This window comes from Pan troglodytes, chromosome 8 (assembly GCF_028858775.2).
Source record: "Pan troglodytes isolate AG18354 chromosome 8, NHGRI_mPanTro3-v2.0_pri, whole genome shotgun sequence".
NCBI lineage: Eukaryota > Metazoa > Chordata > Mammalia > Primates > Hominidae > Pan > Pan troglodytes.
In genome coordinates, this window is record NC_072406.2 from 133,068,851 (window position 1) to 133,140,939 (window position 72,089).

General features: G+C 43.3%; 2 long non-coding RNA genes across 2 annotated transcripts; one reads left to right on the plus strand and one right to left on the minus strand.

Annotated features, from left to right (window-relative positions):
* The first annotated feature begins 3,405 nt into the window (after positions 1 to 3,405).
* LOC107966855 (uncharacterized) lies at positions 3,406 to 10,789 on the plus strand. The gene is made up of 2 exons (XR_001706880.3): positions 3,406 to 3,650; positions 10,206 to 10,789. It is a non-coding gene; the product is annotated as an uncharacterized LOC107966855 (long non-coding RNA).
* Positions 10,790 to 30,009: 19,220 nt separating this feature from the next.
* LOC107966856 (uncharacterized) lies at positions 30,010 to 33,634 on the minus strand. Its single transcript, XR_001706882.3, has 3 exons — positions 33,545 to 33,634; positions 30,576 to 30,746; positions 30,010 to 30,114 (listed from the first exon to the last, which is right to left on the minus strand). It is a non-coding gene; the product is annotated as an uncharacterized LOC107966856 (long non-coding RNA).
* Between the last annotated feature and the right edge of the window lie 38,455 nt (positions 33,635 to 72,089).

The following is a 72,089-nucleotide window of genomic DNA, read 5'->3' on the forward strand; positions in this document are numbered from 1 at the left end:
ATCTCCCTAAACTATCTCAAAATGTCTTTAAAACACACACACACACATTCACACACAAACAATGCAGCCACAAGGACTTAAAGGATTTTCTTTTTAAATAAAAAAAAGCAGGAATTTGCTGCCCTCTTCTTTGTTCTTCACTATATATATGTATATAGCTAGTGGAAAGAAGAATTTAACATCAGAGGAGTCATCAGCACAAATTTCTCAGAGGTTGTTGTAGGAAATTTGTCATTTCTACCCATTTCTTCCAGGCCAGAAAATAGATCGCCTTCAGGAATATTTACTGTGCTTTCTTGAGAAAAATTTCCAAGCTACCCCTTGAAGCAATGAAGTTGGATTTGGAACAAGTGGAAACATTATAAAATTGCTTATTTTCTTCCAAAATTTGTATTTTTCTTCCTTATTTCCTGTTAAATCAGTGCCACTCATTAGCAACCATATTTTTGCATTATATACTCAGCAGAATTTTTGCTCCGTGACTGCATTCCAAATTAAACTTTTACATTTCCAGGGAAAGTGTAACAAATGTCTAAATCAGTCAGAAGTTAAACTAATGAGAGGAAGGGAAGAAAACTCAACTTTCTTCTTCTCGTATAAAAGCGATTGCTTTTTATCTGTTTCATGCTTTGGGGACACTTTTATCCCTGGGATCTTGAAAGGATCATTCACAAAGCAAGGAGGCTCAGGAAAACAAAAAGATGTCTAAATTCAGCGCTGTTGAAGAGTTCTGACAAATGCTGGTTTCAGGAAACAAAGGCAGACACTTTGAGGATTTCATTGCAAGATTTGGATAGGGCTGCCTGTAACCAGTGGCCCTACCGTAGAGCTGGAAGGATGTCCAGGCTGGAAGGATGTCACAGGTGGTATGGTGGAATTCCGCCATGTGATAACAGCATACCCAAGATAATTCGTTGATAAGGTTGCAGATAGAGACTTTACCCTTTGCTGAGTGTTCCTTAATTGGCAGCTACCAGTCTCATTTATGGGTGCCCCTCTGCCAGGGTGCGGTGAAGAGAGCTAAGTGCAAGTTATTGCTTTCTGGCCAATAGCACATGATCCTCTTAATAAAAAGAGGGTGACCACACATGTTAATTTCCTGTCAACGTGACCCAGCAAGGCCCAAGCTGTTCCTTCACTATGTCCTTCTTGCTTCTCCATTCCAAAGCAAAAGGCCACTGTGAGCCGGGAAAAATCAAAAGATCAGTTTTTTGGAAGAAAGTTGTAAACTTGACCTCATAGAGGGAGACAATGTTGGCTGTTCAGGTCAACAAGAGTTATATACACACCAGGTCTGCAGTAGCCTGGACTGTGCCTTTTAAGACATTTTTGGTAGCACAATTCAGCCCAGAATATTTTGAGAAAGAAGTATATTAAAAGTATTCTATCACAATGGGGAGAAAAGGGTGGGGGGATGGTATTTTAAAGCTTCAATAGCCAAATTAAACTGTGAACAGAAGAATCGATGTAACAGAATGTCTCAACCACAGGCCTTAATAGAGGTAATATAGACAAAAAAATTAGTATGTGGTAAAGATCTGTGAGGAAAGAGAGATTAGTCAATAAATGATGTCAAGACCAATCATATGGAAAAAATTAAAGGTAATCCCTGTACCAAAATAAATTCCACATGCATTTAACAGTTATATGCAAAAATAACATAAAAATAAAAGACAGGTAAACTTCAGATCTTGAGAACAGGACTTTGTTGATATAAAAGCTTAGGAATAGGTTAAAAAGTAAAAGATTATTGAGTTTGATGACAGAAACATTAAAACTTCTAGATATCAGTAACACTGGAAAGATGTTTGGATAAATATCAGAAAGAATCTTATTTTTATGTGAAAGTTTATAGCAAAACAATGAGAAAAGTGCTATCCCAATACAGTTAAGTTGGACAAAGAACACAAGTAAATAATAAAAATACAAATATTCAATAAACAAGATATTCAAATATCAAAAACAAAATAAAAATTCATTTTGCCCGTCAAATTCCTATATGACATGCACCGTTACACATTGCAGGTTTGACTTTCCACTGACAGAAACTTTCTGTAATTGATTGAGGGCCTTAAAAGTGGCCATATCCTTTTGTAATTTTTTCCTATTTCTACAAATGCTGTACAATCAGATAAAAGTACAAAGACTTATTTTCAGGGATGTCCACTTTGGGGATTAGTTAAACATTTTGAGAAATAAGCTCTATAACCAGTAACAAGAATGGCTATCATCCAAATGCTAGAATAATACGCAGCCATTAACTTTTTAAATATTTAAGGATGTGGGGGCATGATCACGATGTCATGCTAAGTGCAAGACTTTGGATGTCAAAAGGTACATATTGAATATAGCAAAACACTAAAAGAAAAAATCCGAAAGTTTTCAGTGGGGTTAGTGAGAATTGTGTATAATTTTAATTATCTCTTTTTATGTGCTCATTTTTTCCACAGTAAAACATATAAATTTATGATAGAAAACAAGTTATTGAAAATAGCCTGACCATCTCTGTCTGATCTCCCCACACAGACTCTGTTGGCAGCTGGTGGGGGCAGATGTTTTTCCCAGGCGGTAGTGAAAATATGCTTAGCAGGAGACATGGCTGCGTTCTCACGAAGTGGGCCTGGTACCCCATGAGCTTCTCGAATGTTTGTTCTGCACTCATCCAATCCCTCAGAGCAGCCCAGTCAGGGAAGGAGAGTTTTCAAAACCCTCAAGGAGCTGTGGCCTCTCTTGCCCACAGCCATCTGTGTATCTACCTCTCCGCAGGTGCGGGTCTTGCTCCCCTACCTTTTTGTGTATTGTGGAAGATACTGTCAAATTAGGGGTGGCTTAGGGTTGGGTAGATGTTTCTGTGCTCTGTCTACCATGATTCTGTGTCTTGGCCAAAGATAGGCACAGATAGACTCCACCAATCCCAATGCTTCCTGGCTCTGGACTCTGTCGCATAAACTGGAAAAAGAACTTTAAAACATGCTCAGGAGCACAATTGGCCTTCAGAGCCGTCCCTTTTAAAGATTTACTCTAGTGCTGTATACAGGGGTGTGCAGGAGTCCGCGCATGCTACTTGTGAGAACCAATTGTGTGCATCTCTTCCCAACTGTTGTTTATCACATTAGTAGCTTAAGATTGGCCATTGTAGGAGTTTTACACCACAGAAATAGCCGAACGCTACAAATCAGGATGGCTTTTTTTTTTTTTATGGAGAAAAATCTACAGCATACCAATGGCTATGCTTAAAACAACATTTTATTGTCTCTCCCAGTTTCTGTGGGACAGGAAATTGAGAGGGGCTTGATTAAATGGTCCTGGGTCTCTTATGCAGTTACAGTCAGACAGTGTGGCTGGGGCTGGGAGAGGGGGAGGGTGAGCAGCTGGGGGTTGACTGGGAATCTCTCACCCTTTGTTGTCACGTGGTTTCTGCATGTAGGATAGCTTGGGCTTCCTCATAACATGGCAGTCAGAACAGTCAGAGTGATTCTCAGGGCTCCAGTTAGTTTTCTGTTGCCATGGCAGAGCTGAATTGCTTTATGATCTGGCTACTGAAGTCTGACAACATTACTTCCACTGCATTCTATTGAGTACATGTGAGTCAGAAGCCCATCCTGTTTTAAGGGGAGAGGAATTACACTCCACCTCTCAATGGGTGAATGGTAAGTTTCTCAAAAAGCATGTAGGATGAGAAGTATTGTTTTGGAAAATATAATCTGCCAGAGAGTTTAAAAGTATACTTTGGGATTTGCCTTTCAAGGCTACTGGACATTTTTCTAGCTATTTGGTGGGTGTGGCTACCTTTCCACTGTTGGGCATATATTTGATTTGTGAGAACAGACAAAAGATATTGAAAGCCGACTCCAGCAAACAATGCAGATAACTCTGCAGGATGACAATGGATCCGGAATAGGAAATGTTACAATGGTAACAGCCAGCTGAGACCTGACCAGGGGCCTGGAGACATTCCAAGAGGATGCAGGAGCCCTTCTCAGCTACATCTCAGAAATAAATGCACAGCCTTCTAAGGGGACTACTGTGAAAGACAAGGTGTTCTGGACTACATATTACAAAAGTGCCATGTTTTACTATGAAACCTGTCTCATTGCCTTGTAGCCACATTGCACTTTTCTTTGGTAACCATCAAAATATTTTGCATTGTATCAGGCACATGATAGAGACAAAGTAAATGTCTGAGTGACTGATTGATATAACTAAGCCAGTCCCTGGTTCAACTAGGTCCTTAGGCATTAGTTGGACTTGGCCAATTATCAAAAGAGAAGGTGACCCTTTCTCATCAAAACCACTTATAGAATTCTAATGTGTTTAAACTGAGGGACTCAGGATATGAATACAAATGTACATTTCTCTTGATACACACTTCTTAGTTTATCTCTTTCTAAACTTCGTAAATCTATTTCCTGCCATCCTTGTTGACAGGGCTCATAGAGGGGAGGGGTGGGAACAATGGATGCTACTCCAGGTTTCTTCATGGCCTTGAGGCAGACCCAGATAAACCTCAACTGGCTTATTTCTGCTCAAGCCACTAAGCATCTTCTTTTAGTTCTTAGACCCCACTTGACCAATTATGAACCAACCATCAAATATTTACCAAGGTCCTAACCTATTCTGCCACTAGGATAGAGATACACATGAAAGTCCTTATGCATCTGTACTTTCTCATTAATTAAAACTCAGAATTTCCCCTCCGTGTCCCCAAAACTAAAACAATCTTTTAGTAAGACTCATGATTGTAGACTTATTGATGGTTAGATGGGATGGTGGAGATGTTTCCTGCTCACCAAATACCATATCCCCTTTCCCGAGCATATTCGCCAGCCTCCTTGCAGATAGGTGGGGCTGTGTGACTAGTTCTGGCCAATGAGCTGAGAAAGAAAATGATACATGGAACCTCTAGGGTTCTCCAAGAAACTTCCAGGTTGATGCATGATTCCAGGTTGGGTTGGGATATCCAAGGGTTCTCTTCTTCCATGGTAATCATAGAGGTCATATGTTCCCAAGAATGTAGCCACAAGATGCAGGAATCACCATTAGTCTGGCTCTTTAAGTGGCTATGTAGAGCACTAGCTCCCTTGAATATCCCGCAGCCCCTGACCAACGCATACTGGGTTACATTAAGACACTAAAGTTTTAGGGGTAAGTAGTTCTTGCAGTATAGCCTCAGCTAGCCTGACTAATACACATGGTCCACAACTAAAGAGCAGGAGCAGGAGTTGGCAAGGGTCTCATGAGAGGCTAGCTGAGTGGTCCTATATACAAAGCACACCACTCAGCTGGTCCAGGTGTGAGAAGCTACTTGGCTTGTGGGAAAAATTCCACCTAACTTTTGTTTTAGGAAAACTTAAAATGAGACTCTCAATGGCCAATAAAGGACATTTCCTTTGGACACAATAAATATTTGATATTTGACATTATTGTTATTATGAGATATATTTGTGGGTTCAGGATTATGACCATGTGTAGAGAGTCTAAAAGCCAATGTCTGATGAGCTAGGTGAATATTTAGCATTCTGAGAATATGTAAACATCACTTGTGTGTGTGCGTGTGTGTGTGTGTGTGTGTCCATGTATCTATAAAGTTCAGGTGAGTTGAGAATATAATAAATGGGAGTTTTTAATCTGCATATTTTGTAGCTGGCAACCCAATGGCTCTACACTAGAAGCCGATATCAAATAATAGGAGATTATCATAAACTAAGTCAGAGGCCAGAAAATCAGCCCCCAAAGTAAGGCCAGTTATATACTAAAATATTAGGCAGTGAAATATAGTTGTTAAAAGTGCATTTTGGCCAGGTGCGGTGGCGCATGCCTATAATCCCAGCACTTTAGGAGGCCAAGGTGAGCAGATCACTTGAGGTCAGGAGTTCGAGACCAGCCTGGCCAACATGGTGAAACTCTGTCTCTACTAAAAAATACAAAAATTAGCCAGGCTTGGTGGTTTATGCCCGTCATCCCAGCTACTTGGGAGGCTGAGACATGAGAATTCCTTGAACCCAGGAGGCAGAGGTTGCAGTGAGCCAGGATCATGCAACTGCACTTCAGCCTGGGTGATGGAATGAGACTCTGTTCAAAAAAAAAAAAAAGTATATTCTTTGAGCTCTGCCTGAGTTAGAATCTTGGTTGCACCCCTCTTCAGATGTATGACCTTGGGTTAGTTATATAATCTCTATGTGCCTCAGTTTCCTCATTTGAAAAATATTGATGTCATATTATTGTTATGGCGATTAAAAGCAGTAACTGCATTAGGATTACGTTTGGCTGTTGTAATAGCATACCTCAAATAACAATGTATCTGAGTCACCATGGGCTTCTATAACAAAATATCATAGACTGGGTGGTTTAAACAACCGATATTTCTTTCTCACAGTTCTGGAGGCTGGGAAGTACAAGATCAAGTTTCTAGCAGATTTAGTTCCTGGTGAGGACCCTCTTCCTGGCTTGCAAACTTCTCACGTGGTGGAAAGAGAGTACTCTAATTTTTCTTCCTCTTCTTATGAGGACAGTAATCCCATGATGGGGTCTCCACTCTATGACCTTATCCAAACCCAATGACCTTCCAAAAGCTCACCTCCAAATACCATCATGTTGGGGTTTAGGGTTTTAATATATGAATTTTGGGAGACATAATCATTCAGTCTATAATACGGTGGCTTAAAAAAAGAAAGATTTATTTCTCTTAGCCCCAAAGAAAGACCAAAGCTAGGCAATGGTATGTAGTCCACAGTGTCAGAGACCCAGGCTCCTTCTAAGTTGTTGCTGCTCCACCATCTTCAATAAGTCGCTTCCACTTAATGATCTAAGATGGCAACTGGAGTTCCAGCCATCAGATCTTCACTCCAGCTAGCACAAAGGAATAAGAGAGAAATACAAGGCAAAGGGCTCATTCTGTACATCTCACTGACTGGAACTTGGTCCCATGGCTGCCCCTAAATGAGAGAGGCTTGTAGGCTTGTAAATGTGGTCTCTATACAGGGAAGCCACATGCCTAGCTTAAAACCATGGGTTCTTTAGTTAAAGAAAAGCAGGAAAGCAGGTATCAAAGTATATAATTTGTAGTCTGCTTGAAACAGTGCCTGGTACTCAGTGAGCAGACAATGAACATAAACTATTAACTCTTATCAGAAGTCTGCCATATTGGATGGAGCTAGTCATGCTTCAAGCACGTCATAGGCCTCATCACCGTGCTCAGAGCACTTTTTGGCTGAGTTTCATGCTCAGGATGAGTAAACAGACTGCCCTTCTGCTTTAACGGAGTAGCTACAACAATTAAAACATAAAAAGAGCTAAAGCTGGCACAGGAATAGTTAGACTGAATCTTAGGTTCCCTGGGAGAGAACATACCCGTACCTGAATGATGCTAAGGGCATTGGTACACTGTGGCTGCAAGGGGAGCCCTGGGGGAGCAGTTGGTACAGGGGACATGCTCCTCCAGCTAGTGGGAGGGTTTCAGACAGATGTGGCCACATGCAATGCCAATGAGAACTGCTCTGATTCTTCTCAAGGACATATAAGGTGACATATCAATGGTAGCTTCTCTTCCCAAGCTCATGCGCGAGGGCGGAGGGAAGAAGAGGAAATAGAAGGCAAATGAGACTTGGAGAAAGCCTTGGATCTGGGAAAAACTGCCACTCCCTAACCTTGTCCCCAAAGCCTTTGGTTGCCAAGACTGCAGGGGAGCCACTGGCCCCACCCTAGGTTTGCGCAACAAATAAGGGAATGGCTTGTGGTGTTCTAACCTCTTCCATCTCTGACTCTCTGGTTATCTTCCTGGAAGCAGAGGCAGGAGAGGCCATCTTTGCCCCAGGTTAGTCAGCTATCTCTTAGAGGCTTCACCCTATGAATGTTTTATTTTTATTTATTTTTTATTTTTATTTATTTTTTGAGACAGAGTTTCACTCTTGTCACCCAGGCTGGAATGCAGTGGCATGATCTTGGCTCACTGCAACCTCCACCTCCCGGGTTCAAGTGATTCTCCTGCCTCAGCTTCCCAAGTAGCTGGGATTACAGGTGCCTGCCACCACGCCCAGCTAATTTTTGCATTTTTAGTAGAGACAGGGTCTCACCATGTTGGCCAGGCTGGTCTTGAACTCCTGACCTCAGGTGATTCGCCCGCCTCGGCCTCCCAAAGTGCTGGGATTACAGGCATGAGCCACCATGCCCAGCCCTATGAATGTTTTGGATCCTGTGTTTCTAAACCAGTGGTTCTCAAAGTGTGGCTCTGGAAACTCTAGGGTTCTCCAAGAAACTTCCAGAAGGTTTACTAGGTCAAAACTATTTTCATATTATTACTAAGATGTTATTTGTCTTTTTCACCCTCATTCCCTCATTAAGTGTACGGTAGTGGCTGTGTGTATGTAATGTCACAACAGAGTGAACATCCACCTGTCTTCTGTTCACCCAGACTTTAAGGAAATTTGCAAATATATAAATCAATCCCACTCTTCTCAGCTGATATTTTTGTTTTGAAAAATATCGTTGTTTTTCACAAAAATGTATTATTTATATTAACATATAACAGGTTTATTATGTTATTGTAAATAAATTAATATTTTACTTTTTAGACCCTCATCCAATGATCTATCAATTTTTTTTTTTTGAGACAGAGTTTTGCTCTTGTTGCCCAGGCTGGAGTGCAATGGCACCATCTCGGCTCACCGCAACCTCCACCTCCTGGGTTCAAGCAATTCTCCTGCCTCAGCCTCCCAAGTAGCTGGGATTACAGGCACGCACCACCATGCCTGGCTAATTTTGTATTTTTAGTAGACACGGGGTTTCTCCATGTTGGTCAGGCTGGTCTCGAACTCCTGACCTCAGGTGATCTGACCGCCTCGGCCTCCCAAAGTACTGGGATTACAGGCGTGAGCCACCATACTCAACCTCAAGTAAATACTTAAAATGTTCATAGTTTTAATTTCTAAATATGGCAAATGGCAATAAACAAAATCCCCATTTTAAAAAAGCTCTTTTGGGTTCTCTGCGATCTTCAGGATTCAAAAGGGGCTCTGAGACCAAATAGTTTTAGAACCACTATTCTAAGCAAAAGAATTTTCATACACATTAGTGTGCAGGTACACATTACTGCGCATGCATACATATGTACACTTAAAAGTATATTGTGACCAAATATCTTCTCATACCTCTAGACCAAGGAGTAGCAAACTTTTTCTGTAAAGGACCAGAGAGCAAATGTTTCAGGCTTTTTGGGGCTGTCTGGTCTTTGTAGGGACCACTCAGCCCTGCTGTAGTATCGACAAATCAGACACAGATGATCGCTAATAAGTGGGTGTGGCCATGTTCCAATAAAATTATTTATGAACACTGAAATTTGAACTTCGTATAACTTTCACTTTGCATAATTTCATAAAATGTTATTCTTCTGCAAATCTTCTTCTCCTTCCACATAGATACATTTATAAATCAGATAACATCCTTGTTTTCTACTTTTTGACATGGGAAATGTGATTATCCATGCCACGTCACTGCTTTTCTCAATGCTATCAATGGCCTTTAGATTAAGTGGGTGGTGAAGGTCAAGGGAGTCATCAGAAGTTTGCTTCTCTGGGAAGGGACATGTGAGCTGGGTGCTTATGCCTCAGAGATGTCTACGAGGAACCCAGCCAAAGGCAGGGCTGATGAAAGAAGAAACTGAGAAATTCATTATGCTGAACTGGGATCCAAAGTGTATAACAACCTCTAACATTTATTTTCCCACTCATTCAACACACACTGTATTTATGCACTTACTATGTACCAGGCATTAAGAGTTAAAAGATAAAATTTGAATTCTATTTGCCAAAGAGACTTTCTGGAAAGCTTTTGGGAAAGGATGTCCACGAATAGAGGAGGTCTGTAATCCATAGGCAAGACCTCTGCAGTCTGAAAGATTCATACACCTAAGATACATACAGTCATTCTCATCATCTGTGGTGGTTATGCTCAATACAGGCACTCTGAACACCGAATTAGCACGTCCTGACCCACTGCTCCCAGGGGAAATACAAGGTTTGGTTCCTGTGAGCCTCTGATCATACTGCTTTTGTCAACAGATCAATGCATAACCGTGTTTTATGTGTGTTTCTGTTTAAAGACCCCTTATTTAATGTATACTGTTGACTCACTGATATTGAACTCAGTGCCCATGGCACTATAACTTATGCATGAACAAGCTTATCTAACACATAAACTCTCTCTATAAGGCAGGAAAGACCCTTCTCGCGCTTAGGAACACCAGACGGCACTTCAGCACTGTGCCTAGGGGCCATTTTAAACAGCGAAATCATCAAGAAAAAAGCACAAAAATGAGAAAAATGTTGCACTAAACAGAGCATGAAAGGACACTTGCTCATAGTGTGAGAGCTGAACATGCATATATGTGTTCATCACTCTGCGCTTGTCTGTGAATGACCGTGAACATGCTGCAAGTCTTGATTTGGGGGTTACAAGTTAATTTTATCAAGTAGAAGAATTTGCCAACATGGAATTTATGAACAATGAGGATCAATTATATGTATTTTTGGTGTCAGAGAAGAGCTCACAATGGAACCCCGTACACTTGTTTGGGAGGGGAGTTGGGTTGTGTGCACCTAAAATCTTTGATGCTGGGAGTTCAACTTTGGCAACTTATCTGGAGAAAATTATCAGGCAAATGAGTGAATGATTGTGTACAAGGATGTTCATTTATAATTTAATGAAACACTATGCAATCATGAAAATGCATTGATGAATATTAACATGAAAAATGTATGAAATGTAAAATGAAAATACAGTCAAACAATACATACATCATAGTCCCATTTTTGTGATTAATATATTTTATTTATGATGTCTAAAACAGATATATTTAGTTTATAATCCAGATATTTTCAATTTCTGAGTAGAAAAAATTCTGAAATTATTTATATTACTAAGGTACCATGTCTGGGAGTTGGGATTATAGAACAATTTAGTTTTGTTCTTTGTACTTTTCCATGTTTTCTAAATTTGTTTACAGTGAAAGAACTGCCTCTATAATTAGAAATGTATTGTTTCACAATGAAGATTTTTAAGGTTCTTACTCTCTGCCAGGCATAGGGCTAAGTTCCTTAACTCTTGAATTTTTATTAAAATTGTATGAAACAATCATTTATATTTCACTATTTATAATAAAAATAGAAAAAACCTCAAGATTCCCTAGCCTCATTCCTCAGATTTGGAAGGCCCTCGAAGGCCAGCTCCCCCCGACACATCTTGCTGCCATTCTGGGAACCGGAATCAGAGGTGGAGACTCTGGCCCAAGTCCCCACTGCTCAGAAAAGTGCTGAGGTCTGAGTCTTTCCAGCCAGGGCAGAATTCCTGGGGCTTGGCCACAGGGACAGGACTAACAGATTCAGGCAGGAATTTGGTCTGTCTCCTCTATTTTTAAAAGAAATAGCCCCTGCCTAAACTGGGTTGAGCCTTGTATTATCTGGTTTTCTTCAAAGCCTGAGCAAAGACGAGCTGCCGCTATCCAGTTATGTGGGACTGTCTGGGGAACGGGGTTTCTGGGAGAGAAGGTACTCTGCCCAGAAACGACTCAATTGTCAGCAGGGCCCATTACTGCACGAACATGAGCTTAACAGATGTCAGCCCAACAGCGTGAGAGTTTCTGCTTGTAATTTATCCTTTGGAGCATTGCTCTATCCCCAACTTATATTTTTCTAACAGTCAACAAATCAAAAAATGACCAAAGGTGATAATGGGGACCGAGTTTGGGCTCCCACCCTTTCCACATGGCACCTTCCCTAGTACCAGTCTCTCTAGTGTGATATTTGATGAATCCCCGACTTTCCAGCTTTTTCGTTTTACTCCATTACTTAAAAACTGCAGAGTCTACTAGATTTGAGGCCAGAGGACTTGGATGCAGGTGCCAGTCTGCCACATCTGCCTACGTGACCTTGACTAAGCCACTCATCCTTTCTGGCCGTTGGGTTACCCATTTGGAAAATCAGTTCGAAAAATTAGGTCATGTTTTGATTTGTCGACTTAAAAAAATGCAGGTTGGGCATACAGCAATGAGGTCCCATCCTGGAGATTGGATCATACTCCTGCCTGCGGAGGCATGTGTCTGTCATGGCAAAACCCAGTGTTTGGATTTTGTGATGTTGAAGTACAACCAGAGGACAAAATGGGCTACTCAATTTCAGCATCAATGAGCTTAGCTGGGCGGCATTGCTGTGGGCAGGAGCAGGGGGACCTTCCAAAAATCACACCACACAAGGGGTCTCCTGACCTACACAGAACAAGGCATTACCCCCTGGGGCCGGCCGATTGGAGCTCCTGGGATCACGTGGCAGAATTAGCCATGGTTTATGGTTCTTTTCAAGCAGCCAAATTCTCTAAGAGTGGTGTAAATGTCAGTTTCATGAAAATCCATTCTAAAAGCCCCGATCAACTTTTCAATCACCTGCTCCCCCTTTTCTGCCCAGTTCTCCCGAGAGCCCGAGGCGATTCTGAGATCAGAGAGCATAATTACAAATGAACTGGGGCTCTGGGGATGGCTTACAGCTTAATTAGCTCCCATCCCTGCACTGTCTCCATGGCTCGCCTCACGCTCCGCTCAGCGCTCAGCTCAGTCCTGACTGCCAAAGAATTCAGAGAAGGAGCCTCTTGGCTTGTTAACATGCTCTCCTCAGTTCCTCCTGACACTCACATCTAGGCTGCAATTAGGCCCATTTGAGGCGACAGAGAGACCTGAGCAGCTCTCGCTGCCTCTGTATGTGCATCTGGAGCTGGTTGGGGGTTGGTGCTTGTCTGGACTGGCCCGGAGGTGAGGTACACCATGGAATGTGGAGTGGCGGCGGCTGCAGCCACTTGCACCTGCTCGGCCCAGCCCAGGTCAGAAGGCTGCGGGCTGCAGGTGTGTTTCCAGGGGCGTCTGACAGGGCAGGGACCGGGCATTGAAGGCACCTGGAGTTAAAGGGTGCTGTCTGATACCAGCTGGGGGAGAGAGGGGATTGGGAGAGGTAAGGGCTGGGATGGCCCCCGGGCAGAAGTCACCCTGGGCAGCAGGAGCTTCCCTCTAAGCACAGCCACGGCCCTAGAAAGGGCTTTGGGCTTGTGCAACATTAAAAGGAAGAAACTACAATTGTACCTTGAGGGTTCCTCTCAAGGAAAAGCGCAAACCTGTAAGCTGATTTCTCGCTCCTCATGACTCCCTGGTGGCTTAAGGCTTGGGCTGTCAATGAGTTTCCAGCTTGCAGTGTGTGACTCTACCCTAGAGGAAACTCTGTCTCTCTCTCCTGGACAGGAGGAAGCTTAGAGGAAGAATCTTGAGGGCGAAAAGAAAGGTCATTAGCTGGGCAATAACACCTGTCCAAGAAGACAAAGGGAGGAAATAGCAGGGCCGCCTGCTCCCAAGCAGGATCCACCCTCACACCACCTGGCTGCCAGGGGGGGTCTGCCTAGGCTTATTGAACCCAAGACCCTACAGAAGGGTTTCAGCCTTCCTCAGAGACAGGAAGTGAAAAAACAAAACTGCAATAATGTTAAAGTGAATGTCTCCAAAACATAGTATTACCTCTGAAAGTCGAGGTCACTCTACTTCAATCATTACATAAAACTGTGTTCTAATGTTAGCCAGGGATGTATTTTAATCTGTTTCATATAACAGGGACTCGTTCCCCCAAAAGCAAGTGCCTGAGGCCTGTAAACCTCTTCACATAGACCTACCCCTCCCAAAAGAAACCTGCAAAGATATGGAAGGAACATGAATCTGTTTAGTCACAAAAGCACCGAGGCCTCTCAGGGACCACAGCTCTGGTCCGGGGCCAGCCACATGGCTCCAGGAAAAAATTTCTCTGTCAAAGAGATCCTCAGCACTCCCACCCTCAAAACTGCACTCACCTGCTAGGTTCATGGTCAGAACCTGGCGAGGAAGCCATGTGGTCCATGCACAGAGAGGCCGGTGCCACAGATTTTAGCTTTCCTTCTTTGGGAAGGATGATTAAGTGGGAGCATTCGAGGGATAGAATGAGAACTCCATCTATCTCCTCCTATCCTGGATCGAGAATTCTCTGTTCTGCTTGCTCTCCTTTACTGCCAAGTGCCCTGTCTGCTTCCCTGGGCTCTGAACCGTGCTGCATTGTGGTTATATTGTTAGAAAACCATGGCTTCCGTGCACATGGTGAAGTGAGAGAGACAAGATGCTTTCCACATTTGTATCTTAAACAGGCATTGACTGAATGCCTACCATGTGCCTGGCAGGTGCTATTTTTGAGGTGCTCAGAGGCTGGCAGGGAGATAATTCTGGCAGTACAAAATTCCCCAGAGCAGGGGAAGGCACCGAGTGTGGAGAGGCCTGGAGAATGAAGGATTAATTCTAGCTGAAGGTAGGGAGGCCTCACAGAGCAGGCCACCACCAAGCCACGTCTCCGATGATGGCAAGGGTGTCCCTGGGGCCAGGCCTGAAAGACGGTGTGGACTTAGTGGGGAGGGACTGAGGTGCTAGGCAGGACCGAGGCTGGAGAAGTGGATTGTAATTCAAGGGAGAGACCCCTCATGCTGCCCTGAGCAACTGGGAGAGCACCTCCTAGTCTGTGGGAGCTACTGAAGAAGCCCAACTAGGAGACATTTGTGTGTTTCTGGGCTGCAGAGTAGAAAATGGAAGGGACAGGAAGGAAAACAGAGGCCTCATCTACTGACTGCTTTTTAGCAACATCATCGCTATGCACCAGTCACAGCCATGACGGGGTCACACCGCTGTTTCACCCTTCCAACGTACCCCTGGCTTTCTTTATAGCTTTTCTATCTAAAAACCAGCAGTGTTTTCATGAAGGCCAGAGATGGGTTTGGATCTAGATCCAGGGCCAGTTGGAAACCCCAGGCCTTGCTCCTCACAATGTGGCCTGGGGACAGCAACATCATCAGCATCACCTGGGAGCTTGTGAGAAATGCAGAGTCTCAGGCCCCACCCAGACTCACTGCATCAGATTTCCCTAGCTCTCCAGAGCCATGCGTGACTTCCTGAGCATTCCTGGACCAAAAGTGGCCACTCCCTGGAGCAATGTGACCTGAAGGATGGACCCTTCCGCTCCCAGGCTCAGGCCACAGAGGACAGGGCAGGAGCAAAACCAGAAATTCCCTCCAGGTTCTAAGCAAGGCTTCAGCTTCAGTTTTTTGATATTCTAGGTGGGAGGCCAGCCAGAAAGGGCTCAGTCAGTCTCAGGCACACGGGCATCAGACACACCATCAAGAAGCAAAACAACCCAGGAATGCAGGTGAGCTCATGCCGCCCAGCGGCAGTAATTCATGCTGCAACAAGTTACATGTGTTTCATAGAGGAGGAGGCCTGTACAGGTGGAGTCATGCACCCGTGCCTGTCAGCACTTACATTATCCATGATTATCCGGATTTTCTTTCCATTTGGCCCCAGAGAAGGAGCTGCCACACAAAGAGTTCAGCAGAACAAAGTCACTGGCCTTACTCCTGGATAGAGCAGTATCCACAGATGTAAAGAATAACCAGTCTAATTGTGTGTGTGTGTGTGTGTGTGTGTGTGTGTGTGTGTGTGTGTGTGTGTAGGAGACATGCGGGTCAGACCTCAGGGCTGCTGAGATATGATGTACCCTAAAGGGAACTTGCAGAGAAGCTCTCTACCTTGCTGATCTGTGGGTCACAGCGTGAGAACAACTTTCTCATCGTGTTTAGGGCCTTGAGCATTTGAAAATAATAAAAAGGAATAGTTTGAATTAAAATTTATGGTTGAGTCTGCCTGTCTGGGAGGAGCTGGCTTAGTGGGCAAGGCTGACGCCAGCCAGGCTGCAGGGGCTGGAAGAAATTGGACACCAGCAAGGCTGTGAGGAGGGATGACTCTCCCATAGACCTGCGTGGTGGGCCCTCTCGGCCAGCCGCTCCCAGCTCTGGTTGCACATTGGATGCTCCTAGGAGAGCGTTTAAAAAATGCTGATGACTGGGCCACACCATAGACACAGTAAATCTGAACCACCGGGGTTGGAGCCCAGTAACTGAATGATTTTTAAAGCTCTCCTGGTGATTTTAATGTGATGTCAGGATGAAGAATCACAGGCTGAGGCCAAAGCTCCAGGCTCGAGGAGAGCAGGTGGGCCCCTTAATGTTTCTGCTCCTGGATGGGTCTTCCCCTCTACCAGGCAGGCATACAGGCCTCAGTGGGTGCAGGAGGGGTGATTTCTAGCATTCAACTCCTTGGGAATTTTACCAAACTGTGTATAGGGACAGCGAGTGTGACAAATCTGTCTGCAGGGCTGTGGAGTCAATTCTGCAGCAGCTGCCCGTCTCTGCTAGCCTCTGAACACTTGCTATGGACACTTAAAATCTCCACCAAGATGCGTGCGCTTTTCATTTTTCAGAGAACGTGTACACCAATGATCTTATTTTATCTTGTGTATTAGTTTTCTATTGCTGATGTAACAAGTTACTGCAAAAGTCATGGCTTGAGACAACAGACTTAATTGCCTTATAGTTCCAGGGCACTAAAATCAAGGTGTCGGCAGGTTGCATTCCTCCTGGAGCCTCTTGGGGGAGAATCGGGTTCCTTCACTTCTCTGTCTTCTAGAGGCTGTTGTGTTCCTCTGCTGGTGATTGCCTTCCTCAAATCACTCTGACCTCTACTCTGTCTCACATCTCCTTCTCTGACCCTCCTGTCTCTGTCTTCCAAGGACCCTTGTGTTTACATCATGCCCACCAGGATAATCTTCCCATCTGAGGATCCTTCCCTTAGTCATATCTACAAAGTCCCTTTTGCCATGGAAGGTCACATTCACATGTTCTGGGGATTAGGATATAGACATCTTTGGGGGAGCCATGACTCCATCTCCATGCCCTGACAACAGCCACGTGAGTCAGCTGTGCGTTATTATACCCATTTGGCAGATGACAAAACTGACATGTAGCCAGAGACCTAGGTTTTAGAGAGCAAAGGTGAAACTATATGCTTGTTATCCTCCACCTAGTTGTTGCCCTGCCCTCCTGTGGAGGTGGTTATTTCCACACACTTTTGTTGGACAGGTTCGTGGGCACCCAGTTACTGATACAAAATTACTGCCATCAGGTTGGGTGTGCATCGCCATGGGCCCAGGAAGCCAGTTTCTCTCTCTGGGTTGGTGCCCATGGTTCTGGACAACTCTGATCTCCTCAACTAGGTCTATGCACCTTTACACACAAATGATTACCACACACCTCTCCTCCATGGCATTTGTCAGGATTCTACCACTGTTTATGTACCTCTGTCATTAATCTCAGCCTTTCCCTTTCAACGGTAAACTCCATGAGGACAGAATACATACTTGCTTTTGCACTCCAGCACCTTGTAGAGCACATGTGAGTGTTTAATAAAAATGTGTTAAACGAATGAATGTTTGCCAGCAGTCGAAGCCTTACAGATGACAAGCAACTACTCCTTTGCCTTGTAGAAGCTGTGGCTGATTGCTTTAGTGTTCCCATCTACTCACTTCCCTGTAGGAAGATTACGCGTCCCATTCATTGGCCTGTGACTGTGGGGGCTGCTTCCTGCCCCACTGCCAGGCTTGGTCATGTGACTTGCTTTGGCTAATGGAATGTGAATGTGAATATAACAGAAGCCATGTCTGCGCAGCTCTTAGAGCAGTTCCATGGCTTTGCTCTGCCTCTTGTTCTTTTCCCTTTCCCAAGAGAATACAATATCCAAACTACAAGATACTTTTCTGGCATGTGTCCCAGAATGAGAAGACATTAAGGAGTGGAGCCACCATGTTCACCTTGCAGCTCTCAATATGCCTGAGATTGAAGCTGTTGTTGCTGTAAGCCAATAAGATTTGGAGGTTTTCGTTATTGCAGCATAACTCAGCAAATTCTGACAAATACAGAAGTCATCACTGGACAGCTCAGGGCATATCCAGCTTTCCTTCCTCCCCAGTGGTGACCCAGGTTACAGCCCTGGCTCTACCACTTGCAACCTGTGTGATTTTGAGAAAGTCACTTCACATCTTTGGCTTCAGATTTTTATACCAATAGATAAAAGCTTCTTCTGGCTTCAGAATCAGCGATTCTGGAGATCTAGCCTATTATTCGACACTTGACTTCTGTCCTTAATGAATTATCTGCAGATGGTATATGGTGCCAGGGAAGTTGCCCCAAATTTTTAGTATGACAGTTATGTATTCTTGGGCAAACTTTTTTATCTCTCTTTTTGTTTCTAAAAGTCTTCTTATTTGTAAAAGGGACAGTTATCACACAATGTGGAGGTATGTCACCTAGCTCACAATATGTACTCAATAAATTTAGGTGTCCTCCCCCTTCCCTTAGCTACTTGATCAGATTCATCTTTTCAAGTGTACTTATTTAGCATCTTGCATGCCCTAAACTCGGGTGCTTTGAGGGAGGGGGTGAAAATCCCTGGAAAAAAAATGCACAGAAATGTACACAGATGTTCATAGCAGCATTACTTCTAATAGCCCCAAAGTAAAAACAACAGAAAGGAATATTATTTAGCCATAAAAAGGAATAAAGTACTGATTTATGCCACAACATAGATGAACCTTGAAAAGATTATGCTAGAGGAAAGAAGTCAGTCACAAGTGGCCAAACACTGTATGATCCTGTTTACATTAAATGCCCAGAATAGGTAAGCCCAGGGGGATAGAAAGTAGATCTGTGGTTATCTAATTTCCTGGGAGGCAGCAGAGTATGGAGGAGTTGAGTGGGAGCGGGAGGGTTGGTGGCTAATGGGTATGAGGTTTCTTTCTGAGGTAATGAAACTGTTTTGTGGTTAAATAGTGGTGATGATTGCACAGCTTTATAAATATACTAAAAACCACTGAATTGTACACTTTGGTTTTTTTTAATCATATACTTTAAAAGTATGGAACATGTGGCGTGTGAATCATATCTTAATATTGAAAAACACCCAACAACCTCAGAGGGACGCAGAGGGATGAGTCCCAGGGGCTGCTGGCTCAGGTGGAGGAGCATTGCCACGCCAGCCCTTCTTCTCAGCCTTGTCAGTGTTATCTTGCTTTGTTCTCCTCCTAAATCTCTCTTCTTTTCTTTTGATGCTGCATGCTCCAGCGAGGGGAAAGGTCTCTTGTTGCTTTGGTCAGAGGAAATGGTTAGGAGTTTTCAAAGATCATTTTATTAAAAATTTTAAAAGAGGCCGGGTGCGATGGCTCATGCCTGTAATCCTAGCACTTTGGGAAGCCGAGGCGGGTGGACCACCTGAGGTCAGAGTTTCAAGACCAGCCTGGCCAACATGGCAAAACCCCATCTCTACTAAAAATACAAAAATTAGCCGGGCCTGGTGGTGCATGCCTATAATCCCAGCTACTTGGGAGGCTGAGGCAGGAGAATCACTTGAACCCAGGAGGTGGAGGTTGCAGTGAGCCAAGATCATGCCACTGCATTCCAGCCTGGACAACAGAGCGAGACCCTATCTCAAAAAAAAAAATTAAACACATAGGGAATAAAAATATAAACACATAAAAGATGGAAGTGTTTCGGAGATCATATTCTGTACACTGAAGTAGCCACAAGCTCAGGCCAACTCTGGGTCTTGTGTCCTTCCCACCCCCTCAGCCCTGTCTAGGGGAACCGGCCCTGGAGTCCCATGTGGAAGCTCTGGACAATTTCCTCCGTTCTCCCTTCCCTTTCATGCTGGGCCTGAGCCCTCACTGGTCATGGTGTAGTGCAAATGGATGGCAATGGGTTGGTGGTCCTCTCCATATAGAACACCATTTTCTTCCTCCACAGACCCAGGGACCAAGGCACTGGTGAGTGGGGGGAGGGGGGCATTTATGAAGACTCTCAGTTATTCCTTCCATTCCCCATTCTTCCCCCTACAAGAGAAGGAAGGGTCATTTCCTTACAGCGCTCCACCAACACTTGTCGATGGACCCACTGCAAAGCACCCAGAAAATAATAACTTCTTCTTGCTTCACAGAAGACTCTCAGCCCCTCACTCCCATCTTCAATCTATAGTTTCAAAGATCACCAACTCAATTGTTAGAGTATCCTAGCAAAATAGAAATAATTTCTCTGTTTTTCGCTTGGATGATTTTACTTTTGCATGTGTTTTGGATTGGTTGGAGTCCTATTGGCCACTATTACATGACCAACTTGAGCTGATGGGACAACTCTCCCACATACAAGAGAGTGGACGGGTAGCACCTTGGGGCCCCTCCAAAGACCGTCATCACCAGTGGGGTGGGCGAGTGTCTGCTTTTCCTCACCAGTCCCCACTTACCTCCGAGGGTTTGGCTGGTGTTATCCAGAGAGACCTTGGGATATGGGAACATGATTTGTCTACTTCTTCAGAGCCTTAGAAGCTTATTTACAAAGCCCTCCTGGTCCTGGGTTGAAAGGGCTTGCAGAAAGACGTAAGATGTTCTCAAAACAATCCAAGATCCAGTCAATATTTATAACCCAGGGCTTTAGCTCAGGTGGCTTCATGAGACTATTTGAGCTCCACTTAACTACTGTACATTGATCATCTGTGGGAGCCCTTTTGCCTGCTGGCTCCTTTATCTTTATTATACTGTGCAGTTGGGAATACACTTGACTCTCAAAGGCTCAACTTGTACCTTTCAAAGGAAAAATTTCCACCTTATTTTTAAGCCCTATCTTGTTCCCCTGCAGTCTGAATAAACATTACTCAATAGCTGGAGTTACTTAAGCATCAATCATTTCCATTTCAAGGAGAAGGTAAAGGGAACAAAGATGTAACAGCACAAAAAGATTGAAATTTAACCTCCACCGCTGGGTGCTTTCCAAGCTTGTTCAGATTAGTTCATCAAAAAAAAAGCCCCAGAGAACTGATGTTACCTCAAGTTCACTGAAATTCTCTTTCTCTCAAGGATTACACTTGACTATGAAGCAAGTCATCCTGGAAACCCTAGGCAGGCGATGAACTCGGCTAGTGAACAATTTGCTTTCTCTGAGTGGTTTCCACAAACTTTTTACATTCCTCTTATCTTCAATGCACCTTCCATCAAACGGGTCTCTCGCCTGGCCTCCCCCATACCTCTGTCCAATACAACTCACAGTTCATGGCCTTCCATTCTCTCTCTCTCTCTCTCAATTCTTTCTTTCTCTCCATCCTCCTCTGAAAAATAAAATCATCCAAAATCTCTACTTTCTCCAGTCTCATTGACTTCCCAGATGCCATTTTTGGCTCTGAGATGTAGAAGTCCTCTCCAGAGTGGCGACAGTGTGTGCCTGGGTGTGGTCTCAGACCACCTGTTCTCAACTCCCCCGGGGACCTTGGTAAGCAGCTAACTTCCCCGAACCCTATCCATCCCTACTGAATTAGACTCTGGAAGTAAGCCAGGAAATCTGCATATTAAGCAAGCTCCCCAGGTGATTTTTGGCCCAAGGAAGTTGGGGATCTGCTGTACTGAGGGAGGATATTGGCTTTGGAGTCAGAGAAACCCTTGCTGGGTTCTGTGCTTCGCTCTTTGCTAGTGGCATGATTTTAAAAACAGCTTTATTAAGATAGAATACACATACCATGAAATTCACTCATGCACGAATCAGTGGTTTCTAGTACATTCACAGAGGTGTGCAACCATCTCTACAATCTATTGTAGAACAATTTTATCACCCCCAAAAGAAACCCTGTGTCTATTAGCAGTCACTCCCCGTTTACCCTTAGGCTCCCAGCCCTAAGCAACCATTAATCTTATTTCTGTCTCTATGGATTTGCCTATCCTAGACACTTCATATCAATGGAATCCTACAAAATGTGGTTATTTGTATCTGGCTTCTTCCATTTAGCATAATGTTTTCAAAGTTCATCCGTGTTGTACCATGAATCAGTACTTATTCCTTTTCGTGGCTGAGTAATATTCTACTGCATGGATATGCCAGCTTTTATTTATCCATTCATCTACTGATGGGCATTTGAGCTGTTTCCAGTTTGAGGCTATTGGAAATAAGGTTGCTATGAACATTTGTGTACAAGCTTTTGGCATGGAGGCATGCTTTCATTTCTCTTGTGTGAGCTAGGCATGGAATTGCTAGGTCTTATGGTAACTTTTTATATAACATTTTGAGGAACTGCCAGGTTGTTTTCCAAAGTGACTGCACAATTTTACATTGTTACCAGCAGTCTATAAAGGCTGCAATATCTCCATATCATTGCCAACACTTTTCTATCTTTTTTTAAAATTATAGCCACCCTACTGAGTGCAAAGAGGCATTTCACTGTGACTTTTATTTGCATTTCCCTAATAAATAATAATGTTGAGCATCTCCTATAATGATTGGCCTTTTGTATATCTTCTTTGGAGTACCTAATTTAGGAAGGCATTTAACACCTCTGAGCTTCAGTTTCCTTGCCTATAAATTGGAGTAATTGACAAGGTGATTAAACTAAATGAGGCAATGAAGTTGGAGTACCTGACACACAGTAGGCACTTAACGAAGGTTAACCTTCCACACCACTGATATTTGAAACATGTCAACCTAGACAGGCTGGAGCCATGATAACCAGAATTCCCTTTCCCGTAAGGCTCTGGGTTAAGATTGGCCAGGGGAGATATTAGTGGGAACTCTGGAAGACACAGGTGGCTCAGGAGCCACTTCATGCTCTGAAGGTTGGCACAGTGCACCATGGCAGCTCGTGCATGCTGCTGCTGCTCTGCTGTCTCACTTTGTTGCCATGAGGCAGCAGGTGCCCCTGCAGCTCTGTCAGCTCCCACTGGATCTGGTCCTTCAACTTCTGTAAGTCCTGGGCCAGGTGTCTGTGCACTTCCATGGCAAAGGGCACAGTTTCTTCAGCAGATCATCTGTGTTATTAAAGGTACATGGGAGACAAGCTTGGGTTCCAGTTAGTCCTCATGGATTCCAGCTTATCCATGCTCCCTTCTATTCACATCCAACGTTTTTTTCCTCTCTGCTGGGTCTAGCTGACCTATAACGACTTCAGGCTTAACACCAGAGGCAACCACCTTGCATAGATTTTTCCACCAGCTTTTTGTACTGTGTATAGCCCAATTCCTATGAGAAATGCCTGATTCTCTATCATTCAGAGTGATTCTGATTCTCTGATTGAACCTGTGAGATGCAATCACCAAGGGCAGCTGTGGCATCTCCCCAGCTAGAGAAACCAGGGGCTGGGATGAAAGTTGGTCTCCCCAGCAAAAGTAAACGCATGGTGACCTGGAGTTCTTCCCATACCAGTAACCTCAGGTCTCCCCAGGCAGAGGTGAACCTCCACTAAACCCTCCTGTGTAAGTTTCCTATGACTGCTATAACAAATGACCACTAACCTAGGGGCTTAAAACAACACAAATTTATTACCTGTCAGTTCTACAGGTTGTTAATCCCAAATAGGTCTCATGGGCCAAAATCAAGGTGTCGTCAAGGCCACATTCCTTCTGTAGGCTCTAGGGAAGAAGTCATTCCCTTGTCTTTTCCAGCATCCAGAGGCTTCCTGCATTCTTTGGCTTGTGGCCTCTTCCTCCATCATCAAAACGAGTAGATAAGCATCTTCAAATCTCTCACTCTCTTACAATGACCCTCAGGTCCCCTCTATAAGGAGTCTTGTGATTATTCTGGCCTCACTTGGATAATACAGGATAATTTCCCCATCTGCAAAGTCTGTATCTGCAAAGTGCCCTTTTCTATAGTGTGGCATATTCACAGATTTTGAAGATTAGGACTTGCACATCTTTGTGGCCATTATTGAGCTGACCGCATCTCTAGATCCATTCTCCTTACTTCCTCCCTGCTGTTCGGTGCCCTAAGAGACTGCTGAATGAACTGCATTTACCAGCTCTCTTGACCTCTTGCTTCTGGTAGGATTTAGCCAACGGGGGGCGCCAGTGAAGATCAGAGAACAGAGGAGTCCCTGATTCTCTGCCTGAGGATTGAATGCATCCCTCTATCAAAGGACACACTCCTGGTGGCCAACCCTTTCCACACAGCTCCAGCTCCACTTGTTCTATTTCCATTTCTTGCCCCTCAGGCCTAGGGATGGTAGCCGCTTCCCTGCCTGGCTAGCTCCAAGGTAATGCAACATTCCTTGTTGGTTTCCTTTAACCCTGTACACATCTCTGTAAAAGTTCCTGTTTGGCATAAATGTAACAGCTAAAACTATAAAACACTTAGAATACAACATAACAATAAGTATTCGGGTTTAACAATGGATTCTTATATATGACCAAAAAAACCCCAGTCAACAAAAGAAAAAATAGATACACTGAATTCCATCAAAATTAAAAACTTTTTCATAAAAGAACACTAGCAAGAAAGTGAAAAAGACAACCCACAGAATGACAGATCTGACAAGGGTCTAGTATCTAGAATATAAAGAACTCTTACCAATCAACAAAAAAAGACAGACAATCCAATTCACAAATGAGCAAAGACCTTGGATAGGCATTTCTCCAAAGAAGACAGACACATGGCCAACAAGCACATGAAAAGATATTCCCAACATTAGTCATTAGGGAGATACAAATCCAAACATAGTGAGATACCACGTCACACATTGTAGGATGGCCATAATCAAAACAAAACGACAAGTGGGTTGGTGAGGATGTGGAGAGTGGAACCTTCATACACTGCGGGTGGGAAGGTAGAATGGTGTGGCTGCTGTGGAAAACAGTTTGGCAGTTCCTCAGTAAATTAAATGTAGAATTACCATGTGATCCAGCAATTCCGCTCCTAGGTATATACCCCAAATAATTGAAAACAGGTGTTCAAATAAAAACTTGTACATGAATGTTCCATTCCATCACCCATGGATCCTCCCAGTCAGCTCAACTTATGAGCAGAAAACACTTGCTTTTAGACCCTCTCACAGCAGACAATGGGTGTCATTGCAAAAAGCCAATGCATGGAGCCTATGGAGGGGAGGGCTGACCATTGTCCAGGAGTGCTAATCACAACGTAACACAAAGTTCAGGGTTTCTGCCAGCTGGGTTATTTCTCAGTATGCTGGAGGGGGCGGAGGTTGCCCTTCACATGCCTAGAGAGGCCCCTGATTTATGGGGCTTTAAGAAGAAAACAAGGTCAGAGGAAAATTGGCTGACCCACTGTGAGTCCAAGTGACTTCAACTAAAACAGACAGAGAAGATGGAGATGATAAAAAAGGAAAATTCAGATTTAGTGTCTGATGCTCCACCTCCTAAAAATAGGCAACCTCCCAGGCTCTGTCCTTGGCTTTCTCTTTGCCTTGTCTCTTTTGGAACTCACTGTTGGACATTTCTGTGCTAAATATTTCTACCTGCCAGCTACAAACCCTCTGCTGGGAGTCATAGCACACCTCCAAGGCAGCATATTCCAAATTGAACTCCTCTTTCCTTCCTTCACTCACCGTGCTCCTCTTGTCACCATCATCTCCAAACTACTCAGCACCCTGGCCTCCCTATCTGTCATGCTGGCACTGCCACTTCCCCTCACCCTGGCTCTGAACCTCCTAGTCTCTGGCATCCACATCCCTTCCGTTTCCTGGGACCACAGCCTCACAGCTGCACTGTGCTCAGCATTTAACAGGGACTGTCACACTCAGCCTTCACATTTCCTAGCAAATTGGAAGTGAGGCATCTGACACCATATACCCAACCCGTATTGCCTGCCAAAGCCAATGAATCTCTGCTTCCTGGCTCTCCCTATTCCAGTCTACCATTGGACCCAATGTCCAAGTTCTCTGAAGGCCTGGCTCCAAGCTACCTGTCCCCTGCTATAAGCCTTCAATTCATTATCATAGAAATGTTGAAAACTCCATTTCCCTCATTCTGTATCAGAAGTTTCTTGCATATCTATTTTGTGCTGGGCATGGTGTTAGGGACTGGTATTAAAAGAGTGAGCAAGACTCTCAGGGGGCTCACGATCCAATAGGTAAAGTAAGTGTGACCTTGGACTATAGGGTGAAAAGGGCTGCAATAGAGAGTGAGGAAGTGAGTATCCTCTGGGACCACAAATAAGGTACCAACCCCAGACTCAGTAGGTCAGGGAAAGCCCCAGGTACCCTCAAGATCAAGTCTAGATTCCTCAGCAAGGGTGCGAGCATACCCACACCTGGCCTAGATTCCCTTATCTGGCCTCCAGACTCCTCACATGTCCATGAAGCGCCCACAAAGAGGTCCTCCTGCCTCTTTCCAAACAAGCCAGCATCCTCCTACTCCTAACTGTTGTTATTCATTCTTCTTTCTCTGGGTTATTCTTGCTCCTCACCTTTACATGTCAAACTCCTACTGAGCCTTTGAGAGCCATAGAAACACTACCTCTTCCCTGAAGCCTTCCCTGGTCTCCAGACTCACACATAATTTCTCTGTGCATTGCCCTTATCATTTTCTACATGGTGTATTGCATGTATCTTCCTTGTCCCACTGAACTCAGTCAGGGCAGGCACACATTGCTCATCTTTGAGGGCTCCCAAAGGGCCTACCTACCACAATGCCCTGCACTGAGGTGAAGGAGGAGGTGAGTTAAAAGCCCAACAGGGCCAGGCACAGTGGCTTACGCCTGTAATCCCAGCACTTTGGGAGGCCGAGGTGGGTGGATCACGAGGTCAAGGGATTGAGACCATCCTGGCCAACATGGTGAAACCCTGTCTCTACTAAAAATACAAAAATTAGCTGGGCATGGTGGTGCACCCCTGTAGTCCCAGCTACTCGGGAGGCTGAAGCAGGAGAATTGCTTGAACCAAGGAGGCGGAGGTTGCAGTGAGCCGAGATCGTGCCACTGCACTCCAGCCTGGTGACACAGCAAGCCTCCATCTCAAAAAAAAAAAAAAAAAAAAAAAAAAAAAAAAAAAAAAAAGGCCCAACAGGATTTCATTGTTTACATTGAAATATTAATGGGTTACACATGGTAGATTTGAAGCATTCTGTATGCACTGCGTACTTGTACTAAAATCCTCTGTCCACTCATCTGCTTTCTCATTGGTCTGGGAAAAAGTTAAGGTATGTCACGTTAGTCTATGTGTCCTGGGGCCTTGAGCTAAACCTTGTAGATCTGCAGTAAACATTTCCTGACCCCCAACCAAGAGCAAAAATGTCAAAGTCTTTCACATTACCCTTGTTAAGACTAAATTAAGGCTCTTGCAAATATAATCACATCTTTCTCTTTCATACATTTGGTGAGGGAGCACTGGCTTTTATTCTGGGATCATTGCTCTCTGCCATCCTTCCCAATCCATTGCTCTCCATTTGTCCACCCACCGCTAAATCTTCACCTCCTAAACCAGTTCTATTTGGACTGGCCATCAGCCCAATCCATACAACCTTCCTTCCCTTCTCTCCTCTCGCACTTGGGCCTCTCACCTTGGCTTTACTTTGGAGAAAGTTTAAAAGGCCGGTCTCCTCCGTCCCCTTTAATAATATTATGTTATCTTGATCAGCATTTGTATTTCACATTGTAAGATTCTGGCCTGAATTCTGACTTCACTGGGGAAGGGGAGGGAGTTGGAAAGAGGATTGTTGATGACGGCGATATTTTATTACGTGTGATGGTCATGGGTTAGACGTTCAGCTCTTCAAGCTGGAGGCTGAGGGTGGGGAAGGGGAGAGGACACTAAGTATCATGAAGTCACAGTGCAAGATATTTTTCAAGGAGACATCAAAGCCTTTTTCCATGGTGTCTTGCCTTGACCCCATTTCACACTGGCAAAACACAAACTCAAATTAAAATAAAAATACCAGGCCAGCTCCATTTAGCCAGTTGGGCTGCTGGGCTAAGTGACTGACTTTATTAAAATCGCCAAATGCAAACATTCCAAGATTTATTTTCCTTGCTTATAATTTTGCTGCCTTTCCACTGGTGGGCTGTTTATTTCTAATAATTTGGTAGAAAAAAACATTGGCTCATACCAGTGGAGGTCTTATATGCCAAACTGCAAACCAGAGCACATTTTACTGAGGAATAAAACCCCTGGAATACAGGCTCCAGGGGGGCCCGCTGACGGCAAATTTACAAGCGTAGTACAATTGACGCCATTATAATTAGTTCCCCCCAAAAGTCTTATTTTTCAGGGCAGAGATCCGACTCTTTCTCTTTACACATGAATATCTCCGGACTAGAGCAAGAACATTACAGAGGGTGAGTCATAGACCGGCTTTGGGCTTTAAAGATTAACGCAGATCCTATAAATCTAACCCACATTCTTTTACTGGGAATGACTGACTTTTATGAAAACCAAGGATTGTAAATCAGAAACCTAAATAGCTTACTTTGCAGCAGATAAACACAGATTTATGTAGTGAGGGAGCCCTAAGTTAACCCTTTCATGGGGCCACGGCGGACCTGAGGGTATGTGTGCGGTGGGGGTGGGTTCCATCAGCACTGATGTTCCTTTCTAAACACTGCACGGTGGAGAGGAGACATGCCACATGTTTATCTCCAGCAGACTGAGGTGGGACGCAGGAGGAGTGCGTCTTCTTGAGCCAAGTGAGCTTCCTACTGATCCATCTCAGCTGGGTGCACGTTAAGCAGACAAGATTTGGCCCCTGATTATTTCAAAGGACAGTCTCCAACTTGAAGTGACACACACACCAGGGCTAACCTAGAAGGGGCTTCTGCACGCGTGCTCGTATGCGAGCCTATGGTAGCCTGGGCTTCTAATCATCAGCTGTGTAATCTCTGACAAAGCACCAAACCTCTGCGGACCTCAACCTTCTCGTCAGCAACATGCTGCACCTGGCATGTCATAAGGATTAAACAGGACAGTTTTGTAAGGTGCTTAAAACAGTGCTGGACTCACGCTAGGCACTCGATACATATTAGCCAGTATTATTCCTATTGTTACTAGAGCCACTGGTTACGTAGACCGGGCTTCTCAAACTACTGCGCACACAAGTCGCCTAGGGACCGAATTAACGTGCAGCCCTGATGCAGCCGCCTGAGACCCGCCTTTGCAGCAGCCTGCCAGGAGGTGCGGATGCTGCCGGCGCCTGGACCGCGCGTTGAGCGGTGCAGGTGAGCAGCTCGCCTAACGCACAAGCCACGCCCACACCCTTTCTACACGCTTTCTCGTTCACTTCTCATTGCAACTCCTTCCGCCGCGTGGACAGGTTCAGCACTCTCGGAGTCGATGTCATTATTCGCCATCGACGCGAACCTCGGCAAAGAGACGGGTCTTACCGGTCTCCGAATCTTCTCAGGCCCTAAGCGCGCAGCCCCGCACCCGGGTGCAGCCGGCGCGGTCCCACGTGTCCCTACCGCGAGCCGCTCCCCGCGTCCCTGCTGCCGCCGCGCGCTTATCTCTGCCTGCCCGCCCCGCCCGGCCGTTCCTGCGCAGCCCTGGGTCGGCCTCGCGCTTCTGTGTTTAAACAAGCCTCGCCCTTGTGTTGCCCACTGCAACTTTAAAGGGAAACAGGGCCCGCTGATCCCGGGAGGGAGAGAAGGACATCTATCATTTTTATGTGGCATTTCAAAGGAGGAGGCCTAGGCAGTCCACAGACAAAGGCCCGCTGCGGGGTTAATGGAGAACCCCCATTTAATCATTAACGCTTAATACTAAACCCGCCCAGAGGAGGCCCGCCTGAGGGGGGTGCAGAGGGTCGCCGGGAGGCCCTGGCTCAGCCCTTGGGGGCTGAGGGGCCCTATGGGGGTCGGACGGGTTCAGGGCTGTCGTGGGTTGCTATGGAGTTGGGGCTCCGGGCCATCCTTGCAGAAGGGGGTTTCTGCTGAAGCTCAGGGTGGGAGCGTGAGAAAGGAGGGAGTGGTCACCGAGGAGGCACCAACTGGGGAACTCAGTGCTTTCCACGGGCTCCCCTTGCCCTGGGAAGGTGAAAGCATTAGTTTACTTTCTAGGCCCGACCTGAAATCCGAGTAAACCACGCAAATCCACGCGCACCTGGCCTGTGGTCCCCTGCGAATGTGGGGCCTCCGCAGTGCTTCCTCCTTCTGCCAGGGTTGTGACATGGGCATCCCCAGGCTCTTTGGAGCGCCCCTCCCCACCCCACTCAACCCCAGCACTGAGGCATCCCCAGACTCTGACATATGCTGACGCCCCCCACCCTCAGGTGCCCACCTCTCACCCCTCTGTCTGCCCCAGCTCCCAACCCTTATCACATTTTAATCACTTACCTGGAGCTGGGAATAAGCTGCCTCCTCATTGTTTCCCCAAATGCTTGAACAAAGCCTGGCATTGCACAGTGAGAAAGTCATTTCCCTTCCAATGCCCCTCCAAACCTGAGGAGGAGGAGGAGCAGAAAACGTGGCCAGCACAGGCTTTGACCCCCGCTGCGCACCTGTTCAGCCTTTTCTTAAAAGAGGAGAGCAGACCTCAGGCCCTAAACTGACCCTGGTTTCTGGCCAGAATTTAATACGCACCGTAGTGTGTTAACTGCCTTCTACTTAACTTTTAATTTTTTTTATATTGAAGTTTAGCACCATCCGTGATGTTAACTGGATGTAAAACGGAGTGAATCATCACAAACTGAACAACCTGTGAAACCAGCACCCAGATGGAGGAACAGAATTTGCTAATTTTGAATTCACAAAACAGAATTTTTCTGGGCTCCGGGAAGCCCCTCCCCCATCCCTTTCCACTCTCTATCCCTCCTTCCAGAAGGGCAGCCACTCTCCTAACTCCCAACAGAAGATAATTTTGCCTGCGTTTAGTTTTCCATCAGTCATTTAAATGGACTCACCTGGGCTCAGCTTCGCTCCCTCAACCTGTTGTTGGTGATTTCCATTTGTGTTCAGTGGTATGTAGTTGCAGATTTTTCATTCCCTTTGCTGAAGAGTATTCATTGTGTTTATTTTTATGGTGACTTTCTATGTGTAATACACAGATGCCGGTTTTCTATTTACCTCCATCTCTACATGTTCAAATTACAAAACAATAAAACAAATCGAGTTCATTTAAAAAATCAAACACAGCCCTGGTGGGACACAGATACCGCAGCAGTAGTGTGGACGGTGCATGAGTCGTTAAGATGTGGCATTTCAACCTAGTAATTTAGAGAGATGGGGCTTCTGATCCTGTGCACATGCCTGGGTTGGGCCAGTTTTAAAACTTGTCAAATGGGAGCTTAATAGAGTCTCCTGGGGGCTCCCTTGCAGGCCCAGCACCACGGTGGCATCCCCCAGTTGCAGCTCCCTGGTATGTATTAAAAGGACCTATTGGGTTTACAGGTGTGGCCTCCAGTACCTCTCCCAAAGCACTCCTGTGGTAGAAGTGGGTGGGCCTGCCTTAGGGCTCTCAGGACACACTGCTGACCTTTCCTGCCTCCCTGTGGGAAAATTCCCCAGGAGGAGATAAGATCAGTATAGTTAGGGCCTTGCAGGGGGCCTCCTGCCCCAGGAGCAGGATAGAAGGAAACAGTTCAGATCTGGCTTAAGCCAAGTGCCTACCCCTATCCACCAACCCCCGCCCCCAGGGCTCTGTCTCCAACTGGAGCTTCTGCAAATCCTGCTCTCCTTTCCCTGCTGAGGGAGAGACCCTCCTGGAAACAGCACCCAGCCAGGATCCCCTCAGGGCTGTAAGCAAAGGAAGCATGAGAGAAACTTGAGCCCCTGCTTTGGGCTCAATTCGCTCAATTCAGTGTAGATTTCAGTTTCTCCCTCAAGAGAGCAAAAGTAACTCACAGACCCTAAGGAGAGATGATACTGACTTGTTTACCTTCAGATAGTGCTTTGAAAGTCCTGTTGACTCATTCATCTTGGAGATCCAATCACCCTGCGGTTGATCTCCCACACTTACTAGGCTGAGAAGAAAGACGTCTCTTCTCTCCTTACAAACCCAAATTTGAATCCCAGCTCCCCATCCCTTCATAGCTCCGTGACCTTTTGCAAGTCCCTTAACCTCTCCCAACCTTAATTTCCTGGTGTGTAATGTGAAGGTAATAGTACACTTCTTGCAGGGCACTGGTGAGAACTAAATGGGCTGGTGCTGTCCAAGCATTTGGCAAGAAGCAGCTCACTAAGCAGTGTTGGGCTCCATATGTGCAAAAAGAGGAACAGAAAAACCTCACTTTGAACCCAAAATATCTAGTTTTTAACCCCAGTTTTGGGTGCTTCTTCATTCCAGTTCAGTTTTTTCTTTGAACAGAAGAGAGAAATGAGAGAAAGAGGCAGAGCTCTGCTTGTCATACCAAGGTGATTCTGGCTGGCTTAGGGTCTCAGGTTTCACCTGCAGTGTGATCCTCCCGGGGCTTATTTATTTCCAATGCAGCCTTCGAGATGCTTCCAAAGGGATATCTCAGCACCCTCAGCAAAGGCCCCAATGCAGGATTCTAGCGAATACCTGCCGCAGGATAGTGCCTCTGCTACTTGGGAAACCTTACTCCCTACTCCCTAAGGACCACATGTTCTATTCTGGGACTCACAAACATTATTAGACATTTCTGATGCTTAAAAGAAAAAATCCAAGTTAAATTCCAAAAAATTTATGTGCAACAATTGGGTTTCCTGTCTTGAACCGAGATTAACCAACTTGACATCATTTGCCTGGGATTTTCCTGGTTTTAGCACTGAAATTCCCCATCCCAAAACATCTCCAATCTCAGATAAACCAGGATAATGGATCACCCTACCCAAATGGCTTCATCACATTCTGCTCTGGTTATTTGCTGCCTCACCCTAATTAATAGCTACGTTTATTAAGCAGAGACTCTGCTAAGCACATTTCCTACATAATTTCACCTGACTTTCCTAATAATCCTATGAGTAAATATTATTATTATTATTATTATTGAAACTAGCATACTTCCTGTTTCTGTGCTAAACAATACTGAGACTAGGAAAAATAATTTAGTTGCTTGCTCTAGGAAATACTTCCTGCTGGAAAACAAAGCTGCTGCCCTGTTTTCTTATCAAGACCAAAAGCTTGCTAATCATTACTCACTCTAAGACCCTAGCCTGACGGTGCACACTGATCAAAAGGTCCAGTCTTTCAAGAGCTGCCTTAAAATCACACAGCTCAGAAGAGAAAGCCCTGTCAATACACTTCTTTCTACTCCTACCTTCTGAGACTGTGCAGGTAGTGGGCACCCTACCTTCTAGTATACTTTCCTGAGGTTCTTTTTGAGAAGTCAGCTGTCAGCATTATTTCCCTAGTTTTAATGATGAGGCATCTGAAGCTCAAAGAGATGAAGCATTTTTTTTTTTTTTTTGATGAACAATGAGTACTTACTGGTTTTGCTGGTTGAGTCCCTCTCAGGGTTAGCCAGTTCCCCCAAACAGCAAACAAGTTTCCCACAAGAACTCACACAAGCAAACCAACCAATCCCAACCACACACCCACAACCCCCTCCTCTATGGGGCTCTCACACTCTGGGCCACTGTTCTCCTGCCCTAGCTACCTTAGGGCCAGGAACCAGACAACTAGGGACAGCCCTACACCCCAGAGCCCACTGGAATTATGCACACTAGCCAGCCCTCCGCCTGCTGGGCCTGACTTACCTGTTTGCTCCCTTGGAAACCACAATAAAGGTTCCTGCCCATTTCCCCCTCCCCCTCCCCCTCCTGCCAGGCCCTGGTGCTTCCCCGAGTGCCCACCCCCACTCCCCATACCCCCTGCCCCATAGTGTGTCCTGCCCCTTCTCCTGGGATTTGTGAGTGTAGCACAATTTCTTTTCAATGGCATCCATCTCCTGACCTGTTGGCCTCACCATACCTGATTAATAATAAAACTTTCCTTTTAAAATACTTGTGTCTGAGGGACAGAGGGCAGCTCTGGTCACGTGGGTCACAGCTAACGAAATCCAACCCTGCTCTGCTGCTCTGTGGCCATGGTGGCACCCTGTGTGACATCACCAGGCTGGGCCATGCTGGGCTGAGGCTGAGGGCTGCTAACAAGTGTCCTTTGTGCAAAACCACCCATTCCTGTGGGCTGCAAGCTCCTTTTCTGCCCAAGTCCATAAGAGTCCAAGCCAGTCATACTGTTCAGCTCTGCACCTGCCGATGACCTCTGAGCACTGTTGTGTGCTCAGCAGCCCTGACACAGCCCCTGCCTCATGGGACCACCAATTGGAGGGTACCCCAGGGAGCAACTCCCCAGCCCCCAGTTTCTATGTTTCTGTATTAGTCTGTTCTCACAGTGTTAATAAGGACATACCTGAGACTGGGTAATTTATAAAGGAAAAAGGTGTAATTGACTCACAGTTCCACATGGCTTGGGAGGCCTCACAATCATGGTGGAAGGTGAATGAGGAGCAAAGTCATGTCTTACATGGTGGCAGGCAAAAGGCATGTGCAGGGGAACTCCCCTTTATAAAACCATCAAATCTCGTGAGACTTATTCACTATCACGAGAATAGCATGAGAAAAACCCACCCCCATGATCCAATCACCTCCCCCTTGGCCCCTCCTCCAATTCAACATGAGATTTGGGCAGGGACACAAATCCAAACTATACCAAACTGTCATTAGAAAGTACCACAGATAGAGTGGCTTAAACAACAGAGATTTATTTTCTCACAGTTATAGAGGCTAGCAGTCCAAAATCAAGGCATTGGCAGGGCTAGTTTCTCTCAAGGCTTCTCCCCCTGGCTTGCAGATGGCCACCTTTTCACAGTGTCTTCACGCGGTGTCCCTCTGTCTGTGTATGCTTCTGTCGTCTTTCCATGGGTCCAAATTTCCTCTTCTTATAAGCACACCAGTCACATTGGATTAAGGCCCACCCTGAAGCCTTCATTTTAGCTTAATTACCTCTCAGAAGATTTTTTCTTCAAACATGGTTAGGTTCTAAGGTGCTGAGAGTGAGGACTTCAACATCTAAATTTGGGGCAGGGACACACTTCAGCCCATAACAGGTGGTGTATGCACATGTCAGCTCAAGCACACAAGATGGAACACAAGTGAGCAAGTGGCTTCTGTGTGAGGAAGGTAGAGAAAATTCCTCAAGTGTATAAGGCTCAGGATGGGATCCATCACCTTGGGGCAAAATGTCCAGCTCTAGTCCCAGTCTGCCATGTCCTGGCCACAGAACCTCAGGTGGTACACCTCTTCTCAAACCCATGCTTTCATTGTTTCAGGAGGGAGAATGATCATGGTCTCGGAGGCTGACGGTGAGGAGTTAACAGTATAATTTGTGTGTAGCAGTTCCACCAGCTGACATTTGTGAGAATGACAACTTTGAATGACAACTTCCTTTTTAATTTTTTTTTTCTAATTTATTTTTGCTTCCCTTTAGTGAGCTGTAGGGAAACTTTTGGCATTTTCCCTGCCTCCTGGGGTTTGTTTTAAAGTCCAAGTGCTTAGTAAATGTCAGCAGTTGGATTTAAAGATTCTTGGTAAAACCAGCTTGAGAGACGCAAATGTGCTCATAGATTTGTACATGATTAGAAAACTGTCAAGTGCAGTAGAAAGTAGCCATTGGGATTATTTTCCAAAGGTCTTAGATGTCTCCACCACTCTGCCTCTTTCTATGAGCTACTTAAGCTCACCCTCTGTTACCTACTGAATGAATGTTTGTTCCCCTCAAATTTATGTTGAGATCCTAACCCCTGATGTGATGGTGTTAAGAGGTGAAGTTTTTTTTTTTTTTTTTGAGATGGAGTTTCGCTCTTGTTGCCTAGGCTGGAGCACAGTGGCATGATCTCGGCTCACTGCAACCTCTGCCTTCTGGTTTCAAGCGATTCTCCTGCCTCAGCTTCCCAAGTAGCGTGGCCTGGCTAATTAGTGTATTTTTAGTAGAGACGGGGTTTCGCCATGTTGGCCAGGCTGGTCTTGAACTCCTGACATCGTGATCCACCCACTTCAGCCCCCCAAAGTGCTGGGATTACAGGCATGAGCCACTGTGCCCGGCCGAGGTGAAGTCTTTAGGAGGTGAATTAGGTCATGAAGGTGAAGCCCTCATGAATGGGATTAGTGCTGTTAGAAGAGATACAAGAGGCTAGGCACGGTGGCTCATGCCTATATTCCCAGCACTTTAGGAGGCTGAGGCAGGTGGATCACTTGAGGTCAGGAGTTCGAGACAAGCCTGGCCAACATGGTGAAACCCCGTCTCTAGTAAAAATACAAAAATTAGTTGGATGCAGTGGTGTATGCTTGTAGTCCCAGCTACTCAGGAGGCTGAGGCATGAGAATCACTTGAACCCAGGAGGCAGAGATTGCATTGAGCTGAGATTGCACCACTGCATTCCAGCATGGGTGACTGAGTGAGACTTGGTGAAAAAAAATAAAAGAGAGAGAGATACAAGAGCTTCCTGTCTCTGCTCTCCCCCATGTGAGAACACTGCAAGAAAACAGCCATCTGCAAACCAGGAAGAGGGCTCTCACCAGAACCTGACCATGCTGGCACCCTGATCACAGACTTCTAGCCTTCAGTATGTGATAAATACATTTGTGTTGTTTAAGCCACCCAGTCTATCACAATTTATTACAGCAGCTGGAACAGTCTAAGGCACACTCTCCACTGGCATTTCTCAAGGAAATATGTAGAAAGCAAGACCCATTCCTGTCCTGAGGAGTTAGCATGGACTGGGGGAGGCCAGATGGTAAAGCAGTCAGCAAACAAGATAGAATGAGGTCTTCTCACCCCAGAAAATGCCACTTGACGCCGTGAGTAGTCTTATAGAGGGTAATTTTAGATCTTATTACCCAGCAGGGGTGACTTAAGAGCAGCAATATCCGTTGAGCATGTCTAGACTAGGGAGGATGAAGGGCAATCCAGGCGACATGGGAAACGCTGGAGAGGTGGTGAAGGAGAGGGAGGACACAGAGAACTGGTGTGGAGACATGTTTGCCTGGCACATGGCAAGAAGGAGAGCGGCAGAGAAGACCAAGAAGGAAGCTGTGGCTTGAATGCCAAGTTGGGACATCTGGACACACCTCCTTAAGTAACAGAAACTAAAACCAGTATTCAGTAGAAATTGTCCTCATCTAAGTTGGGTTTTTGGAAGATAACTCAAGCACCTAGCAGAGTGGACTAAAGGGGAGCAGCGCTAAGCAGGTGGCCCAGCTGTAGGTGTGCCAGTGGTTCAGAAAAGAGGAGGGGAGGAGCTGGTCTGGGTAGAAGCAGTGGGGACAGAGACACTGGGGAGGCGGAGCTGGTGGCCAGGGCAGGGTGTGGGTGGAGAGAAGAGTTTCCTGTTGCTGCTGTTACGAATCACTACAAAGATGGTGACTTAAAAATAACACAGGCCAGGCACAATGGCTCATGCCTGTAATCTCAGCACTTTGGGAGGCCAAGGTGGGCAGATCATTTGGGAGGCCAAGGTGGGCAAATCATTTGAGGTCAGGAGTTCAAGGACAGCCTGGCCAACATGGTGAAACCTGGTATCTATTAAAGTTAGCTGGGTATCTAAAAAATTAGCTGGGCACGGTGGCACATGCCTGTAATCTGCTCAGGAGGCTGCTCAGGAGGCTGAGGCAGGAGAATTGCTTGAACCCAGGAAGCAGAGGTTGCAGTGAGCCAAGATCGCACCACTGCACTCCAGCTTGGGTGTCAGAGCGAGACTCTGTCTCAAAAACAAAAACAAAAAAAACAAACAACAACAAAAAAACCAACCCCACCAACTCCTTGCAGTGCTGTAGGTCAGAGTTTTAGCCAGGTCTGACTGGACTAAAGTCAAAGTGTCACAGGCTGCACCCCTTTCTGAAGGCTCTCGGGAAAAATCCATTTCCTCATGATTTTTTTTCAGCTTCTAGAGGCTGCCCACACTCCATTCCCTGTGGCCCCTTCCTCCGTCTTCAAAGCCAGCATCTCTCTGACTTTTTTGTGTGTGTGTGATCACGTCTCCCTCTGACCACAGTTGGGAAAGGTTCTCTGATTTAAACAATTCATGTGATTAGATTGGGCCCATCTGGACACTTTAGGATAATCTCCCCATCTCAAGGTCCTTCATTGAACCACATATGCCAAATCCCCTTTGCCACATAGGGTTACGTGATCACGGGTTTGAGGAATTAGCATGTGGCTATCTTTGGGGGCCTTATTTTGCCTACCATATTCATTTAGCCACAAGCTCTAAATCCAGGCAGGAACACCTCTCCCGGGGAGCCCACTGCCTTCATGCTGGTCCACTGTCCTCTCTAAGTATTTGACTCTGAATTACATGAACAGTCCTCTTTCTTGCACCATTCAACCCAAGTTGTCAGCTCCAAACCTATCTCTTCAACTCCTCTGCCTTCTCCTAAATAATGTGATTTTTTTCCTCAGTCCCCTGGGCTCATGCTGTCACCCTGACCTCTCTGTCTCTGCCCATATTTCCTTCTTCCCAGATCAGCACTGCTCACAAGGCCTCCTCTCTTGGTGATGAACCCTCAGATGTCTGGAATATAGAAAAAACTTCCTTCAGCAAGCTCTTGGTTCAGCCAACGTCTCTGCACCCCCTGATGCCAAGGGGAGAGCCTTCTGCAGATACTTCCAGGCCATCATCTCCTGCCTTTGCCTGTGTGGAGTCATCACTGTCTCTGCACTCAGGGACCTGCACATACAGAAGGAAGGCTCTCTCTCTATCCCCACATGGTTGCTGCTGAGAGCAGCAGAAGGCAGCCAAATGCCTAGGCAGACAGGGGCAGGTCACTGGTGAAACCCCATCTTCAAGCCGAAGACAGTTTAAAGCCTAAAGCTACAAGTCAAATCCTCGGACCAGATTGCAAACTTGTCTTCCCATTTGTTGCATTTTCCTCTGATTGATCCCCACCCTTCACCTATTTTACATAGACCTACCCTTTCCTAATTGGTTTTCTACACTGCCATGCCCACCTTTGAGTGGTGTCTTCACTTTGACCTTTTTTGCCTACTCACAAACCAATCAGCATGCACTTCCCATTCTGAGTCCATAAAAGACCCCAGACCCAATCACATGAGGGGCCTTTCCCACCTTCGGATAGGGGAACCACCCCTGGGTCCACTCTTTGCTGACAGCTTTCCTTTTGCTTAATGAATTCACTCCACTCACTCTCCAGTAGCTGCACACCTAATTCTTCCTGGTTGTGAGACAAAAACTCAGGCCTAGCTGAGCTGAGGAGCAGAAAGACTGCAACATTTTGGTGGCTCATATGGGGATACCTGGACGGTGAGTAAATGTGGTCCCAAACCCTCTTTCACCTTTGTTTCTGAGCCTTCTCATCCTCAGACTTTTTTCTGAAGGCAGATGAAGCACCAAACCTCTGGTGAGCCAATTAAGAATGAATGACGCAGTTACAGAGGACAGGATACAACCCTGCCACCTCTCTCTCTCTTTCAGGTCAAAGAGATGTTGGCTTTGTTTCCCTTCATGGAGGTCTAGCCATCATGTGGAACCAGAATAAGGTCCTGGGGCAACTGAAGGCATCTGGCCGAGGACTTAATTGCCAGAAGGCCCCTGGACTTGGCTCCACCCCTGACCACCCATTATGGCATCAGCCAAGACCCGCAGACTTTTCTATGGTATTTTTCTTTTCTTCTTTCATGGTTTGAAGTGGCTCCTATCTCTTCTTTTACAGCATTAAGTGTGTTGTTGCAAACTGCAGAAATATTACCAGGTAGAATGAGCATTTGGCCTAGCCATCAGATATGCAATTCAGAACAATGTGATTTTCATCTGTTCTTAGAGGCACGTCCCCTACCCCCATCCCAACAGCCACAAGCACACACGGTGGACAAATAGGTGCACCGCAGCTACCTGCTCCCCCCTCCCCTCCTGGCTGGGGCATGTGGCTGTGTCCAATGCATGCCTGTGCTGCATCCAACAGCCACGCAGGGCAGGAGTGAGCCGTGTCTGCTGCCTGGGACCCTGGGAAATCTTAGGTGCCAGGGGCCCTGCACAGCCAGCTGGTCAGCATTTTCTGCCCACCGCCCCCTCCCACCACACACCCATTGAATCTTTCCTCTCATGGCTCAGTCTGAACGAGAAGGAGGGTCCAGTGACTAAGAATCTCTCCCCGTTGGAGGAACCCATTTGCATAGAGCAAGAAGTTTTTTCCCCCCAGGCACCTTCCCTGCCCTGCACTTAAGCTGTTTTTTTTTTTTTCTTTTCTCCAACATGTCGGTAGTTAACACAGCCCTGCGAATACAGGAAGCTTTTCTATGTGAGGTTTTTTTTTTTTTTTTTTTTTTTTTTTTCCTTTTGAAAGGCATTTTACTAGGCCAGGACCCAAAATCACAGAACTCCCTTTTCTCTCCCTTGTTTGAGGATGACCCAGCTCTACAGCTTTACTTTAGCATTTGACTTACATAAGGAAGCAGCAGAGGAGCGACCCTGTTGGCTGTTGGCTGCTGGCTGCAGTCTGGTGAGGACCACCTGGGACTTGATGAGTCCATAAACCCTCCTGAGGCAGCTTTTTGTCTCAAACTCAATTCCAAGCTTCAGATTGAAGCCCTAGTAAGGAAAATGGGATCTGAGGGATCCAGAGGCAGATGACAATGGAAGTCAAGGGGCACAGCACAGGTGAGCGTGACTGACTAATTCCTGCTGATTAAGTCCCCCTTATTTCAAGGATAGAGGTCATGCTAGTATCCATGCCATAAATGAGGTCTGGGGAACCCAAAGGTTACTGATAGCATGGGGGACAGGCAGCATGTGGGCAAATGCAGATAATTCCCATCCCCTAGGCACCCCCTGTTAACATGGGTGAAAGCCTCATTGGCACCCATGGGCAGCACCCTGCCAAGGTCACTGGGACTCAGGGATGTAAGGACCCAAAAAAGAAATGGAGATGCCTCTTCTTTCTCTCCCTCACATACCCTGAGTATTCGCTGGGAAGAGAAAGGAACTAGGGACACTTTCTTCCCCTCTTTCGAGATGGGTAACCAATCTTCTTCAGTCTGTACTTCTCTAAAATGCCTCCTGAATCACTGTGATTCTTTTGGAAAAAAAAATGCCTTCTTTCTGCTTTTTCCTCCTCTGTCCTCTCTTTGGGGATGGGTAATTGTGTCCCTGTACCTAACATAGGACATTCCCCTTGGATGTGTCCCCCAAACTGGGAAGAGTTAATTTCCCCAACCCTTAAAATGCTTGGCTTAAAATTGAGCTTGGGTGAAGGGAACTCAGAAGCCTGAAATGCCAGCAAAAGGGTAAAGATTTCTTACCAGTGAGACTTCTGGTCTCCCTCTCCCTGTGCAAACCAGTTGAATGAATGAGAAAATCACTGTTTATATCCTCTGTAAGATTTTGATGCATGGAAAAAAAGGATTTGTGAGGCTAATCTTAAGCTGCAGCCAATCTGATGTACTTTGTGTGTCTTTCTGCATGGTTCTGTCATAAGGAGGAATACCTGAGGATAGAGCATGGCCTAGTACCCCATGAGCCCACTGTTCAAGCCAGCCCCGCAAACTGGTCAGTAACGAACTGTGCTGCAGGTCTCCATCTTGTCTTATGTCCTTGGAAGCTTGACCTTGTAACCACGTGGCAGTCCTTTCTTTTGGTCTCCACCATTTTACAGTGGTGGCCAGGGTTCAATCCTGGCTTTAGGGAATGAGTACTTTCTGCTTAATATCTGTGACTTACCATTTCCTGATTCTCTTCCCTTCGATGAACAACTTCTAGCTTCCTTTCTTAAATCTTCTTTTCTCGGCCAGGCATGGTGACTAACACCTGTAATCCCAGCACTTTGGGAGGTCGAGGCAGGTAGATCATGAGGTCAGGAGTTCAAGACCAGCCTATAATATAAAAAATAGCCAGGTGTGGTCGTGCACGCCTGTAGTCCCAGCTACCCGGGAGGCTGAGGCAGGAGAATTGCTTGAACTCGGGAGGCGGAGGTTTCTCTGAGCTACTTTAAAGATTCCAGATTTTGTAAAAACTACTTACTACCTTATAAAAAATACCTTGTACATTCATGGTTAAGTCATAACCTTAGTTGAGGCTTCTTGGTTTCAACTGTGAAGGTACTTTTGGTAAAGTTCAAAGGCTAGAAATATTGGCCACTTGGTGTGGCTAAAGTCTGGTAACAAATAATTTAAAAGGATTTTCTTAAAGAGCACTATCATTAAAAGTCAGCTTAATTAAAAGTGGCTATCTGAGCTGTAGGTATATTGAAAAGGCCTTTGTATTTTTCTCTTCATGGATCTTGTTTTTCTGGAAAAAGATTTTTTTTCTCAGTCGACTGAATTATTTTTCTCCATTTTGTCTTGCCACTCTCAGTACACGCGTGAGAGGCCCTAAGATAACTTCTGAGAGCATGGGACTCCTTTGCAAAAACAGAGAAGCTGCCACAGACCCCATTTTTGGGGGAAAAAAACCTTTGTTTTCCTTCTGGAACCCCAGGAATTAAAAAGCAGCTAGATCCCTCTTAAAACTGGTTTTGTCTTTCAGCTATGCTTGTTATTAGGCCCTAGAAACTGCATATTTTCCTAGCCCTGTTTCTTGAAGGGCTCCACCCTGAGGCCAGTAATCCAATTAGGATATTGGCAAATGAAAAATCTTACAACTACTGGATCTTCTTCTGTCCATCTGTGTAACCATGTATGTGTTATGTGTGTGATGGTTATATTAAAAAGAGGTCTAGTAAATTGGCTTAAATAAAATGAAGTGCTTAGATCAAATATTTTTTGAAGGAAAAATAAAAGCTGTAATGCCTTTTAGTTCATGAGACTTTAATCTTTGAGAAATAAAAACAGTTTTAAAGATAATTGGTAAAATACAAATGTCTTCAAAATGTAAATATGTGGCCTAAATTATGCGGATAAGATACTAGGTTTGCTAAGTATTTTAAGCTTATAACCTCTTCTTTGGCTTTTGAGAATTGTTTGACTTGCCTGTTTTATAATTTGGTAAGGCCTGGGGACATATGAAATTAACCACGCCCTTAACTATGCTGGAAAGAGTCAGACTTTATGTGCACTGAGTACATGATTAAAATAACTCACCAGGTTTTAAATTAAAATTTAAAATTGCTAAGAGTTGCCATTATAACATGCAATTGAAACTACTGAAAAGAGATTTACATGCAAAATGTGCAAGGAAAGTAACATGTGTTTTGAGTAAAAGGTTATAAGAAGACATGGGAGTGTAAAGTTTTGCCTAGTTTAGAGGGTTAAAGGATTGTTTTGAATTAGATAAGATAATGCTGAAGGTTTAAAAAAAGGTGGAAATCTTGCAAAAAGAAACTCTGTGTGTGAACATATTGACTAACCTCAAAAAGGTATCATATGGATTTTCCATAAATTGAGCATTGAAATAAAAGCACAACAAGGTTTTATTAAGGCACTGACTTGCTCTTTAAGAAAAATAGTAAACAATAATGAATGGTTTTTGTCTTTTAAAAAATTATTGAGTCATCATTTTGACTAAATAAAATGACTTACAGTAATCTGGAATTCTACTTCACAATATCAAGTGCTTTGAACCTCTAACATATTTAACAGTCTTCCCAAAATCAAACTTGAGTTTCAAGGTTGTCTTTCCTGACCCCTAACTTTTGGATGCTACAGAGGGCCCCTGGAGCATCTGAAGGAGAGGTAAACAAGATTATTTGACATATTTAGTCACGTGGGATTGCCAAAATAAAAATAATGTTTAACCTTCTTCAGGTTATATTTTAGTGAATAATGTTAATATATGTTCCAAAATTGTATGGGATTTCTAAAAATCTAATGTCTGAGTATACGCTATTGATCATAATTAAGGTTATTATGTTAAGCTATTTTAAACCATAGAAATAACCAAATTTCTTTGTCAATCATGTTTTTGACTGTAACTACCCTGGACATTTTGTCATTCACAGATGATTGTTGTCATGCTTTGATCCTTTGCAAAAGCTATAGGACTTTGACAGGTGCTGTCAAATGCAGGTTTCTGATAGCTTTGGAGATTGTGACATTGGAATATAGGGGAACATACAGGACTCATGAAGAACTGAAATGCTTATGAATATCAAGCAGAATAAGAGTTAACTGAAGACACTGAAGTATCAGAAAATTGATGTAATTTTTTAAACTTTTTCTGAAAACATTGCAGACCTTTATTTTTTCAGAGCCAAGGAAACTTTTTTGAGCATCTACAGCTTCTAACATGAGTAAGGTATACTCTTATAAACAAAATTTGGAGCATATTTTTTTCTCTCTGCTTGGTTTCTCTAGATTTGGAAACTGTGAGTATTCTTAAGTTACGGGAATACAGTTATTTGGATCAATGCAATAAGAATCCATTTTCTTTTGCAACAGGATGCAATTGGAGAAACAGGTTGTTTTACCAAGGCTTTGACTGGAAATGTGTGCTTCCCTTTAAGGAATTGAGCTTGACTTGCAAAGCCAATAAAATCCCCTTGGGAAAACTGGCCTCATACCTTGTCAAAACAGTTCCTATACAGGGTTCCTAACCTGTGGTGAGTAAACAATGTCATTTCTAACAGGCCCAGGAGCCCCATGTTGTCTTGGGACTTGAAGAAGAGAGGGATTTATCCAACTCATAGGTATTTGAGGGTACAAACCCATGGCTAGGCTCGGCTTTAAAAGGTCTTATCTGAGATTCCTTGTGGAATGGAGTTCCATCAAAGCCAATTTAAAAAGCCTACATGAAGGATAATTATTCTTGTTACACTTTATGCAAATGATCAAGTCAAGACTAAAGTTTATTTTGAAAACAACTCAGTCCTATCATGATTTGTTTTGACAAAAATGTGGATTGGAGAGAAAAAAAATTATGTTTCAAAACTTATAATATATTTGTCATTGAATTCTAATCTCAGTTGTTTTTAAGTTTTTGCTTACATTTTAGACTAAGACTGCTTATTCCTGTGAACTAACCAGTGGTCTCTGGCTGCAGCTTAGAAGAAACAGAAGGGATGGGTAATGTAAAAATCTGGATCAACATTCTAGTTCTGAGCAATTATCCTGCAAATCCTGCCAGGTGATAGGAGTAAATAGGGTGCCTATTACCTGGAGGTTTCTTTGTTTGGGAAAATAAGACCAGTGGAGCTAACCAAAGCCAAGCCCCATGAACCCAACTCTTAGCAAGCAAAACTATAGCCGCCAGTTATCTGGGCATTCCAGCAGCCTCAGGATTTTTAAGCTGTCCTTACCCCCTTGTTTCATTTTGATACATCTCTTCTAATAACCCGGTTTGTCTCTTCTTGACTTCAGGCTGTCAGACTCCAAAAGGTCATGCAATTGGAGCCTTGGATAATGGCTCCCATTCACCAAGTTCCTTTAGATAAGCCTCTGAGGGAGATCCGACTGCTGTTTTCCCAAAACATTGCCCCCTGTCAGCAGGAAGCAGTTAAGATTGGTCTTCATCCCTATTCTAATGGCAGTGAGATATACCTCTTCAGAGGGGGGACATAAGAGTGGCAGGAGGCAGCCAAATGCCTAGGCCGACAGGTGCAGGTCCCCATGAATCCCCACCTCCAAGCCAAAGACAGTTTAAAGCCTGAAAGCCAAGCTACAAGTCAACCCCTCAGATCAGATTGGGAACTTGTCTTCCTGTTTGGCATGCTTTCCTCTGATTGATCCCCACCCTTCACCTATTGTACGTATACCTGCTCTTTCCTAACTGGTTTTCTACACTGCCATACCCAACTTTGAGTGGTGTCTTCACTTTAACCTTTTCTGCATACTCACAAACCAATCAGCATGCAGTCTCCATTCTGAGTCCATAAAAGGCCCCAGACCCAGCCACTTGGTGGGGACTTTCCCACCTTCAGGTAGGGGAACCACCCCCGTCCCACCATCCCTTCTTTGCTCAAAGCTTTCATTTTGCTTAATAAATTCTACTCCACTTAATCTCTGGTGTCCACACACCTAATTCTTCCTGGTTTTAAGACAAGACCTCGGACCTAGCTGAGCTAAGAAGCTAAGGACCACAACACTGCCACCTCCCAGGCTTGGAGGATAGCACGAACTCCAGAACTCACCAGCATTGGAAGAGTCCATAACTCTTCTCTGAGCAGACTGTGATGCTTCAGGATAAGACCAGAGCTCCCGTCTTTTCCCCAAGTGAGCCCGCCCCAAGCGTGCTTTGTTTTTCAAAGCCTCAGGAGCAAGAAATGCAGAATTAAAGCCAACAGCTCAGCTCTGACCGTGATATCAGGTTGTGTTTGTCCCCTAACCATACACAAACATGCCCTGCCCTTGCACACCCAGTGTCTGCCTGGGCTGTGTTCTGAGCCCTTGCAGTCAGCTCAGCCCACGGTGGCAAAACAAACACACAGGGCAATTCTGCAGAGAAGAGTTGCCTAGGGGCATTTGGGCCCAGATTTTATTTGAAGAAATGTGGGAGAAGCCACGGCACTCTCCCCAGAGTTCCTGCAAACACAGCATTCATGGCTGTGAGGACTGGGATGGGGACAAGCCACCTCTCCAGAGCCACCTGCCACCTTGCTCCTGTAGGGACCCTCAGCTCCAAGCAAACCTGTTTAAAAGCAAACCTCCAAGCAGACAGGCACCTGTCACCACCCACAAGCCTGACCTTCTCCCTTTCCTTTGGCTCTGCTGACCCCTTCCTGTCTGTGCAGTTCCACAACCCCTGCTGGCCCCCTGACACTGTGGTCTTCCTGGTCCAATGCTGGGCAATGGGGACCCTGAGATAAGGAAGATGCAGTGCCAGCACCCCCAGACCTCACATTCCAAGGGAGGAATCAGGGACTTATACAGACTAATATGATTCAAGGCACTAAGAGCCCAAACAATGGGACACAGCCTGATAAACAGCCTGGAGAGTAGGGAGGCAATCAGGGAAGGTTTCCTGAAGGAGGAGAGACCTGAGCAGAGTGGAGAGTTGGCCAAGCAGAGGAACTTGAGGGCATTGTCAGCAGAGGGGATGGATGCAACACCACCTTGAGGAGATCCTTCTTCCCTGCACCTTCTCACCTCCAAACTCAACACAAATTTCTCTGTACCACCCACTGGTGTGGCCCCTGGTGTATGCTGCTCTGTGTAGCAGTGTGTTCATCTGGCTGCTTGGCATGACCAGACTCTGTGTGTGTGTGTGTGTGTGTGTGTGTGTGTGTGTGTTTGTGTGAAGAGAGAGGGAGAGATTTATACCCTCCTTCTACCCTCTGTGCTGTCCCCAGAACACTCTCCATTAAAGCTTGTTGAGCAAATATCAATGACAACATCTCCAGCACAGCCATTGAAGCCTCATGCTTCATCCCAAGCCTGGGGTCCAGCGCAGGCTCTGCCCCTTCCCAGCTGTGCTTCTTCAACCGTGAGATGTAGCTAATCATGGCATCAGCCTCCAGGGTTCTTGTGGTGACTATGTGAAGTGATGCATACGTGCAGAGCATTCAGCAAGTGCCTGGCACACAGAAAGTGTTAAATAAATGGTAGCTATTATTATTCTTGGTGGTATTCTAAAGCTCCCACAGCCACTGTGCCAATGCCCTGGCTGGCATTCTGGAGGCCCCAGGGCACAGTGAATAAAAGCTCCCATTTAAAGGCCAGGTCTTGGGGGTGAGTCCTGCCCTGGCTATGCAACCTCAGGTTGGTGCCTAGGAGGACCCGAGTCTCCTGTGAAGTGGCCGACTAAGGCTCTTGGAACTTTCCCAGAACAACGATCTAACTCCCCACTGCCCTCCTCCCCCAACGACTGACCATAGCTCCCAGATCTCCCATCAGTTCCCTGCTTTGGAGTCGTGGACACTGGCCCAGGGGGACTGGCCTCTGTGCCCCGAGAGCCTCTCTGGCCCCCTCCACACACTGACTCCCAGCTTGGCAGCAGGCAGCTGTAGAATTTACAACTGTCTGTCCAGCCTTGGCCTCTGCCCTTGAAGGTGGGGGATGAGCCTGGCCCTGCTGCTGGCCAGCGCTGCTCCATGGGGAGTTCCTGCTGCCTCCCACTTTGCTGCTGAGCCACTTCCTAAAACCCACAGAGGCCGAGGAGCTGCCAAGTCCTCCAGGAAAGGCTGAGGCAAGTGGTACCTGGGCAGGCAGGGTGGCATGGTGGCTGTACACACATGCTTTTGGAGTCTTGGATCCAAATTTCAGCATTGCCCTTCCAAGTCCCAGAACCTTGGACAAGTCACTCAGCCACTCAGAGTCGCTGTTTCCCAGCTATAAAAATGGGAAAATACCAGTCCTCTCCCTTTGGGCTGATGATTGTGGAATTACATGATATTTGCCCTCAGCCTAGTGCCTATGTCAAGGAACAATAGATGTCTTCTTAAAAAAGAATGTGCTATTAGCCTAAAGCTGCCAATCAAGTTCCAGAAGCAAACAGTGCACAAAATGGGCATCTCCTGAATCACAAGTGGCCGCCTTTACAGCTTGACTTGGGGACCCAGGAAGGTGAGAGACAGTAAACAGACCAGAGGAGATGCTACCTGGGCCTGCAGGAGGAGCAAGGGGTGCAAATGTAGGGTGCAGGTCCCAAAGGACCCAGGGAGGGGAGGAGGGGAAATACCCACTCCTGGGCGGGCCCTGCAGAGGGAGTCTGTGCACTCAGCACAGAGAAAGGCCCTGGCAGTGGGTTTCCCTTGGGTGGGGGGATCCCTGATGCTCAGCCCTGCAGCGGTGCAGAGCAGAGGGGCGCTGAGGGTGGCCCGATGGCACCTTCTTATCTGAGTGATGTAGCTGGGGGCTCAGCTGGCCTGTGGAGTGCCTAGGAACAACTTGCCAGAAGCCAGATTGGTACTGAATGCACTGTGGCTGGAGCTGCCATTCGGTTGGACTCCAGGGGGTAAAGGGAGGAAACATGGCTGAAATGGCGAGGGGAACCTGGGGGCTGCCTTGCTGGGCATGAAGTGTTTTCTGGAGCACCGGAGTGATTAGAACTGCTTCCCTCCACGAGGCAACTCCTCTGTTTGGGCTTTCACACTGGGGGAGATGCTCTTTTCCTCTTTCCTGTGATTTTTTGTGGTGAGTAGACACTGGCCTTCTCGACTGGAACCTGAAGGTCAAGAAAGAACGAGGGTAGAAAGGAAGCCTCGGTTCTTAGGGACCACCCAAGGATCTTAGGATGAAGCCCCTGGGAGGGACCCCCTGCACAACTCCCTCTGGATCCCATGATCGTGGAGCGGGAGAACAGCTGGTGAAGGCTGCAGGGGTTTCACATCCCAGGTCTTGGCCAATTTGCTTCCACCACAGACATGATTCTGAGTGACAGAAAGTGTGCTGCTGGCACAGGAGGCCAACAGGACGTCTGGGAGTTGTTAGGCTCCAAGATTGAGAGGGCTATGGCCTCCTTACTCTTTGAGTCACTACTGAATGCTGCCTCCTTATAGAAGCCTCCCCGCCCCAGGTTTCTCTATGACCAGTGCTCTCTGTTTCTTCCACGGTGCAAATTACCATTTGTAATTACGTATCAATTTGCTCCTTTGTTCTCTAGAATAGAAGCTTCTGGAAGAAAGGGGCCTGGTGTACCTATTCTCTATGGTATACTTGACATGCCACTAGGGGGCAAAGAGGACAAAAGGGCTTCAGAGAAAGGCCTAGACATGCGTTGCTGAAAGCATTTGACATTTGGGCTGGGGTGGTGGGGGAGAAGGCAACAGCAATTTCTAGGCACGGGAAGAGTTATGTCATGCAAAGTGTAACCTGGCACAGAGCAGGGGAGAGACTGGAGGCCAGGAGACAAGTTTGGAGGCCACTGCCATGGGTTAGCTGAAACAGGGAGGGGACTTGGAGAGTGGGGCATGGCCCACCAGAGAGGAGATAGGAGAATCTTCCAGACCCTAAAGCCAACAGAGAAGAGCCAGTTCATGCGGACAGGAGATACAGCTGGAAGTCAGAGCACGTGTCCATTCATTAGTGGGGTAGTGCCATCATCCAGGAGGGAGTGGGGCTGTAGGGATGGAGACATGGAGTGGTCATCATAAGGAACGTGTGCTTGAAGCTACTGCAATTCTAAAACAAATTGGAGAAACAGATTTTCACCATAGACTTTCACTCTACCACTCTGGAGTTCCAATTTGGCCCAGATTCTGATCACCCAAAGCAGAAACATAGAGGAGAAGGACGCTGGCCAAATGCCCTTGGTGCCTTTGGGGGCCCAGTCAGTCTCCCCTCCAGTGGCTTTGTGTTCACTGTCAGCAGAGCACACACCTCCCTGCCACCGGAGGCCACAGCAAGTCCCTGCGAGACCCACAGAAAGCTGAACCTTGTTAGCTTTCAGTTCCCACCAGCACCTCTAGGAAGCTCAGCGGAATGGGGGAGAGTTCCTGTACTCCCCCTGCACTGCCTTCTGCTGCTGTTCGTGTCAAAGATGATGATAAAGGCAGGGAAAGGGGATGAAAGGGGAGTGAGTTCAGAGACAGGGACAACAAGGAGTGCTGTCCATAGAGCCACTGAATCCACTTAGAGAAGAGCCCACAGCCTTCAGGCTGGCCCCTTTCAGGAATCTGTAATGTGCCCCCACTCTGTGAGCAGCAGACCCTCCTCTGAGTGTGGAATTACATGGACTCACATATCACTGCTTAACCCACTAGGGTCCTTCCCATCCACACAACCCTTTTTATAGCTTGCAATGACTAAAGGTTTAGCTAGTTCCAAGAGAAATGCCAAGGAGCTGGTCTTAAACAAGTTCCCCTTGTCCTTCACTGGCAACTTGCACTTCCAACTCGGGTTTTCTGACTCCCTGCTTGAACATTTCTGGGCTTGCCTCCTGGCCATCAGCTCTAGATCATTCGCCTCCCAAGCCTCCCTACTTCCTGTCTCTTCTTCCCATTCCATGGAAAATGCAAACCTTCTGTGTTGAGCAAAGGCCTGTCAATCAAAGTGCAACTCACAGACAAAAGAATCACCGCAGTGGGTGGCTTCAGAACTGTGTGGCTGCCAGAGCTGCCTGAGTCAGTGGAGACTGTGAACCTCCACTCGGGTGAGGAGCAGGCTCCCTCCTGGGCTCCTGTTCTGGGACAATGGGTGGGGAAAAGGGAATGAGTGTGTATTCTGTGCCTTTTCATTCCGGGCTTTAAACACATCATCTATGTCGTTGATCCCTCACCACCATGCTGAAAGGCAGACTCTGTTATCCCCACTTTACAGATGAACAAGCAGATGCTCCAAGAAGTCACATGACTTTCCCAATGCCATCCTCCTTACCAGGGACAGAGGCAGGATTTGAGTAGTTTTGACCCTAACACTGCTTCTCTTTCCCAAGCATTTGACAGGAAGCTGTCTGCAATGCTAGCAGCTATTAATGTCATCAGGACACAAAATCTAGTAAGGCGACAAAATATTTGAAACCAGGACTGACCTGGAGAATTTCAGTGTCAGGAGGCCACCTGTAGGGATTGGTGGAGGTCCTGAACCTCCCTGTGACTCCTGGAGCAGCCAGCACCTCGAGCCATCTACAGGGTGGGGCAGATTTCCTCCATCAGGCTCAGGTGGCATCTCCTAGCTTTTGCCCAGCCAGGACATTGCTAGCTGACATCTCCTTCATTCCCATCTCACCCCCACTCATTACTGCCAACATCATTCACATATATCCTCCCTCCCTTCTGTTCTCCTTGCTAATTACACACATGTTTCTAGATACTCTCTCAATTCTGGTTGTCTTCAAGCCAAATTTAGGGCTCTGGCACCAATCGTTGCTGCCAGGGGGCTTCTCAGAGACTGGAAGCACCAAGTGTGATGTCTTTGCCTCAGGAACATGTCTGCAATCATGTCTGCTGAGCTCTAACCCCAGAGGTTGTGATTCTTGGGAACTATATCAGGGCCCAGGAATTTGCATCTTAACAGGCTCCCCAGGGAATTCTGATGCTGGTGGTCTGGGCATTGCACTTGGAGAAGCTCTGAATGAAACCAATGCAGAATGAATGCAAACTTTTTAAGTGAAAAAGGAGGTGGAAAATATACTTAGAGAGGTGGTGGCGGTGGGAAGGGATGTTGGGGGTGGGAGGGTGCCGGGAATTAACATACATGGAGCTCCGGCTAGGAGCTGGTTACTTTTGATATCTCATCACCTTTGGGCCCTACAACAGCCTTGCAACAGACACCTTATTTGCCCTTTTCACAAAAGAGGGAAGCAAAAGTCCAAGGAGGTTAAGAGACATACCCAAGTTTTCATGGACTGTCAGTAAAGACCTGGAATTTGAAGCTACATCTGCCTGATTCCAGAAGCTTTCACAACCTACCTTGCCCCACTGATGACTCAGAAGGTACCAGCTACCGGATGCTTTTATACAGGGCTGGGCACAGAGTCAGCTTTCAAAACATACCTGCTAGGTGAATGAAGAACGAGTGAATGAATGAGAAAATGAAATAACAAAACTGCTTTGAGATCATGGAAAGTAGCCCAAGAGGTTCCCTCTGTGACCTCATGCTCAAACTTCCTCTCCCACTGTTTCTTTAATCTGAAAGGTGACTCCACTAAATTTGCCCCGTTGATAAGGCCATGCAGCTCACCTGCACCTGTTATCAGCAACCTGAATTCAAACAGGAAGCCAAGGCTGAGATAAGATCGAGGAAGGCAACGCCTGGAATCATTACAAGGCTGGAATTAGTTTGTTGCCATAAGTAATCTATTGAGCACCTCCTAAGTGCCAAGCTCTGTGCCAGGCCCCAAGGATAAGGCAGGAAACCAGGCAGTCCCTGCCCTTGAATGTCTTACAATCTACTGGGGAAGGAAAGTGGGTGTTGAAGAAATAATTACAAATGGGGTGAGTGATACGGAAAGGAAGAAGTATGAGGCCAGGCAGTCACAGCAAACCTTCCTGAGGACACACCCTGTAGGCTGGGAGCTGAGCAATGAGGAGCTAGCCAGTTCTTGAAGCTAGGGGAGCCACCTACCTCTCTTCACATCACAACTATCCCAGAGCAAAAAGGTGCTTGCTTTTGTGTTTCTTGCCCCTGCTCAAAATGGCTTTCCACAGGCGATTACCCATGGTCAAGCTTTGCTTTCTCTCTGCTTCTACTCTCCTGCATTACCAGGGTTTTTCCTCCAGCAATAATGGCCAAGCCCTGCACTTTTCACTCAGGCCTCCTGCTGCCTCTCCCAGCTGCCTTCAGCCAGTGTCTGCCGAAGCCTCCTTGTAGTGGCCTAGGCAGTTGATTTCTAAACTTTTTTTTTCTTTTTTGTGAAAATTATTTTTATAGAGTTTGAAAGTACACGTGCAGTTTTGTTACATGGAGATAGTGTGTAGTGAATGAAGTGTGGGCTATTAGTGTAACCATCACCCAAATAGTGTACATTGTAGCTATTAGGTAGTTTCTCATTCCCCACCACCTCCCACCTTTCTGAGTTTCCAATGTGTATTATTCCACTTTATATGTCCATGTGTACACAGTTTAGCTCACACTTATAGGTGAGAACATGCAGTATTTTACTGTTTCTTAGTTATTTCACTTAAGATAATGGACTCCAGTTCCATCCACATTGCTGCAAAAGACATGATTTCATTCTTTTTATAGCTGCATAGTATTTTGTGGCGTGTGTGTGTATGATGTTGGCTACGGGTTTGTTGTATATGACTTTCATTATTTTAGGTTATGTTCCTTTGATGCCTACTTTGTTGAGTTTTTATAATGAAGGGATGCAGAATTGCATCAAATGCTTTTTCCATATGTTTTGAGATGATCATATGGTTTTTCCTCTTATTCTGTTTATGTGATGAATCACATGTATTGATTTGTGTATGTTGAACCATCCTTGCATCCCTGAAATAAAACCCACTTGATTGTGGCTTATTATCTTTTTGATGTGCTGTTGGATTCAGTTTGTTAGTTTTTTGTTGTTGTTGTTGTTGTTTTGTTGAGGATTTTTGAGGATCTGTGTTAATCAGGGGTATTGGTCTGTAGTTTTCTTTTTTTGTTGTGTCCTTGCCTCATTTAGGTATCATGGTGATACTGGCTTCATAGAATGAGTTAAAGATAATTCCCTCCTCCTTGATTTTTTTGGGACAGTTTCAGTAGCATTGGTACCAGTTCTTTGTATACATGGTAGAATTCAGCTGTGAATCCATCTGGCCCTGGGCCTTTTTTTTTTTTGGTTGAGGGATTTTTTTATTGTTATTACTGATTCAATCTCACTACTTGTTATCGGCCTGTTATTTGCTCTCTATTTCTTCCTGATTCGTTCTTGTGAGGTTGTATGTTTGTAGATGTTTATCCATTTCCCCTAGTTTTCCAGTTTGTGAAGATAGAGATGCTCATAACAGTCCCTGATGCTCTTTTGTATTCCTGTGGTATCAGTTGTAATGTCTCCTTTTCATCTCTGATTTTACTTATTTGAATCTTCTCTCTTCCTGATTAGTCTAGCTAGTGGTCTATCAATTTTGTTTATTTTTTCAAATAACCAACTTTTTGTTTCATTGATCTCTTGTATTTTTTGTCTCAATTTCATTTATTTCTTCTCTTTGTAATTCCTTTCCTTCTGCTAGCATTGTGTTCGGTTTGTTTGTTTGTTTGTTTGTTTTTTTGTTCCTTGTGGTGTGACATTAGGCTGTTAATTTGTGTTCTTTTTATTTTTGTTCTGTAGGCATTTACCGCTATAAACTTTCCCCTAAGCACTGCCTTTGTTGTATCCCAGAGGTTGTGATATGTCGTGTCTCCATTTCCATTTGTTTCAAAAATTTTTAAATTTTCATCTTAATTTCATTGTTAACACAAAGATCATTCAGGAGCAGGTTGTTTAATTTCCGTGTATTTTTATTGTTTTCATAGTTTCTCTGGGAATTGATTTCTAGTTTTATTCCACTGTGGTCTGAGAAGATACTTGATAAGATTTCAATTTTTTGAAATTTATTGAGACTTGTTTTGTGGCCTAACATATGCTCTATCTATACAGTTCTATGCACTGTATATTCTGCAGTCATTGGGTAAAATATTCTGTAAATGTCTGCTAGGTCTATTTGGTCTAGATGCCTAATTAAGTCCAGTGTTTCTTTGCTGAATTTCTATCTCATTGATCTGTCTAGTGTTGTCAGTGGGGTGTTGAAGTGCCCCACTATTATTGTATTTCTGTCTGTCTCTTTTCTTAGGTTTAATATTTAATAGTATTTGTTTTATGAATCTGGCTGCATTGGTGTTGGGTTCACATATATCTATGATTGTTATAACTTCCTGGTGAATACATTCTTTTATCATTATATAATGACTGTCTTTTTTTTTTTCTTACTGTTGTTGATTTAAGGTTTATTTTTATTTTATCTGATGTAAGTATAGCTTCTCCTGATTGATTTTGGTTTCTGTTTGCATGGAATATCTTTTTCTACCCCTTTACTTTGAGTCTATATGCCTTTACCAGTTATGTGGGGCTCTTGTAAGCAGCATATGTTTAGATCTATTTTTAAATCAATTCCAACAATCTATATATTTTAAGTGCATTTGATCCACTCACAATCAAAGTTAATACTGATGTATGAGGATTTGCTCGTCATAATGTTGTCACCTAACTGCGTTGTAGTCTCATTTGTGTAATTGTTTTATAAGACCTGTGATTTTTATACTTTTATGTGTTTTTGTAATGTTAAGTATCAACCTTTCGTTTACATGTTTAGAACTTCCTTGAGCATTTCTTGAAGGACTGGTCTAGTGATAACAAATTCTCTTAGTGTTTGCTTGTCTGGGAGATACTTTATTTCTTCTTCATTTATGAAGCTTAATTTAGCAGAATACAAAATTCACAGTTGAGAGTTTTTCCTTTAAGTCTGAAAATTGAACCCCAATTTCCTCTGGTTTGTAAGGGTTCTGCTGAGAAATCTGCTGTCTCATGGAGTTTCCTTTATAGGTGATTAGACACTTTCCTCTTGGTGACTTTAGAATTTTTCCCTTACTTTGACTTCAGATAGTGTGATGACTATATGTCTTGGTGAAGTATATCTTGCAATGTATTTTACTGGAGTTTTCTGAGCCTCTTGTATCAGGATACTAAATCTCTAGCAAGACTAGGGAAATGCTCCTCAGTTATTTCCTCGAATAGGTTTTTCCAACATTTTTTCTTCTGACTCAAGTATACCTATGACTTGTAGGTTTGGACGTTTTACATAATCCCATACTTCTTGAAGGCTTTGTTCATTTAAAAAAAACTTTTTATTTATTTTTGTCTGACTGGGTTAATTCAAAAGACTTGTTTTCAAGCTTGGAGATTCTTTTTTCTGCTTGGTCTAGTCTATTATTAAAGCTTTCAACTGTATTTTGTAGTTTCTTCAATGAATTTTTCATTTCCAGAAGTTCTATTTGTTTTTGTCTTTTAAAATATCTATGACTTTGGTTAATTTTTCATTTATATTCTGAATTGTTTTTCTGATTTCTTTATATTGTTTTCAACTTTCTCTTGGATCTCACTGAGCTTCTTTAAAATCAGTATTTTAAATTATTTACTTGGTATTTCAAATATTTCATTTTGGTTAGGATCCATTGCTAAAGACTCAGTGTGTTCCTTTGTGGGTGTTGTAACAGTTTTTTCATACTTTCACAATTGTTTCTCTGCCCTTCTCATCTGAATAAACTATCTCTTTTTATTATTTTTTAATTTACTTTCATCTGGATAGGATTTTTCCCTCCTTGATGTTGTGTAGGGTCGTTTGGCTTTGGTTCTGAGTGCTTTCATTGGCCATGACTCTATATGAGTTCCTTGGTTATAGATAGCCATTGTGTGGTGGCTTTCTCATATTCTGGTTGTAGTAGTAATATACTGAACATGTAAGCAGGCTCACAGCCTCCTGCAGAGCCAGGGTGGCAGAGGTCTCAGGAAGTATACCTGTTCTCCAGTGCACACGTGTCAGCAGCTTCTGTATGTGGTAAGATTTTGTGGGTAAGAGCTGGCTTCAAGAGAAGCAGATGGTATATGCTTGATTTTGTTTACTGGGAAAGTCTCTCTGTTGCCTCAGGCAATGGGCTGATCTGTGGAATGTAAAGTGGCCTGAATTGCCTGCTCAGCCCCAGATGCAGGGAGAGGGGAATAAAGCTGAGTGGAGCTGGACTGCCAAGCCTACCACTTGGATACTCCAATGGTGAGCAAAAGCACTAGCCCTGATGGGGGTGGTGGGGGAGCTCCCGGTGAAATGCACCAAGGTCTCCATGGTGGGGGTAAGGAGGCTACCCCAGATCCACAGCCTGAGCAAGCAGGAACATGGTCCACTACCTTGTCACTGATTGCTAAGCTTTCAAGGATTTTGTGAGCTGGCTAAACAAAGCTATATTAAAAATTAAGTTAGACATGCAATTAAATAAATCATACTATATTTTATTAAAGTCAAAGGTCATAAATAGTCAAAACTCATTACTTCCAAAGGATTTTACTCCTATTATTTATGTTCTGGAGGAAATTTACATCTATTGTATCTGTATAGTATTTAACAATGGTATATGTACAGTGGTATATGTAACAGTGGTACTGTGCATCTCTTCCCAATTCTGCATTCAGTGACATGAACTTAATAGTTTCAAATGGCCATGATGGGAGTATTTACACCACAGGAATTGGTGTAAGTTGTTTTGTTTATTGTCTGAATTTAACAAAGTGTTGAGAAAAATCTAATAATATAATTAAATTATATAATTAGACTTAAAAGTGTGTCCTATATAGCAGTTTTCTAGCATTAGACAACTATTATCAGATTCAGCAAAGAAGTTGCTCACATCACTGAGTGAAGTTTCAACATATATCTTAACTATTTCATTTTTGTCTCATGAAAATACCAACCAATCAACATCCATTAGTTGTACATTCATTGGAATTTTTCAATGATGTGACTGATTTTGCTCATTAAAATAGTCATCAGGCATTTATTCATAGTCTGATTTTGTCACAGTATGGAGTTGCAAATTATAAAAACCATAAATTTTCCATGAAATAGGAAGTCACACTGAAGATATGACTTTATATAGGTATATAGAATTTTCAATTAAGATTATTGGATATTTTTATTGTTTATAAATTCTGTGCTGCAATTCTTTTTTTTTTTTTTTTTTTTTTTTTGAGACAGAGTCTGGCTCTTTCACCCAGGCTGGAGTGCAGTGGCATGATCTTGGCTCACCGCAACCTCCACCTCCCAGGTTCAAGTGATTTTCCTGCCCAGCTAATTTTTGTATTTTTAGTAGAGATGGGGTTTTGCCATGATGGTAAGGCTGGTCTCAAACTCCTGGCCTCAAGTGATCCACCCACCTCGGCCTCCCAAAGTGCTGGGATTACAGGTGTGAGCCACGGCACCTGGCCTGTAATTCTTTATGTCAGTTCAATTTACGATAAACTTATGTTCATATGTACATATACTTTCTTTTTTCAAAAACTGGGTTGTCCTTAGCCCTTCTGCCCTGTTTTCTCTCCTGTAGCCTGAGGTGTTTGGAGAATTCCACCCAATTATATTGAGGAGCTACTTCTCTGCCCAGGCAGGTCTCTATCCATTTCTAACATTTTCCTTCATGGGTTCACAAACCAGTTTTCATTTTAAAGGTAAGCCTTCCCTCTCCTCCACTTTTAAAATATTTAAAACTCACAACATTTAAATAAAGGAAAATATAGGTAAATAATGGGGAAGCCCCATGGCCAAGAGCAAATCTGAAGCATCGTGGCTGCAGGCCCTTCATGGCCAGCATTTTTCCCTGGCTCTGAAGTACATTGGCTGGGAATTCTGGAGTACTGGCACTGTGACCCAGACACCATTCCTGGGCCTCTGCATCTGCCATCTTCTTTCAGACTTTTCACTGGGAAAGCCTGAGGGGCTGTCCCTCTCCTGTATTGTTTGCTTCAAGGTCCAGCTCACTTCTTTCAGAAGTTTCTAGACCTTTCTAGAAAAGACTGAGAAGGTTCAAGGTGTACAGGGCTAATAATACTATCACGGAGCTGAATCTGAGGTAAGATGTCTGCCACCTACCATTTTTATTATCCCGGGTACCACAGGATTCTCTCATTGTAATGTTTGATTATATAATTGGGTCTCCCTAGACATTGCCAGAAATACCTGAAGTCTTATGTGGGTCAGGAGTCCATGGTAGTCCGAAGTAAGACATTTGGCTTTTAGTTCAGTGACTCAGGGGAACATGGAACAGATATGAGTTACAGCTACTGGGCACCTGACACTTTGCTCAGACATTTAATGGGTTCCCACTTAATCCTTACTGAAACCCCATGAAGTGGATCCTATGACTATGCCTGTAAACAGATGAGGACAACAGGGCTGAGAGAGTTAACTCAATGTGCTGGAGTCCCACAGGTGATGAGTGGAGACTCAGGTTACAAACTTGTTCTCTCCCCTGGTCCTGCTGACTTGCTGCCCAGTTTGTCACACCCTCTGGCCTATGACCTCTCCCACTGTGGCCACAAGTGCACTTCTGTAGGTATCAGGACCAGATGGGACCAATGACTTGAAAGAAATCACTCTGCCAGATATCAGAAAATCTGATCAAAATGTGAGCAAATGAAAGCAAGTTAATCATTTTCTCTGACTTAGTTTATCTGTTTGTAAAATAGGTTGTTAAGAAGTCTAAGCGAGAAAATCTGCAGAGTGCCTGACACACAGTTCTGTAGGGTCAACTTTAATTAATCCTACATGAGATGGCACTCATAAACCACAAAGAAGAGAGACTGCCACATACAGTGTGTTCAATAAGTAATTTTCCTTGTTATTACTAATATTTTCTGACCTTTATTAGAACAATACTGAACCTCCTGCTTCTAAAATACCCACCCGCTGTAGAAGTTCCAGTAGCTGTCCTGCTTTTCCAGGACACACTGGGTTACAAATCAGGCATCTGTGGACCAGTTTAGGATCCTACCTATAATCTTTAATATTATTTGTACTGGAGTAGAAGTGTGTTCTGAGTTCCAAGTAACTGACTTATACGTTGTTTGAAAACAAAGCCCATTTGTAGCTATGAATACTCCATGGCCTTCAAACACTTGCAGCAGGGTCAGGGGGTGCACAGAATCCTTTGTTCAAATGACATCTTATATGTTAACCTAAGATATAAAACAGGTTCTGCAATGAGCAAGTACAGTTGAGGAAGAGGGGGTAGAGGTGGCCTAGAGCCTGCACCCCTCACCAGAGTCCTGCCAAGCATGGTATAAGACTCATCTCATACTATTATCAGCTTGAACTTCTAAAGACAAGCTGGATTATTTGGTTTATTGAGAATGGTTATGTGTCCATCATACGGGGCTACTTACGACACATGAAATGCCTTTAGCTGGAGGCTCTGTCTTATTTTTAATATGCCTCTGTTAAGCAGAAGTAATCATTTCATGATCATGGCAAGTTAATGGGGTTACTTTGCTGAACCCTGAAATATTACCAATATTACTTCCCATGGATCAAACAAAGTAGACCAAAGTCAAAGTTTTCAAAATCCTCCTGCAAAAGGAAATTTCTCCAGGCAAAACTTTGAGGTTTTCACAGTTTTGAAAAGTAGCCTTGACTCTCCTCTAGTAACGACAATATAAAAATCCTTTTATTTGTGCCAGGCAGGAATATATTTCTCCTCAGAAACTATTTTATAGATTACATGTCATTTTCTACTTTCTTTTTTATTCCTGTAGTAATTATCTTCCTTTAAGAAAATGTTAGCACAGCGTTCAGTAGGCATGTTGAGGCAGATAAGCCGTGCAAGCCAACCCAGCTATAGAACAGAGTTGTTTCTGCAAGCCTTCTAAATCCCAGGACTCACATAGTTAAATGTCAGGGCAGCATTGCATTCAAGAAGCCATAGTCTTGTGGCCAAAAAAGTAATTAAAAAGAAATTCCAAACCCTACCAGGCCTCCTCAAAACTGGGACAGGGATCCAAATTCAGTCTACAGCAACAATTTCTTCTCTCACCAGCTCCCTGCACCCACCCACCTGCTAGGTTTCTGGAGCATCTCTCTCTCCATAGGTCTTCTGTGCTTTTCTTCACACCAGCCCTGCACTGAGGTGGCAATTATAGGACTATCTTAGTTGGGCAAAGGAATGATGGTGGGGAGGAAAGTCTGAATAGCCTCTCTTCATCTTAATAACTTTGGCCTGAGGTTTGCTGTGTTCTAAATTATATCCTCATTATTGCCTGATTTTGTGCAATAGTACAAATAGATTATACAACCTGGCGTACTTCACTGAACCAGCTAGTTCAGTGAAGCAATATTTAGTTCTGTTACTTTACAAGTTCTTAGTAGCCCAAATGGCAAAGAAAATCAGATCCCAGTAACAATAAGAGAATTATTATGACCACTCTTTCTCATAGGATAAATAAGAGACTCCATGTATTCTTCTATTTGCACATGTTTAATCCATTGTCATTAAGGTTAAATTAAATAAAGTTATTACTCTGAAAATGCAATGAAAGACTTCTGGTTTCTAGTCTAACATGTAAGGAGATTGGAATAAACCACCTGATACTAACACGTAAAAAAGCTAAACAACTAGAAAAGTCAATGAATCTTAGATCTGTCAGAAAAGTAAGTGCACAGGGCAAAAAGCTGTCGCCCAAATTGGAGAGACAGGCAGGTGGATACAGAGAATCACAACTTATCAGAGTAGAAACCCACAAGCAGAAACTTCTCTGTGAACAAGTGCAAGGATAGGAAAACCTAATTGTAACTGAAAGTGTTGAAGGAAAAAACTCACCAACTAAGAATTCTACATCCTGCAAAATTATTATTCAATAGTAAAGGAGAAATAAGGACTTTCTTAGATAAACAAAAATTGAGGGAATTTGTTGCCAGTAGACCTGCCTTGCAGGAAATGTTAAAAGGAATTCTTCAGAGAGAAGGGAAATGATATAAGTCAGAAACAGGGATCTGAATAAAGGAAGGGCATCAGAAAATAATTAAGTGAAGGTAAAATGAAAACTTTTGTTTTTCTAATTCTTTTTTTTTTTTTTTTTGAGATGGAGTTTTGCTCTTGTTGCTCAGGCTGGAGTGCAATGGTGCAATCTCAGCTCACCACAACCTCTGCCTCCCAGGTTCAAGTGATTCTCCTGCCTTAGCCTCCCAAGTAGCTGGGATTACAGGCATGTGCCACCACGCCTGGCTAATTTTGTATTTTTAGTAGAGATGGGGTTTCTCCATATTGGTCAGGCTGGTCTCCAACTCCTGAGCTCAGGTGATCCTCCCATCTCAGCCTCTAATTCTTAATTGATCTAACAGATAACAGTTTATTCAAAATAATATCACCAATCTACTCGATAATGTATGCTTACATTATATAAATATATATTCCTATGTATGCTTACATTATATAATATATATATTCCTATGTATGCTTATGTATAAGTGAGAAGAATGACAGCAATGATACAAGAGATGGAAAGCAAGAATTAGGAATATTTTGTTATTATAAGATACTTACACTACCTATGAAGTGGTATAGTGTTATTCGAAAGTCGACCTGGATTAGCTGTAAATGGATAGGGCAAACTCTAGGGCAACCACAAAAAAAAAAAAAGAAGCATAACTGACATACTAAGAAAAGAAAGAAAATGGGATCATATGGAATGTTCAATTAAAATTACAAAAGGCAGAAAAAAGTGTAGAAGACAAAAAAAGGAGTGAAGAAAAAGGGCACTAAATAGAAAACAGTAATAAAGATGGTAGATGATAATTCAACTATATCAATAATCATTTCAAATATCAGTGTCTAATATAGCAATTAAAAGACAGAGATTGTCAGAGTGAATCCAAAACAAAACTCAACTATATCATGTCTACAAGAAACCCACTTTAGCTATGAAGACACATATATATTAAAAGTAAAGGAATGGAAAAAGATATACCATGTTAACACTAATCAAAAGAAAGTAAAAACAGCTTATTAATTTCAGACAGACCCAACTTTAGAACAAGAAAAGTAATCAAGCAGGAAAAAGACGAGCATTACATAGGGATAAAAGGTCAATATTCCAGGAAGACATAACAATCTTTAATGTGTATGTACCTAACAAAAAGAGTGTCAAACTCCATGAGGCAAAAAATGACTGAACTATAAAGAGAAATAGATGAATCCATTACTATAGTTGCATACTTCTACACTCCTCTACCAGAAATGGACAGATACAGCAGGCAGAAAATCAGTAAGGACATAGCTAAACATAATACCACCATCAAAACACTGGATATAATGGAAAGCTATAGACTACTTCATCTAAAACCAGCAAATTATATATTTTCTCAAGCTCACATGGGGCCTTCACTGAGATAGACCACATTCTGGGGCCATAAAACCCATCTTAATGTATATAAAGCAATAAAAATCATACAATCTCTGCTTTCAGTCAACAGTGGAATTAAACTACAAGTCAATAACGGAAAGTTAAAAAAATCCCAAAATACTTGGAGATGAAGCAAGACTTTCAAATAACACATGGATCAAAGAAGAAATGGCATGAGAAATTTAAAAAAAATTTTGAAGTAAGTAAAAAGAAAATACAACTTAACAAAACTTGTGGGATGTACCACAAGCAGCATTTAGAGGAAAATTAATGCCATTAAATGTATATATCAGAAAAGAAGAAAAATCTGAGATTAATAATAATTTAACCTTCCATCTTAGGAAATGAAATGAAGAACAAATTAAATCCACAATAAGCAGAAGAAAAGAAATACTAAAAACTAGAGCAGAAATCAATGAAATTGAAAACAATAAATCAACAGAGAAAGTTAACAAAACCCAAAACTCATTCTTTGAAAAGATCAATAAAATCAATAAATTTCTAGCTAAGCTAACTAAGAATAAAATAAAGAAGACAGAAATTAATCATATTAGAAATTAAGTTGGGCATGCTGGCACATGCCTGTAGTCCCAGCTACTTGGGAGGCTGAGGCAGGAGGATCACTTGAGCCCAGGAGTTCCAAGTTTCAGTAAGCTATGATCATGCCATTGAACTCCAGCCTTGGCAACAGAGTGAGACCCTGTCTCTGAAAAAATAATAATAATAATAAACATTACCTATGTAACAAACCTGCACATTCTTCACATGTATCCTGGAACTTTAAATAAAATAACAATTTAAAAATAATAATAAAATACAAAAGAAATTAAAGAGGGGACATCACCTTAGATCTCATAGATCTTAATAGGATAATAAAGGAATATTATGAATAATTTTATATCCACAAATTTGATAACCTATGTAAAATGAAGTAATTCCTTTGTCTCAGTCTATTTTGTGTTGCTATAGCAGAATACTAGAGACTGGTAATTTGTTAAAAAAAGAAAAGAAAAGATTTATTTGGCTCATCATTCTGATGGCTGGAAAGTTCAAGATTGATCATATGCAGAGATCACATGATGAAAGAGGAAGCAAGAGAGAGGGGAAAGTTGCCAGGCTCTTTTTAACAACCATCTCTGACAGGAAATAATAGAGGGAGAACTCACTCACCCCTGAAGGAAGGCATTTATCTATTTATGAAGGACCTAACCCCATGATCCAAACACCTCCCATGAGGCCCTACCTCCAATACTGGAGATCAAATTTCATACAACAGTACAAGGGTACAAAAATCTAAACCACAGCATTCCTTGAAAGACAAAATCTGACAAAATTCACACAAGAAAAATAGACAATCTGATTAGACCTACTGTTACATAAATTAAATCAATAATTAATAACATTTTAAAACATAAAGCACCAGGCCCAGATGGGTTACTGGTAAATTTTACCAAACACTTAAGAAAGAAATTATACTAATTCTCTACATTATTTTTCAGAGGATGGAAGCAGAGAGAATACTTCCTAACTCATTCTGTGAGCCCAGCATTACCTTAATATCAAAACCAGACAAAGACATTACAAGAAAAGAAAACTGCATACCAGTATCTCTCTAAAACACAGATGCAAAACCTTTAACAAAATATTAGAAAATCAAATCCAAATATTTATACGAAGAATTATACACCATGACCAAGTGGGATTTATTTCAGAGATGCAAGGCTGGTTCAACATTTGAAAATCAATTAACATAATTCACCACAGAACATCCTGAAGAAGAAAAAAATCACACAATCATATCAACAGATACAGAAAAAGCATTTGACAAAACCTGACACCCATTTATAATAAAAACTCAGCATGGCTGAGTGTGGTGGCTCACACCTGTAATCCCAGCACTTTGGGAGGCCGAGGCGGGCAGATCGTGAGGTCAGGAGATAGAGACCATCCTGGCTAACACAGTGAAACCCTGTCTCTACTAACAATACAAAAAAATTAGCCGGGCATGGTGGCAGGCACCTGTAGTCCCAGCTACTTGGGAGGCTGAGGCAGGAGAATGGCGTGAACCCAGGAGGTGGAGCTTGCAGTGAGTTGAGATTGCGCCACTGCACTCCAGCCTGGGTGGAGTGACTCCAGAGCGAGACTCCATCTCAAAACAAAACAAAACAAAACAAACAAACAAACAAACAAACAAAACCTCAGCAAACTAGGAAGAGGGAACCTTCCTTAACTTAATAAATAACACTGACAAGAAACTTCACTCTAAGATCGGGAACAAGAAAAGGATATTGCCTCTTCCCTGCTTTTCAACATCATACTGGAAATTCTAGCTAATGCAATAAGGTAAGAAAAGGAAATAGGTATAAAGATTAGGAAAGAAGAAAGAAAACTATTTTTGTTTGCAGATGACATCATCATCTATGCAGAAAATTTAAAAGAACGGACAAAAAAACTCCTGGAACTAATAAGTAGTTATAGCAAGGTTGCAGGGTACAAAGATAATGTACAAAAGTCAATTACTTTTCTATATAGCAGCAATGAACAAGTAGAAGTTGAAATTAAAAACACATTACTGTTTACATTAGCAATCCCGCAAAGTACTTAAGTATAAATATAACAAAATATGTATAAGATCTACATTAAGAAAACCACAAAACTCTGATGAAAGATATCAAAGAATTAAATAAATGGGAGATGTTCAGTTCATGAAAAGGAAGTCTCAATATTTTTGATATGTTGGTTCTTCCCAGTTTTATCTGTGGATTCAACACAATACTAATTGAAATTGCAGCTAGTTATTTTGTGGATATTGACAAACTGGTGCTAAAGTTTATATGAAGAGGCAAAAGACCCAGAATAGCCAACTTAATATTGAAAGAGAACAAAGATGGCTTTGACACTACATGGCTTCAAGACTTTTTGTAAAACTAGTAGTCAAGGCAGGGTGTTATTGGTGAAAGAATAGGTAAACCAATCAATGAAACATAAAAAAAGGTCCAGAAATAGATCCACATAAATACAGTCAAAACAATCAATGAAGCAGAAAAAAAATGATCCAGAAATAGGCCCATATAAATACAGTTGACCAAAAGCAAAGGAAAACCAATGGATCAAAGATAGAATTTTCAACAAATCGTGATAGAACAATTGGATATCCACATGTAAAAATAATGAATCTAGACACAGAACTTACACCCTTATAAAAATTAACTCAAAATAAAATATACGCCTAAATTTAAAAACAAAACTATGAAGCTCCTAAAACATAACATAGATGAAAATCTAGATGACCTTGGGTGTGACAATGACTTTTTAGACACAACACCAAAGGCACAATCCTTGAAAGAAATACATGGTAAGCTGGACTTCACTAAAATTAAAAACTTCTGTGAAAGACAATGTCAAGAGAATGAGAAGACAAGCCACAGGGTCAAAATATTTGCAAAGGATACATGTGTTAAAGGCATACTACCCAAAATATTCAAAGAACAACTAAAACTTACCAAGAAGAAAATGAACAAACCAATTAAATGATAGGCAAAAGACCTGAACAGACACCTTACCAAAGAAGATACTCAGATGGGAAGTAAATTTATGAAAAGCTGTTCAGCATCATATGTCATCAGGGAATTGCAAATTAAAGCAACAATGATATACCACTACATATTGATTAGAATGGCCAAAATCCAGAACATTGACATCACTAAATGTGATGAGGATGTGGAGCAACAGGAACTCTCATGCACTGTTGGTTGGAATGTATAAATGGTTTAGCCATTTTGGAAGATAGCTTGGCAATTGCTAAGAAAACTAAAAATACTCTTACCATACAATCCAGTGATTGTACTCCCTTGTATTTTCCCAAGTAAATTTAAAACATATGCCCACAGAAAAACCTGCACATGGATATTTATAGCAGCTTTATTCATAACTGTCAAAACCAAAATGTTCCTCAGTAAGTGAATGGGTAAATTGTGGTACATTTAAACAATGAAATATTATTTTGCACTAAAAAGGAATGAGCTAACAAGCCATGTGAAGACATGGAGAAAACTTAATCAATAATGCAAAGTAATAATTATTGCATATTGCTAATGAAAGAAGCCAATCTGAAAGCCTACATACTCTATGATTCCAACCATATGATATTACAGAACAGATAAACCTATTGAGACAGTGAAAAGATGAGTGGTTGCCAGTGGTTAGGGAAGATGAATAGGCAGAGCACAGAGGTTTTTAGGTCAGTTAAACTAATATGTGTGACACTACAGTGGTGGACACATGCCATTCATTTGTCAAAACCCATAGGATGTACAAAACCAAGTGTGAACCCTAATATAAACTATGTACTTCGGATGATAATGACATGTCAATGTAGGTTCACTGATTGTATAAATGTACCACTGTGGTATGGATGTTGATACTGAGAAGGTTATGCATGTGTGGGGGAAATGAATATAGGAACTTCTGTACTTTCTGCCCAGTTTTGCTATGGACTTACACTACTCTTAAAAATAAATGTCATTGATTAAAGAATAGCTAGAGAAGGCCAAAACCAAAGGGAGGAAACTGGATAGTGATTTGCAAAGTTCAGATTCTATATTTAGTTATTTCACTATCTAGATAACTTTGGACAAATCTTAACCTCATTCCATCTCAGTTTCCTTTCAAAATAAAGATTGTGAACTAGATAAACTCAAATATCCCACTAAGTCTTAAACTGTGTGATTCTATGTACCAATATTTTTCAAAAGTGAATGCATTAGAATTCCACCAGAAATCCTAAATCAGAGACCAGTAGCAATATTGAAAGACATTCATATGTGAAATAAAATCAAGATGAAAACATAATTGAACATTCTCTCAAGCTAGTTTTATATTCTCCAATGTTCTGCCTACTACTGCTTGAGTAATGTTGTTGAATAAAAATTAAAAGGCCATAACAAAAAAAATCCAGTGAGAGGCAGATGCTAGATAGTAAAACTGTAAATTCCTCTTTTTGCTCTGATGATGGGAAATTAGTGAAATTGTGAAAATTGACAATGATTTGGGGTAAGAAATACCTCTTAAATTTAACGATTGACCCCTAGAAATCAGAAAAGTTTTCAGAAAAGAAGTCAACTGGAAAACAAGTCAACTGGAAATTCCTATGAACAACTTCTAGACTATATTTTCATTTCTTGCTAATCATATTCTTATTTATTTAAAAATGAGACTTTATATATGCCAGTACTGAAGATTCAAAAGAATTGATAAAATAGTCCCTGGCTTCAAGAAGCTCCTACTCTGGTCTATAGTTATAGACCAGCATAGTTACAGACCAGCAGACTCCAGAATGCTGTGTTATAAGTAATCTGGAAGGAAGCTTGCATTGTGGAAGCACAAAGTGAGGAAAGATCAAGTCTCCCTGTAGGTAGAGGGTCAGGGGACACCACACCAAACAAAGAAGACTAGCAAGGATAAGTATGCATAATGGCTGAAAGATATGAGTGTGCATGATGGCTTTAGGAAACTATGAATACCCAGTGAGGCTGAAATAAGGGAAGCAGGGAAATAAGATTGGGGGTGGAGGTGAGGATTTACAAGATGTTTCTGAAGGACAGGAGCAAAGTGGCCTGGCTGCAAGAAAAGGTTATGGTTAAAGGAATAAGGAAAACTAACATTAATTCTTTATCCTGTGAAACACAAATACCCAGTTAGTAGACTGGGCTCTACCACAATCTAAAGCCTTACCTCCTAGATCCTTGAGTGGCTGCCACCTCCACAAACTCCTTCATTTTCTGTAACTCAAGAGAGAGCTCAGGAATCAAGGACTTGACACATGGCAGAGGCCCTAGGTGTCTTGAGCCAGGGAACCTCGGACTGGAAGGAGTATTCTATTTCCAAGTGGTGAGAAGGGGCCATAAAGAATTCAAATTTTTCCTCGATATTGAGTTCCTTGATGTTTGTAAAGTTTCACCTGTCCTTTAAAAAAGTTATAATTTGAAAGAAATAAATACTCAAGTCTCTATGTACATAGAATATCTTTTTCAGCAGTAGAATAGTAATCTCCACAAGACATTTTACAAGGAACTGAGGTAATACAAAGTACTATTTATTTAAAAATTGCCCCCACCTTTTTACTTTTACTTTTTACATTTTCTTTATAATATCAGCTCGCCTTTTTTTCCCACTGTGCTTTTTAAAGACAAGACTAGAATAAGTGCAAAGAAATAAACCACATTTAACAACATTTGAGTATGTTAAGGGCACTGGCTTTCCGTTCTGGCATTAACATAATTTGATATTTGACCATGGGTAGGGCTTTTGACAGCTCTGAGCCTTGATTTCTCTCTCAGGAAATAGATGAAGGTGATCTCTTAAGTTCCTTCCTGCTCAAATATCCTGTGGTCTTATCCATCTTTGCATCTCTTTTGAGAAGCATTGTGCTTGACGCATAGCAGATGCTTAATAAATACCTTGAGTAGATGAGTGTGGGGTAGTTTGCTGCTATTCTCAATAAAGAAAAAGTAGTTGGAACTGCTTTGCTCCCACTTCTGTTGGTGCATGACGGTTAGGATAAGCATATACCCTATCAAAGGGAATAGTCATTACTATTGTCTTACAGGCAATTGGCCTTGGTTTTCCACAACCAATTAAAACCCTTTTAAAATGCTATGGTGGCCAAAAAACAAACAAACAAACAAACACACTTCTGGGACCTGTATTGAACCCATACAGCAAATCTATCCTGCAAGAAGTTGAATATATGGTTTGAATTTGGAAATGAGTATACTGTGCAGATGCAGCTCACACCATCTTGTTTTTCAGAGGTGCGTGTGTACATATGTACTCACATGAACTCCTACCTGCTATGTGCCAAATCAACAGTCATGAGATGGCAATGATAATTTCCTATGAGGCACATCAGAGACTGGCAGAAATGATCCATGTAATGGATACTCTAAGATCCGAGAAGAACATTCCAGTGCAAAGGCACACAGTTAGATAGAGCATCCTGTTGGTCATGTGTCTCTCCTCAAACTCATATCGGTGTGCCTTGCACAGACTAAAATGCAAAGACATGAAATTGCAGCTGTTCAATCTGTAGTGGTAACTGGAAAGGCAAAGCCAAAGGGGCAAATCACAGCAATTCAGAGACATGAAGTCAGGAAGCAAGACAAGAGAGGACAGTAGGATGGCCAGGAGACAGAAGATGTACAAGAGAACTCATAAAAGATTTTAGTAATTACAACTTAAACATATGGAGAAATAGGGTAGGTATAGGGCCAATTCTTTCAGAGTTTAAGGTGCCATGTAAATCTTTAGAGAAACCATAGCATGAGTAGAAATCAATGGGCCCTTTCAGTCTGAAGACTAATGTCTTTCTCTAGCTCTGGGAAATATAAAAATATTTCCTCCTTTCAGTTTGTCCTCTCTTTTGTGGGTCTCTTATTAGAAAGAGTGGACCTCCTTTGGAGATTTAAGAATCTATCCTCAAAGACTCTTTCCTTTCTCATGCCTTCTGTCTCTTTGTCCTTTTGAACTGTGTTCTGAAAAAAAAAAGTCCTTCCATTTGATCCTCCAGCTTACTATTTAAGATTAAAATGTCAGTTAAACCTTTTAATTATGATCATCATAGTTTAACTCCCAAGAGCTCCAATTGTTTTATTCTGTAGTGTGTTCTTGTTTTAGAGATGTAATATCCCCTCTTACTCCTCTGAATATTACATATTTTTTAAAAGTCTTCTTCTGTTTGTTCTATTAGCTCAATTTATTTAGTTTTTAGCGTTTTTGTTATTGAGTTTGTGGTTTCTCTTTCATGGTATTGGTTTTCTTCAATGGGTTCCTTGGTTGCAATTTAAGTTTTGTATCTGTGATCCACTGGGCCCCTGTCTCTCCATGCTCTTTCTGCGAACTGCACCATGCCTCTGGTGATGGAGGCCAGGTCAACTGAAGAGCAAATTGTATTAAGGGACATGTGCTGCCAGTAGCTTTTCATCTCAATTTACAAGTTCTCTGTTCTTTTTGAGTTTAAACTTTTATCAAAATTACATCTATATAATAGTTTGAAGACTCAAATAAGACTAGAAGCCATGTCACAAAAAGAGCAGTGCCCAGTGTCCCACCCTTTGACTTCTTGACCAGTAGGAGGCAACTATTTTAAGATGATTCTTTTGGCATTTATCACCTTATCTCTACGTAACTTGCTTATATTGGTACTTCTTGATTTTCTCCACAATTTCAGGCATTACAGTACCTATAGAATTCACACTATAAAATATGAGGGCTTAATCTCTCTTTCAACCCACCCTACCTATAGTCCCATAATTTACACACAACACAATGCACACAACAAACATACTCACATCCTCTCTGTTCCCCACTGTTTGAAATGTGGTTTCATTACATTTTACTTAGCTAAATATATGGTGCTGTCATTATTATGACCATGTAAATACCATGCACAACTGAGCCATAAAGAGTAGTACACTGTGATTGCTGTTATCTTTTGTAGCTTTTGTTTCCACTACTGTTAATTTTTTCTTTTATACTGTTTGCTTTTCTAAGAAGTTATCATTATTCAGACCCCAGACTTCCTACCATCTAAAGATCTCCTCAATATGAATGGATGCATCAGGTATTTTACCAATTTCATCTTGAAGAAATTTCCTCTAGAGCTCCTGACCTACACCAATCTGGACTGGCTGCATTTCAGTCCTGGTACACAGTTGCCATACTGGGACCTCCCTCTAACTGTATCTCAAAATCCCCTTTGCTGCTTTCTTGTGTTGGATTCCACGGTCTGTATCCCATAAATTCCTCTTTTTTTGGTTTACTTCTCCATTTTAGTGAAGCACATCTTCCAGTAAGTATCTGAGAAAGGATGCATGGCAGGTCAATAGTTGGGGAATCTCAGAGATCTCAAAAGTCTCTTTATTCTATTATCACATCTGTTTGATATTTTGGTTGAATATGGGATTTTAGGATGCACATAGCTTTTCTTCAAGATTTTAAAGGTGTTGTTACATTGCCTTCTTGTTTCCAATGTTGCTATTTGGAAGACTGAAGCCATTCTGATTCCTGATCCTTTATCAGGAACATTCTCCTTGCCCTTCTGAAAGCTTAGAGAATTTTTTTTTTGTGTTCTGATATTTCACAATAATCAGTCTGGGCTTATTTTAAACCATTGTGTTGGAGACCTGTGAAATCATGACAATGTAGAAATTTATATTCCTTATTATAAGGAATGTCCTTGAATTATTTTATATTTAATTTCTTTGCTTTTATTTTCTGTTTTTGAAACTTGGATGATGAATT